Below are 72,089 nucleotides of genomic sequence, written 5' to 3'. Positions count from 1 at the left end.
GAGAGTGCCAAGCACATTCCATTTTCCAAAGCTAGGGTGGCAACGCCGATAGAGATACGGTTGCTCGCAACTTTAGCGAAAAAAGAAAAAAAAATGCAAATCGTGTACAAACCCCTATCTTGCGATAAGCAATGAACAAACGTTTCTTCAAGATGTCGGCTTTTGACACCGCCACGGTGGTCAGTGGTTACGGCGCTCGACTGTTGACCCGAAGGTCACGGGATCGAATCCCGGCCGCGGCGGCTGCAATTTCCATGGAGGCGAAAATGTTTGAGGCCCGTGTACTTACCTTTAGGTGCACTTTAAAGAACACCAGGTGGTCGAAATTTCCGGAGCCCTCCACTACGGCGTCTCTCATAATCATATCGTAGTTTTGGGACGTTAAACCGTAGGTATTATTAGGATATGGGCTAACACCAAGATCGGCTGCTTTCCGCCGGTCCGCCGCCCACCCCTGCTTTGGAAAATGGAGTGTTCTTGGCAATCTCGCTATCGGCGTGCGCGGAACAACAGCGCCGCGTGTCGCAATTTTGTAGCTCCGGTCACTTGTGCAAATATTTTTCTGTTTTGACTGTAACTTCCTGCAATCAGTGTACCTTCAATATAATGAACAGAAGTGATTGGTTCTTCTTCTCGACTGCTTTTTAAAGCGTGAATTAGTGACTCAAAGTACGCAAGTCTATTGGTTGTTCCCGCAAGCAAATTCACGAGACATGACGTCTGAAAAACACATTCTTTTTGAGCAACACATAGCGACTACAAACAATATCATACGCTGTTTAAAGAGCTTCTCATTGATCTTACGTTAAATAAAATTTGAAAACAGCGTTATACAATGTAAACAGATCATACAAAAAAACATTTTGGTTATTGAAGGTATGTGGCGTATAAGTGTATGTTACATATGTACCAAGGCTATGCCTAACATTTGAGCATAATTTGTAGCTTCACGCTCCATGAGCGGGGATGACAAATTTTATTTTCATGGAGCTTCTTGCGTCCACCTAATTTCCACAGAGGCTGCCTGCCTCGTAGTTCAACATCGCGACAAGAGTGACCACACGACACTGCTGCAAAGAGCAGCTTTTTTGCCTGCCCGGCCTCCTTTTGCCTTGAAACATTGCCAAAGAGTTCCTATGGCTTCCTAGGCTGATCAGCTGTGAGGTCAGCCTCACAAGAGCTTTCCTTCAATAAGAGGTTGATCACCAAGTCTGCTCACGGCTCACTAGAGAGTCTGGCAATGTTTCTCAAATGTGGAACAGCGGCACAAGAGGTAACATGTCATCTCTTCCCATTTCCGGGGAGCGCGCACGGGCGAATAAGCCATTCGTATACGATAGCTGCGCACTCTAAGAAAAAACGGCGCCCTTTGACTCTTTTTTGCTACACATGTCAATCTCGTATGTATACCTCTGTTGAGACAATCACGTTGACTCCCTTTAGGAGAGTCGTCGGACGCACGACTTTCCAAAAGGGAGTCAACGTGACTCTCTAAAGAGAGTTATATATGTGAGAGTCTCATATGTAGGAAAGAAGAGTCAGAGGACACCTTGTTCTTTTTTTTCTTAGAGTGTACGAGTCAGTGAGTGCTAACCCGACCCACAGCCGAAACAGCCGTGTCGCGTCACCTCGGGAAACATGCGTTGGAATCTGAAGCTATAATAACCTATCGAGGGCGTGCGAAAGGCGGTCACATTTCAGTGGCTAATTCGAGGGACTTAAAGTCGTATTAGGTGTGATAGGACGAATTTATCATGCAGCGCCTACTCTTGATGAAGGTTTAAATAGTCCTCTCGCTCTATCATGGGCACATAGCGAAGGCCCATAAGCGAGGTGGTTATCGCAATGTCAATTTATCAGAATGTTCCAGCAGCCTTAGTGAAACGATATGGCGTCTCTGAATAGAAGAACGACGATAAAATTAAATCATGTTGGGCACTGGTCCTAACTTTCTTTGGTCTTAACTTTCTTCGGCCGCTGCTCTCTAATCACATCGCCAGCGATTTTATTCACAAAATATCCTCACTACTCCATGGCTGTTTGATGTTTGTGTTCCTCCTCCATTTTATTACTGGGACAAAAAACGTACTTTTGTTTTGTGGAAGATGCTGATAAATTCTGCCAGCGCTATCTTCGCTAAAGAGAAGCAAGTGACAGAAATCATTATGAACTGTGAGTTGACCCAATAGACGTGCGCTCAGCGAGCGGAGGGGGGGGGGGGGTATAATTTGGGTTCCCCCCTAATTATAGAAAGGGGGCGGCAGGTCAACCCCGTACTTTTTCTCAGTTGGATCGGTACCGTCATTGTTTAATTCTCATCTCACACTCTTTTGTAAGATATTCAATCATCCAGGTTTGAAAGCTCACTTCATTACGAACCCATCTTATCGGTCAACTCGCTTAGATCATCGCCATAAGTTAGACGTCACTAGCTGCCGCACTAACCCTTTCCATTATTCATTTGTCCCACGCACGTCCAAGGACTGGAACCACTTTCCACCTGACTTCGTTTCCAACTTGAGGACAGCAGCTTTATTTGAAAGATATCATATGCTTCGTGCTGATCAAGTCTATTACATGAAAATATTAGAAATCACATACAGCAAAAAATTGTGTGAGCACAATGAAAGAGCTAGACAACACACTTATCTATCCTATCCGCCAAAGCTAACGCCGTCCACAACGAACACGAAGAAACTATGGTGAACTCGCTTTTACCTATCAAACAACTTGCATATGAAATAAATTAGAACATAAGCCTAATTTTGATTGTACAGAGAGATTATTCAAGGAACAAGTTAAAGAAGTGCTAATGGAGAAAATCATGCTGTTTGATGGATCATACAAAATGCTGATGTTAGCAATGGTAGTAGTCAGGCGAGAGAATTTTGTACTGCATGTATTGTATTAACTATAAAAATGCTATGTATCACATATCTCTAATTTTCTTGTCTAATTCTTTCCTGAAGGATTGCTACTTAAGTATGGTATGTACAAGATTTCTATAGTCAGTCAGATTCAAATTAACATGACATTTTTTGTCAGCTATTTTATCTCTATTGCTTCTTTCGTTCATGATGGTCTAGATGCCACGAAGCCTGTTTTTTATTTATTTTGCTGTAAGAAATGTGTACAAGGGTGTTGGGTCCTCTGTCAGGCTATATGCCTTCAGCCCCAACATCCTTTTGTTTCTTGTTTCTTGTACAAGAAAAGAATAACACAAATTTTGAAATTGAATTTCAGATCATGCCTTGTTTTGTTTCACCTTACTCTATTACTTGATTACGCGGGAAGTGTATATATATATATATATATATATATATATATATATATATATATATATATATATATATATATATATATATATATATATATATATATATATATTAATTGCTCTGTACTGCTTATGGTACCTGCATTTGTATTCAGTGGTATTCGCCTAACATCGTATCTTCATATGTAGTGTACGTTGTATTAATTTGATGTTATTTCGTTTGCTTTGTTTGTTAATTTAAGTACCCCATTCCCCTGTGTAAAGCTTTGTGCGAGTGAGGGTAAAATTAATCAAATTAAATGAGATTAAGGTGCAAGGCCGTGCGGGTTGCATTCTAAGAACTGCTTGTCACCTGTACCCCAGGAAAGCCGGGGACCCAAAACAAGATGTTGTGAGAAGGACGTCACAAATTTATTTTGATTTCTCCATCCATTGCGAAGCTTAATTTCTTTCAAACTAGGGAGGGGGGCGGATCTGTGGTGAAACTACGTTCCACCCCCCCCCCCCCCCCCCCCCCATCTAATGAAGAATTCTGCGCACGTCTACTGACGACCGTTTTGTAAAGGTTTGACCCGCAAAGTGAACATAGCAAGCTGTGATGTCTTACGTAGCTCAGGGCCGACGGCTGACATGTACGCATAGTACGACACGTGCTCGCCGCCCGCTAATAAGGAAAGGGCACATCTCCGTGACGGAAAACACTAAGTGCGGCGGCGATCAACGCCGGTGGCAGATTGTCCGTGGCGAAATGAAAGGACCTCTTGAGAAAGAGCGGATGCGAGCCGGTGTATTTAGGTCTCCGAGGAGAATGAGGAAAAATGTGCGATGATACAAATTTTCTTTTTCTTCGTTGTAGATCTAATGATTCACGCCGACAGTAGATAAGCTGAGGCCTCGCCTAATTGCGCCATCTTATGGCGGTTGAAAGTTGGCCTTGAAGGGACGATTCCGCTTCCGCTAGTGCCTCCACTTTAGCCTGGCGATCGCTGGTGCTTTTGTACTAGAAGCACGTCTCAGCACAGGTCGCTTTCGTGGAAGTTTTACCCTAACTGTGAGGTTTTAGTAAAATGAGGCTTCGTTTTCTCACACCATATAACTTTCAGGCCGCGCCCTATAAGCATACTGAGCGGGACATAAGAGCAGGAGTGACTTTGAAGGCTTACACTTAGCGGAAAAGGTTTTCGCGGAAGCTGTGGGTGTTATTTTAACTTCTGTATAATATTATTTTTTAATGTAATAAAAATCACCCAATGATTATCACAGTGGTTTTTCTTTAGAGATACTTTAGCCGTATTTCAATTAACCTCGATCACTGTACTGGTCGAGTGAGGGAGTGAGAATTTTATTGTGGTCCAAAAGTGGCAGAAGCTGAATGCTACTGGAGGTCCCGCTAGCTCAGGCAGGTGGCTCCACTGATTGAAAACGCATGAACATGAGTTAGAAATGGCTTTCTGGGTCTGCCCCGCAAATCTGGAAAGTGTGACATGCAAGTACACAAAGTACCCAATGTCAGAATAGTAAAGCACAAAAGATGCACATAATACATAATCATGCGAACCCAACAGATTACGGATGCGAGAAGTTCGTTTGTAGTTTTGTATTGAAATGTGGTGGTTATAGGATAACGACCAATGAAGGTGGACGAAAAAAAAACACCAACGCCGATGTCTGAGCGGCTGTGGTTCACCCGCTCACACAAGTGTATTTGCGTGTGTGTTGAAGCCTGTGAGTGTTTTACCGTGTGCATGGCGGTGAATGCGAAACAATGAGCAGAGATAGTGTGCGTTCATGGTTACAATATAAACTATAGGGCTTTTGTCTGCAGCTAATATGGAAGAAAGTGTTTGGTTCGCCAATGCCAGTGGCAGTGCCTTCGGCGGCGGCGCTGATTCATTGCAAGTGCCATCTAGTCTTGGCAAAAAAATGGCGAAGCTTGCATTAGGCCGCACAAGTCTTGAAACAGCAAAGCTGGACGCTTCCGAAGACTAATCTGACTGCTTTTCGGTTGTGTCTGGGCCTTACCTAGGCGATGAGGGCTGTCTCTAGGATGCTTCTAGGTTGTTGCTAGGCTTTAGTTAGGTGATCCCAGGTTGTTTCTACGTTGATTGTCAGCGCAGAGAGGCTCGACTTAAACCACATACATTCAGAGACACGATTGTCCAAACTCCAGAGACATAAGGTCGCGCTATAACTAAGCGTTCGCACCTCTCATAGATCTACATATCTACGGGCACGTCGCCGTTGGTGCAGACCTTCCATCGCTTCGAGGTCTTCTCGCAGCCGCCGTTGCCTTTCCCGTTCCCTAGTATTCCTTCGTTGTACGTACTCAGGGTCTTCGGCTCGCGGCCGTCGTTTCGCAGCCATTTGTTGGGCTAACTGCTGCATTCTTCATTTTTAGTGGACCAGTGGTGAGTAAAGAGGGTGACCCAATTTTTGTAGCGCATACCCGTTCATGATGATGATAGTTTTCTGGATCGACTCACGAGGAACAATTTGCTAGACAGATTCGCTGTTAAGACATTAAGATGGCGCTGTGTCGACTTCCGTGAAAAGCAGCTTTGACTCGTTTCACTTGCAAACTCAGTGGTACAATCGAAGTTCTTGACGAGCAATGAAGTTTGTAAACTGGGATCTCAGTTTATTTTTTTTTTAATTTCGAGAGTTTGCCCAATGGCATACATAGTTAAATAATCTGGTAGAGGCCGGCTTCCGCTATATACATCAACAATGATCTCCGTTTAAAAATGCAATTTTCTGCAGCAGCGTTCGTGCACAGAAAAGCGTGCTGCAAGGCGTCGCTAGACTTACTGCCTTGGGAGATTCTGTAGTTCGCTTCGCATACGCTTCTACACGACATGTATCTGAAGCTTCCTGGTGGGCTGCTGTGTCCGTCGAATGTGCAACTTTTCCCAGAACTCAAGTCCTGATGCGTTACTTTGTGCTTCCTGGAAGCGGGTGGCGTGCTACGAAATAATTTCTTCCCTTTAAAGCGGAAGGTCGAAATTGGTTTCAAGTAAGGACTTTGCAGCAGACGGAATGCACATTTCTTGGTGACTCATCGCTGTATCTTTTTTTTTCTCTAGGCGAGCGAAGGGTCTCTCACACGTGCAAGCACGCGAGAGGCTAAGACTTTCAGCGATGAAAGACAAGCTGCCTTTCAAGGGGAGGGATGGTGGTTGATGTGTAATTAGAAGGATATCACTCTGATTACACGTCGTATGTTTTCCTCTCATATTACGGGAAAACAACATTGCGGCTAACAGCGTCGTTAGGGCGAACTCAACAACCGTAACATTAAACAAATGTATTGTGACCTCGCAGTTGACACGCCTTGAATAAGCCTTCGAGACTTGGCGTACTGAACGCATCCGAGGCACAGAACAATCTCCAGGTATGTCCCCACAAGCGAAGATCACGAAGAACACCATGTGATGATGATAATGTACAGATGATGAAGAAGTGCCCGATAAATGCCCACAATATGTGTATGCGCCGTGACATGAATGTTTTTCCTCTCAGAGCACGGATGTTTTCTTGTCATATAACAGGAAAACTTCCATGCTCTGGCGGAAATCTACCGGGTGTTTTCAAGAAATGTGTCCAAAATCCTCAGAAATCTGGCGAATGCGATATTTGTTTGATGCCTTCACAATTACTTCTTCTGTAGCCGCAGGCATGTTAAGAAGGTTACAGACATCATTTAGGACAGTCATTAAGAATGTTAAATTAACTGTTTGATTAATTGACGGTTATGTTGAATAGGAGAATTGCAGTTCTTCATGCAAAGAACCCATCGCAGCTTTCAGACATAAAAGAAGCCGCCTACAGTCCTAATTGTGGCTCTGTGAAATTCAACCAAATTCAGCGGCGAAACCGAAACCGGAGCACCGATGAGCGCAATAAGCAGACGTCCAGAATGACGTCACTGTTCAAGACAACGATTGCAGAGGTGTTGTTTTTCAGCGTTCGTTAACGTATGTGTGTCATGTGTGCTAGAAATGCAAGCGCAACCCGCGCAAGCAGAAAACGAGGACGCTCGCTCACTCTGGACGTCTCAGAAGAATATGGCAGTTGCACTCTTCCGAGTTTCGGTTTCGGTTTCGCCGCTGAATTTGGGTGCAATTCATTACTTCGCAATTATTACTAGAGGCCGATTTTCTCGAAATCTCAAAGCTGCAAAGGTTCTTCGCGTGAAGCGCTTCCATTCTCCCATCTGACATGACTGCCTCTCCACTATTTAAAAAAGTATTTATTTAACTTATTTAATTACTGTTTCAAACAATGTTTTTAGCCATCTTAAAATGTCTGCGGCTACAGAACAAGTAATTGTGAAGACATCGAACAAATATCACATTTCCCTGATTTTTTGATGATTTTGCACTCATTTCCTCAAACACCCCGTATATTTGTCGAAGCTACCGGTTGTTGAATTCGCCCTAACGACGCTGTTAGCCCTAGTGTTGTTGATATAAAAGGAATAATGTGTACACTAGTGCCGTCTGTAGATAAGTGGTGGTCGGAACAGGACTATATTAAATGGCCCAATAAGAGTGAAAGCGCAAAATGACACAGGTCTACAAGAAATACTAGCAAGTGCTCACCTCTACCACAGTTTTTATGTGAAAAAATGGTCATGCTTTCTCTGTTGTTATGGAACACCAGAAGAGGAACGAGATAAAAACGACTGCGTGCAGAAACGCCTTCCCTAAACATTGCACGTGGAGGGGATTAACGGGATTCTAGGAGCTCAGAAAAAATAAACAAATCAGCGCGCATATCTTGCCCATAAACCAATACACCTTCCAGGTAATAATTATTCAAATATATGGACACTCTCGACGGATTTTTGCCGTCGCCGCCGTGTGTCGCGTAAAGTAGAAATCGATGCCATCTCCCCTCGCATCGTATGTTTTACCAGTGGGTAAAAGCGCGCGAGCTGGGGGCGACGAACGCGGCTGAAGCAGATATGAAACGAGCCGACCCATCTGCGTTGCACGGCGGGCGCATGCGATGACATGAACCCGCGTGCGAGGCCTTCTGTCGATTACTACTCAAGTATAGAGGAAAGGCCACGCCCGTCTTGAAGGAGCATGAAGAAACGCGGGGGGGGGGGGTGCAGTGTCGCTCGAGCAGCAAGTGGTAACGTTTATTTTAAGGGTGCGATCGCAATTGCTGGAGCGCGCGCGCGCGCTATCTGGGCAGGCTTCAGCAGACGCTCGTGTACCCGTCTATGTGCGGTGCTCCCAACGCGAAAAGACTGTGCGAAAAGTGTTTCGCTCCCTGGAGTGGCCGTATTCTCTTACACCAGAGTTTTTTTAGAGTTACTCGAGATCGGATCCAAAAAATTTAGCTGTCAGCCTTACTACGTACAATATTACGATTGGTTGCTATCGCATTCATTGCTCCGCCGTTGCGGTGAAGCTAAGATTTTTTTTGAAATAATGGAAAACGCGGCTTTCGACACAAGCGCTTGGCCCCCACACTTTTCTAGGGGGCGGGGGGGGGGCCTAGCACCCCGTTTGCCTCCGTGTATGATACACATATGCTTCTCCCCTATCTATGCAGACAAGCATGTCAGCTATCCTCTGCAAGCGGGTTAAGAAATGTATCTTCCGATCAATTCCAAACAGTTCCTGAACATTGTGTGACAACCGTTCCGAACAGCTTGTGCATTCAGGCGAGGGCGTTAGCTAGGAGAACACAGAGCTGGTTAAATCGATACTAAGCTCTGACAGCACAAGGACAGAAAACTGTACGCAGGCGAAGCACTTTGTTCGATGTGTGTCAAGTTCCTCTCTGTCCCCGGGCAGTGAGTGTTGCACGGTGTCATGACATCATGAATCCGAAACAAGTACGTCATCAGTGTGTTTTAGGCACCTAGCACATCCGATGGGTGTGAGAAATAATCGTCGCCCCTTCGCTGCCTGTGGTATCCTAGAACTGTGTGAAACGCTGCCACTAAGGAGCTATTCATGCTGACGTACCGCCAGCATTGACATTCATTTTCGGAGAAATGATCCCATGGTCATCCGAGCGTTAAGGGGCTCCTGTCCTGCCTACAGGAAATCTCAGATGCTGGGGCCTCTATTATTCATCATTTTTATTAATGACATTAATGTGGGCATAGGCTCCAATATTCGGCTATTTGCAGATGATTGCGTTATTTACAGAAAAATTCGAAATGAACATGATGTCAGTGAATTACAGGCTGACCTTGAACGTATTTATCAATGGTGTCTTAAGTGGCAAATGAATTTAAACACTAACAAGTGCGTCCATATGTGTTTTTCAAAGAAGAAAAAAATAATTAATGTTAACTATTATTTAAGGGGAAACACTTTAGATAGAAAATGTAGGTACAAATATTTGGGTGTATTATTGTCGCACGATTGTTCCTGGAATACACATGTGGATTATGTGGTTGCTAAGGCTGCGGTGGCTTTGAACTATATCCAAAGGAACTTGAGATGTGCAGATTATCAGCTTAGGAACATGGCTTACCTCACCTGTATTAGACCAATTTTATAATATGTTTGTACTCTTTGGGACCCGTCACAAGTAGGCTTGATTAATAAATTAGAAAAAATTCAAAACAGAGCAGCCAGGTTTGTCCTGAGTCGGTATGGAAGAAATCACAGTTGCACCGAAATGAAAAAAGAATTAAACTGGGAGTTACTTTGATCACGACGTAAAAAACTACGTTTGAAGTTGTTATATCAGATATTTCATAATAAAACAGGAATTGAGAGAGACACTTACCTAAAACAGCCAGAGTACATATCTGAACGTATGGATCATATACACAAAATAAGGCCATACCGGGCCAGGACGAACCTGTACGCGAATTCATTTTTTGTGAAAACCATTAACGAGTGGAATGGTTTGATGTCTGAGCAAGTGTGCAGTAAAAATGAAGATGTCTTTTTTTCATGTTTCTAACCCCCCTGCTGTAACGCCTCCGGGCAAAGCGGGGTTATGTATGAATAAAGAATAAAGAAGTCAATTTAGCCAACCACCTTTCACGTGGATGAGTGATAAAAAAGTGGTTTTATTCTTCAAAGGAAAAAATTTGCACCGATAAAACATTATGTGTTTAGAATAAGAAAACTTGCCATTGAAACTCCAATGACGTATTCTCCCTACAAACAGAAGATATTGATGAATGAACACACGTGAACGTTGTGTTTCTCGCAACATCGTCACATATATGTGCTGCGCTGGGCTGCACACCCGTCTCAATATATTTCTGCGCACGGTACAGGCACTGCCAACTCGGCAGCTCTCGCACGAGCTAAATTCCTGAAGAAAAGAAAAAAGAAAGATTCGGAAGGATTAACCAATCCTTTTTTTTTATTTCATGTGGACTCTCCACATTGAGAAACGGGAGATACAAAGATAATTATATAATGGCGACGTCAGCCACGGCTACGATACAAATGAAAGAAAATCACAGCATATATATTCCATGAAGTGAATGATGACGAAGGAGCTTGCTGCGGAGGTTAAATTCGGTAAACCGTGAATCCTCTGTACATCTGCTCAATCATCATCATATAAAGAAGTGACACGAAAGTTGTTATGCTGTGATTGTATGTACACATTATATGCAAAATGTTATATTTGTAATGATAGTAATGTACATTATACACACATTACATACACATATCGATGCAGTATATGCATTTTGTTCAAGAGCTTATTTACGGATCATATAAGCTCGGCGGAATGTTTTCCTTTTAGTATAATGGCTTCTTCTGCTTCGCGGGCTCTCACAGCTCGGGGTCCGCTTGTGTATGCGCCCGCTTCGCTGCGGCCTCGCGGGCCCGTGCCGCCTCCGGGTCCGCTTGTCGACGAGCCCGTTTAGCTTCGGCATCGCGAGGCAGAGGAGAGATGGCAGCGCCGACAGCAAGCACAAGCCGCTACCAGCACCGAGGCGGCGGCAGCAGCGAGGGCTCGCGATTCGGGCGTCCATGATTAGTAGCGCCAGCGAAGTGCACTGAGTGATGTCCGGCGAAAGGGAAAGAAAGCGCGCCAAGAGTACTTGCGCACATTCATACCTTGAATATACACATTGACAGAGCTAACTTGTGGCACCTTCAAACTCCGCGTAATAAGATCTGATGCTGTACGCGAACTTTTCCTTACACTCCATTCTCTAAACGTATCATTCGGCGAATCCAGTTATTACGGCACTATCTCTTAGAGTTGTCTCAGCCAAGTAGAGTACAAGAAATCGCCTTATTCGTAGGGCGCCCATGTCTGCAATACGCTGCGCGGGGTACTGTCGCGTCTACGTGTGATCCATAACAACAAGCCGCATCGTAGCATGAGGTCTTGGCCGGCGCCCAGAGACCGCTCTTACCACAGCCGACTGTATACGGAATCGGCAAAAACATCCAGGAATAACGGCCAAAGTGAGACGCTTGGCCCTTCAGTGGCGTCATGGCACATGTCATGGTGTAAGCCACAAATATCACTAAATATAAGTACATATGATTATATAGTATATAATTAACTGTGTATACATGTGTGCGAACTACCCTCTTAAAGTCATTCTTACCACACGTGGAGTCACTCGGCAACAACAGCTGGCGCAATGAAATAACGACGCTGAGATCGCATAAATGATTAATAGGTTTATTCGCTGCAACATTATAAGCTGGTCACATTAACGAGCCTAATTGGAATCTTAGAAGGTAGGAAACATGACCCCTTGACCAATGCCTTCAAATTCCCGAATGAACAGAGAGTCACGGATTACAAATAGTGAATTTGTTTTCTGTTGTCGCTAATTGACACTTGTTGACGCTTTACGCGGGTCCATGTTGAAAGCAATAGCGAAAGAAAAAAAATGTATAAACGTGCTAGCGAAGTCTAATAATATCTTGGGCTTAACGTCCCAGAACCACGCTATGATTATGAGTGACGCCGTAGTGGAGGGCTCCGGAAATTTCGACCCCTGGTGTTCTTTAACGTGCACCTAAATCTAAGTACACGGGCCTCAAACATGTTCGCCTCCATCGAAAATGCAGCCGCCGCTGCCGGGATTCGATCCCTCGACCTTCGGGTCAGCAGTCGAGCGCCATAACCACTATACCACCGTGGCGGGGCGTGCAAGCGAAGTCACCCACCTGTCTCCACGTGGACGACAAGGAATCCGACAGGGGCCACACCAAGGCCACGACCAACGTATATGAGAGGTTGTTCCACCGAACAGTAAGCTTGTGTAACCTTCAGTTCAATAAACCAGTCTTTCAACGAACAACTACATTCGCCTTCGTGAAGGTCGCTACGACAGCCAGTCTCAGCTAAGTCAACAAGCTCATCACAAGCTATCTCGCGAGGCTCGGTTCGGGTCATGGGAGAGTGGTCTCCGAATTTTCGCCACATGAAATACGCTCGCCGCAATCCCAGCGCAAGGGACAATTTGTGGCACTTCGTTGTTTGTGGCTCGGGGGGAAATGCTTATCTCCTCGATGATTGTGGGAGAAAGCAGCGCTATGGCTGCAGCAATTTACGATCTTGATAAGAGTGCCGATGACACAGACCTGCGAACATGACTCGTAAACCTTTCATATTACAGGCGTAAACCGTTTCTGACGACTACGTTGTGCAAATCGCACATCTCAACGATTAACCTTACCAGAGCATGTGATAGCAGGTCGTGCGCACACTTGTTCTGCCGTACGACCCTAGATCATTGCAGCTCGCAGCACCATATGTGGCCACTGTTTACGAAAACGGGACGGTTTATTTACAGAGGTATTCATGGTGCGTTTAAATGTGATGTGTTCCTTCTTAGCTGAACGTGCTGCAAGGGCGACCATGAAGGCGTTCGAAATAAACAGTTGAAACGTTAGTGCTCAGATGCGACAACATTCCGGTGATGTCTGTTTCATCATTTCGATCGACGGTAATGATATTAGGATTCAAGCAACACAGCGGTACACTGCAATGACCAAAATATTTTATTTGCAGCGTGTTTATAGTGTGTGATCGACATTTCTAGGTATAAATTGCTTCTCTTTCGGCAATATGTGCATATCTGAGTGATCTTCGCATGAACGAAATAGATTAATTCTCGTAACAGACGTATGGATGGTGATCCCTCCAGTTCGTGCGGCGTGTGCAGTCCTTGAGAACCATTGAGATGTCGAGCACGTCTCTACCCAACTTCTGAATAAATGCCTTCATGGAGTTGGATGTCTCAACCTTTAAGTACTCTGTCATATTGCTACGTGTTTGGCAATTCGTTATCTGCAGTGTTTTAACACTGCACGGATCATGGCACTGGTAATCATATTTGTAGCGCAAAAAAAACCAGACGTAGACACAGTAAGGAACACATACACAGGACGGGTGCTAAGACATCAACTGATTTATTACTACAGACAACATAAAAAGCCAAAAAACCATCGGACATGAGCGCATGCGCACCATTACACTCCGAGGTGCTTCCTTATACCTGCATCACCACATGTTACCACCTTACATGCGCAATATTTCCTTTCAGATAGTCAAGCTCTTTACGAGACAAGGCTATCGACGCAACAGTGACACATTTTTTTGCGTTACAAATATGATTACTAGTGATTCAAACCAACTAGCCCGCATCACCGCCTTGACTGTTCATGGCACTGATTATGATTATGGCTGATTATGATTATGATCAACACTGATTATGGCTAATGATTGCAAGAAGTGATTTTCAGGTCAGTATAAGAAACATCCGCAGGTCGTCACTCTGCTAACACAATGTAGCTAGAGCTACATGTGCACCTCCGTGTTCCGACCTTTTTTACAGCGAAAGCTGTTATGAGATCACAACAAGGGCCGTTTTTGGCGCCGTAGTTGTCCGCCGCCGCCGCTGTTGTCCGTAACCGCTATCGCACGAAATAAAAAAAAGGAAAAAAGAAAAAAATCTAGGATGGAATGGGGTTCGAGCCTGGGCCATCTGCGTTGAAGCCTAGTGTTCTCCCTCAGTGCCATGCCGGCGCTTGAAACTGCTCTGCAAGAAGACCCTATACTGCCTTCATGTCGAGAAGAAACCGCATTAACATATGTAATGTAGCGTGGTAGAAGAGTAAAATGACAACGAGGCGTCATAGAACGCGAATTCTGTAACCAGGCATCACACAATGCGACTTGCTCAACGAGTGGATTGTTGAATGCTTCCAACCCATTACAAAAGGCTATGCCATAATTCTTCATCATCATCAGCGACAGCATCAACAATGTGCACATAATGCCTTACAGGTGTTTAGCGGGTACCACGGTTCTCCGCATAATGACGAAAAAGGGCATAGTGGCTGCTTCCAGGGTGTCGGAACGAAATGTTTTTTGTTTCGGTTTTAGTTTCGTTCCACCGCAAAAAGTTCCGTTCCGTTTCTGTTCCGGAACGAAAAAAAAAATGTTCCGTAACGGTTCGTAACGGTTTTTTTATGGAAAATTTGCAAGCTAAAGTATTCATAAAAAAACATTTTATTTGTGATGTAGTTACTTGTCTTCCTCCTAAGAAAGCGGGACAAGGGTAAAACACGTTCTTCAGAGGAGCGGAAGTAACTGTACGATGAATTCCTACCAACTACGATGAATTCCTACCAGTATACCCTTCAAAGTCATAGCATTTATTTTCTCCAAATTCAATTACGATTTTTCGTGGGCTCAATGCTTTGTGTCAAGGGAGTGAGCACGATATTAGAAGCAGCACGTCATTGAGTGTACTCTATGATGTGCGAGACCATTGTTGTGATAAAAATATCGCCAGGCCTTCGCGGAATGCGCAGCACAGTCACAGCGAAAGTTGGGAGAGCGGACTTTGTAGAGGCGGTTGTAGAGTCTCTTGAGGCAACTGATACAAGTACACATGCACGGTACCCACTACGCCATAAATCATCGTAATTTTTCTGAAGTAGCGAAGTTCCCACTATGTCATTTTTCGTCATTCTTCGGAGAATCGTGGTAGCCGCTACACATCTGTAAGGCATTATGTGCGCTTTGTGCTGTGGCTGATGACGATGAAGACTTATGGCTGAGCACTTTCTAGTGGGTGGGAAGCATTAAACCACACACTCTTTGCGAAATTAGCATTGTGTGATGGCTGGATGTCGTTTTACTCTTCTGCCACGCTGTACTACATATGTTGACACGATTCCTTGCCCGACATGACGCCTGTATAGCGTATTTTTGCGAAGGAGTTATAAGCACCAGTGTGGCACTGTGGTTGAAGACTCGACTGCCGCGCATGGGGCGTGGGTTAAAATCCCATCCAATCCTATAAATTTGTTTCCCATTTCATTTTTTCTTATTTCACACGATAGTGGTCACGGACACGGTCGGCGGCGGACAACTATGGTGCCAAAATCAGCTGTTGTGATCTCATAAGAGCCTTCGCTGTAACAAACTTCAGCGTCGACAATGCCCTCTACAAAAGTCCACTTGCGTTAATATAAACATCTCTGGTTGCCACTGTTTTCGTTTTTCGCACCATTTCAACATATCTTTGCTTTGGAATTCCTGCCTGAGGTACGCGCTTATACTGTACCCTGAGATCTGCACACATTGCATGAGCTCAGTTGTTCTGGACTGCGAAGTTTTCTCGTGAACCGAAAAACGATTGAAAAAATTTCGGTTTCACTCCGGAACGAAATAATATATAAAGTTTCGGTTACGTTTTCGTTCGGGTCAAAAATATCGTTGTTATCGTTTTTCGTTTTCGGTTTTCGTTCCGTTCCGACACCCTGGCTGCTTCCCTACTTCACAAAAATTATGACGATTTATAGCGTAGTGGGTTCCTCGCAAGTGCACTTCTATTGGTTTCCAAGAAGGCCCATAAGGCCTCCTTGATCCATTTCCTCAGGGTCTCAATAGAGTTCTCTCCCTCTCTTTCTCTTTTTCACGCTAACGTATGTTATATAGCGTAGTGGGGATAGTGAAATAACGACCGGGCGTCACACAATGCGAATTACGTAACTAGTGGGTATTATAAAGCTGCCGACCCATTACAAAGGTATCAGCCATAATTCTTCGTCCTCATCAGCCGTCGCGTCAACAAGGAAAGAATGAAGGAATAGGAGAGAAAGGAAAGGCAGGGATGTTAACCAGTCTAGAGGGACCGGTATGCTACCCTACACTGGCGGAGGAGATGGGGGAGATATGAAGATATGGAAAGAGCGAGATAGAAGGAAAGCACGCACGCACAAAAAAACGCCAGGCCTGCGCTGAAACCGCAGCACAGTCGCAGCGAAAGCTGGAGGAGCGGCGTTTCTAGAGCCCGTTGTAAGCTCTCTTGGGGCTACAATACAAGTAGACTAGAAAGGTACCCGCTACGCCATAAATCACAATTTTTGTGAAGGTGGGAAGCACCTACTAAGCCATTATTCGTCATTCTGCAGAGAAGCGAGGCACCAGCTACACGTCTGTAAGGCATTATGTGCACTTTTTGACGCGACGACTGATAACGATGAAGAATTATGGCTCAGCCCCTTGTAATGGGTTGGAAGCTTTAAACGGCCCACCAGTTATGTAATTTGCGTTGGGTGACGCCCGCTCGCTATTTCCCTCTCCCGTCATGCTGTATAACATACGTTGACGTGGGAGAGAGACGGGGGGAGGGGGCGAAGAACTTTGCTGAGACCCCGAGGAAATGGATCATGCGCTCATGGGCTTCCTTGGCAACCAATCCAAGTGCACTTGCGGGGAACCCACTACGCTATAAAGCATTGTAATTTTACTGAGACCCCGAGGAAATGGATCTGCGCTTATAGGCTTCCTTAGCAACCAATCCAAGTGCACTTGCGAGGAACCCACTACGCTATAAAGCATTGTAATTTTACTGAGACCCCGAGGAAATGGATCTGCGCTTATAGGCTTCCTTAGCAACCAATACAAGTGCACTTGCGAGGAACCCACTACGCTCTAAATCATTCTAATTTTTGAGAAATAGGGCAGCAGGCACTGTGCCATTTTTCGTCATTTTACGGAGATCCGTGGTACCTGCTAAACGCATGTAAGGCATTATGCGCACTTTGTTGATGCTGTGCCTGATGACGACGAAGAATTATGGCAGAGATCTTTGTAATGGGTTGGAAGCATTTCACAACCTACTCGTTGCGCACTTCGCATTGTGTGACACCTGGTTACAGAATTCGCGTTGTGCGACGCTTCGTGCTTATTTTACTCTTCTACCACGCTATATTGCATATGCTAATGTGGTTCCTTCCCGACATGAAGCCTGTATAGGACCTTTTTGCAAAGCAGTTCCAAGCACCGGCATGCCTCAGAGGTTTGAATACTGGGCTCCCACGCAGAGGGCCCAGGTTCGAACCTCGTTCCATCCTGGAATTTTTTTCTTATTTCGTTTTTCTTTTCTTATTTCGATCGATACCGGTTACGGACACCGGCGGCGGCGGCGGCGGCGGACAACTACGGCGCCAAAACCGGCCGGTGAAATGATCTCATAACAGCTTTCGCTGTAAAAGCCACGCACATCTCACAGTAATGATAACGCCGTAAGTCTATAACCGCCGATGCAAGTCTGATGCATTCAAGAAGTTGAGCACTGCCTCCGTCGCCTTCACCCGTGATGACATCTACAAGGTGCACATAATGCGTTACAGATGGTACCTCGCTTCTCCACAGAATGACGAATAATGACGGTGTGGGTGCTTCCCAACTTCACAAAAATGATGATTTGTGGCGTAGTGGGCAGGTTGCTAGTGTACTTCTTCCAAGGGAGTTTATAACGGGCTCAAGAAATGCCGCTCTTCCAGGTTTCGCTCTGACTTTGCAGCGCCTTCCGTGCAGGCCTTGCGTTTTTTGTGCATAGTGGAAGTGAATGATATAAATTTCCTGAACAGCACTCTGAAGAAGGTGGTATCATTCTATACTACGGCGCCAAAAACGGCCCTTGTGATATCATAAACGCTTTCGCTGTAAAAGATGAGCCAAGGCGGAACAGGAGGTAACGACTCAGTGCAGCAGAGGCGGTGCCTGCATTAGCGAGATGAGAGGTATAGTAGACTTCCACTATCTGATAGATGAATACATAATTCTCATGACAGTGAACGCCACCCCGTGGTGCATGCCACAGTCGAGTCCTTGTATCCCTTCCGATGAATGTAGCAAACACATTCGTTCGGCCGCTTGCCCAACGCAACGTGGCTTATGCCATTGTGGTGGATAAAAGTTATCCTTTAGTGAATTGTTAAAAGTCAAGGAACAACACTGTCTTGTGGCGTTCCAACGTGAAACTCGTGAAATGTGCAGTATTGCTAAGGGTGATTTCAACACCCGAATTAATTTAAAGCTGTCACCTTGCGGGGCTTAAGTCAAGGCAAGCAAAAAAGCGTTCCGTGATATTTTCACCGAAACCAAACGCATGCTAAGCTTCTTTGGCATTTTTTTTTTCAAGCTTAGCTTCAGTTTCTCCTTGCTCACCGACATGACAGTTCTGACCGCCGTACGAGATGGTGCAATGGAAGATCTTGTGCTCATGGCTCTAAGCCATGGATCATAAGACAATGCTTAAAAAATACGCGCGAAGAATAAGCTTTATAATGTGTTCTTGAATGACAAAATTGAAGAAGCGTTTAAAATTTTTAAGGCGCGAAGGAACAAAGTGAATAATCTTCTGCCATGTGCGAGAAGGCGATATTTACATAAACTGTTCGATGTTAGTATAATCAGAAAGCCAGATCTTGCATGGAAAAGGGTGAATGAAGTTCTAGGTCGCAAAGCCGATGGAAATGCGGATATCTCAGAAATCATTTCAAATGGTCAAACGATTTCTGGAGTGCATTTAGCAAACACATTTAATAACTATTTCACCTCTCTGTCAAGTGCTAACAGCCACTGCCCACATTGTCTGCTGTACCTGGGTTAAACGAGATAATTCATGCTTTTATGTCGCTTAAAAACTGTAACTCTTGTGACGCCAATGGCTTCCAGATACGACCGGTGAAAGAAGTCTTGGACATAATAGCGCCCATATTAGAACACATTTTTAACCTTGTTTTCTCGCATGGACATTTGCCAGAGGAATTACAGAAGGCGAAAGCAATCGTTTTACACAAAGGTGGCGACGATAATGAACGCTCCAATTGTAGGCCAATATCCCTTCTGCCAGTATTTTCTAAAGGTTTGGAAAAGCTAATATATATTAGAATGATTACTTTTATTGACAAACATCAGATTATAACCCACAGTCAGTACGGGTTCAGAAAAGGTTTTTCTACTGAAGACGCTCACTTGTCACAGAAGGAAATCATATTACTGTCTTTCCAGCACGAAATGTGTACATTAGGCATATTCGTAGACTACTCGAAGGCTTTCGATAACATAAATCATTCTACTTTGCTGAAAAAGTTGAGTCATTATGGTTTTCGTAGCGTGTTTCTAGAGCTTGTCACTTCCTACCTGAAACATCGCCAACAACAGGTATACACCAATTATCACACCTCAGATTTTAAGGCATTAGGTGCCGGTGTTCCGCAGGGCAGCATACTGGGGCCCCTTTTGTTCTGCCTGTATATTAATGACATAGTAAGAACCGATAACTCCGCAAGATTTATAATATACGCAGACGACACTACTTATCACCACACGCGATGCTGCTGATGTAATAAAAGATGCCAATCACACATTATCGTTACTATCGTCGCGGAGCGCTGACAATTATCATAAAATAAATGTTTTTAAAACAAAGGCTGTTTTGTTCAGACCCCAAAACCTCAGGATGGGACGCTCAGACTGGTTTATACTATGAAAATTCATCTACTGGAATAGTGACTTCGGTAAAGAGTCTCGGTGTTTTGTTTGAGGAACACATGCCCTGGAATAAGCACACTGAACTACTCGCAGGTAACATTTCACGGGTGTGCGGCATACTGAATAAATGCAAATACTACATGCCAAAAGATATTAAGCTGCTTATTTATAACAGCCTATTGGCAACGAATATAAAGTATTGCCACTTAATGTGGGCTACGACGACGCTGGCGAACATCAGAAATCTTCACATAATCCAGAAAAAAGCGATCTGTGCTGTCATGAACGCGCCACATAACAGTCGCACTGAACCATTATTTCTTCAATTGAACTTAGTTCCGCTTCCATCACTATACGAAAAGATGCTATCTAAACGCTGTCATGCTGGTGCCGCTAAGAAGAACCATTTCTTACGCAACCTTTCTTGTCTAAAAGAAAATAAAAAGCTACGCATGACTCGCCTTACTGAAGAATGGGAACTTCCGCGCACACGAACTATGGTCAACAGATGTTGTGCTACTTATTGCTATGCCATTTAAACAATTCTCATTAGCGTGTGCGTTTCTCTTTTCTTGCTCGCGAGAAATAAGCTTAAAAACATTTTGTTTACAAACATTTCGCCTTTGCCGTTTTGATTATTTTGATTGTTTGCATTCATTTTTCCATTAGAAACTTCTATTTTTTGTGCGTATTATGACAACATATGTTCTACAGCAAGTTTACATTGTACGTTCTGCAACGTAATAAAATATTGTTACATTTTATGTTACGATGCATTTCTCATGTACAATTTTACGTCATGTGAAAACATACGTATTTTTACGTAACTTTTCATTATTTTGTTTCTTTTTTCTTTGTTGGTCTTTGTATTTGCGGGGATAAAAGAAATAATAGTATATTTATGGCTGTTCTGTGTACATGTTGCTTGCTGTCGGTGCCAAGTTCAAGGGACCGTGGGCCTCGTCAAGCCGTTTCGTGGCTTTTAGCACACGGCCCTCAACATCTGTATTTGTCAAAATCTGATGTCGAAATAAAAAGATTCTGATTCTGATTCTGAAGCTTCATGTAAAATCCTCACGAATGCATTAGAAAAGCGAATTATCACATGAGAAATGTTAATGATTTTCTCAGCTTTCTTCAAGGTGCAGAAGGATTCAGGAACTATTAGGTTCAAAATGGCAAAAGTACAGAATCTTACATGCACAACTTCAACAGTAACAATATAAAGAAGCATTTCAGGGGTTTAATATTAGTGAAGAGCTACAACAAAATGCACCCCTTGCGATAATCAGGCGCGAGTGTTTATAAGCATCTGAGTACAGCCATAATTGACGTATGCAGGTGGAAAGACGCAGCTTTTCTGCATTAAGTTGGGGATCACGTGTGAATGTCTCGCAAGCGAGAGCAACATTTCTGTGGCTAGCTCCAAGATCAGTTAGGACGTGTGAGAAGTGCGCGCAGCCTTCTTAGGCTGCGCATACTTTTCAAATTGTACCATTCGTAAAGAAGGCTGATCGGTTTGTAGTTCTTCAAATATTTCACGTCTCTTTCTTTGTGTGTATGAGTAAAATAATAGCTTTTTTTCAACTGTTTGTCATATTGTAATTTTTAGGACAATGTGGTTTTGAGACCATCTTTCATGAAATCCCTTGTTATGCCATCTTGTCCAGCCGCTTTTCCGCGGGACATGCCTTGTAAGGCCTTTCTAACCTGATCGATAATTACGCTTCAGACTTCGGTGTCGTGGTCGATTTTTTTTTTCACTTGGACCAGCATGATTAGCATTCGAGCTGTAGACATTGAGTAAAGTCCTCAGCCACCTCCACAATGTCATTAAAATTGTTAGCAATGCTGCCTTGTTCATCTTTGACGGCATCCATTGGGGTATTTCCAATAATAGTTTGGTATGCCGTTAACTTTTGTTATGTTTTTTTGTTATGTTTGTCATGATAACATTTTTGTTATGTCTTTTGTGACTAAAGAACTTACATTATTCCTGCCTTGGTGCTTTGCCTCCAATTTCAAGTGCTGCTACAGATGTTACTTTCATTACGGTCCTTCATGCAATCTATGTCGTCAATTTCGTCTTGTTCTAAAGGACTGTACTTGTTAACAATCGCTATACTGAATTCCTTTCCTTTTAACTCGCTTACGTCTAATTTGGCCTGTTCTTTAACGATGATTTTGCTCTGATTCCCTTTAGACTGTGTGTAATGTACTGCCTCACCATTATATGATCGCTGCTTTTTTCTTGCTTTCTGCTTCCATATCCTGTTTTACGCTTGAATCTCTACACATAATGAAATCTATTTCTTCTTTGTTTCTCCGTCAGTGATTTTCCATTTCCACTTCTCAATTACGTGCTTTTTAAAGACGGGGTTCATTATGCGGAACCGATTTCGTTCTGCGTGTGTGAGGCCTTCATCCTGCAGTGAACATAAGACAGACGGATGATAATATTATAAAGGTGATAACATTTATCAGAGCATGCTCGATCTGGCGTGCAATACCTAAGTGCACCTTTTCGCACCTAAGTGTACACATACCTATACGTTTAAGAAACGCTGACGTAAGGCTTTTTCTCTTGCAAAGTCTGGCGAGAAAGTGTTGGTCTTGTCTTGAAGATGACATGGGTTGTAGGCAGGAGCGAGCAAAAGTTCTCACTAAAACTACAATCCCTATTATCAGCAGCGAAATCGTTTTGTTCCCCACATCCAGCAGTCAAAATCCGAAAAGCGAGTGAGTTCCGTGCAGCATATCCATTCTAACAGTAGCTTTTCTGGGTACAGTTACGTTAATAGCTTGACTAACGCCACCCTAGGAAAGTTGACAGTGTATCTTTACTTTTACATTTTACTTTGACATGACTTTCCTGGCCTCCGTACATTGTTTACTTCAGAAGAGTATTCAGTCTTCAGTGTAATCACGTGAAAATTCGTCCCATTCTTTCAGTGGCACCGTGTGCTCTTCATGCAGGTATGAATTACGCTCTGTACAGCTAATGTTCTCCAGGTTGTTTATTTATTTATCTACATATTTATTTATTTATTTATTTATTTATTTATTTATTTATTTATTTATTTATTTATTTATTTATTTATTTATTTATTACATAAACCGGCTCACGCTTTAAAAGCATTACAGCGAGGAGGGGGCATATACACGCATTTCACAGATTTATAAGCGTAACTATAAACACAGTGTTGCACAAAGCGAACAAGGGATTGTAGCAAAAAAAAGCAAAAACTGCTAGCATCGAGTTGTCACGTGCATAAAAAAAAGAAGTACTTGGTCAGGCAACAGCAGCGCTATAGATCTTGAACACACATGTAAAACTGATGCGACGTGGTGCGATGTGGGGCTTGTGAATACCAGCAAGGTGCCACCGCGCCTTTACGCGCAGAAATTCTTTGTTATTATTTTTCCTCGGATCATTCCTGTTATAATCAAGCTTCCAACCCGTGGAAGGCCACAGCAGCGTTTCTGGCGCAGCGAATATGCGAACGTCTCGGCGCGATGCCAAATAAATTTCTTTTCCCGATACAAAAATACCTTCGCGCATGTTAGCGAAGAAGGCGGTCGAAAAAGCACGAACGATAGAAATCATTGCTAACACAGACGAGCGACTTTGTATACACACGGTCGGTAGCCACGCGTACTTGACATGCCGAAAATGCAAATTTCTTGTGCTTCTGTCCCGACGGCCATTTGTTTCTGTTTAGCAGCGGACCACTCGATACTCAAGGTTAGAGGAAAATGCAAACTTTTTTTTTTCATTTATAATTCTTCAACCCTGACTCATACATCGGGCTTTTAGCGAGCAGTGTGTTTATTGCATATTTTTTGATGACTCGCTAGGAAGAGACACATCCCTACGGAAACGTTCCTTATGCCATTCCAATAATTCCGTATGTTGCCGTAAAAATCTTACGGCAATATATGGAAAATATATGGAAAAATACGGAAAACATATGGATTCCGTATGGAAACATATGGAATTATTGGAATGGCATACGGAACGTTTCAGTAGGGATGAACATTTAATCGCCTGCTAATTTTGGCGGCTTGCATAATCTCAGGTAACATCTCTTTAGAAAGCTTTAATAACAATCAGTGACGTCGCTGTTCCCAAGTAGCCAAGCGTCGCACTCATAAGCGACTGTGTTCTTTTCACTACGTCGAAATGATTTGCGACTATATCTTAACAAAGGAACTAAACAAAACAAGTCGTGCATTATAAGGCTGGTGAGCCGAAAGTGTCGCTCATTTCCTTCTCAGGCGCAGCCATGGAAACAGCTTCGATATTTATAGCTTGTTCGCGTTGGTGCGATTTGTGTGCGGTCTAGCTGTAGCCGAGGAAGACCGGTCGAATGATCGCTGAGCGCGCGGCGCTAGATTCGAAGAAGCAGGCGATTAGATTTCACCACGCATCGCAAGAGTTGCGCCTGAACCAGTCGCACCCCTCTTATTTCAAAATCCGTGGCAATGCATGGCGGCACTCGACCACAATTTCACCGGCTCTTCTTCGCCATTAATTGCTGTTGCGCAAAGTTTGACCTCTCGTGACGCCACAGAAGTTGTGTAACGGAAATCGGTACAATAGGAAAACCCTTTAGAAAGGTAGCAATGGTTCTAGTTATATATGCGTGCAGGCTGAGCTAATTTCTTCAGGATTAAGTTGAGTGAAGAAAAAGTGTAGTCAGGCGCGTGGGTTGTTAAACAAAACCTAATTAAAATGGCTCTTTGTCCCTGAAAGCCCAGAAAAATGCTTACAGGTCCGCCGTAATAAACGCAGGAAGAAAACGTTCGGTGGATGCGTATAGTACCCAAGGATTCGGCTAGGAAGGAGAATACTTACCACGTATAATATTTAATTTAGAGTACACAAAGGTCTTTCTATTCGGCAGCATGTCTATGGCTTCGCAACAAACAGCAGCGAGCGCCGTTCTCTCCGGTCTAGTGGCTGGGCTTGTTGGCACCGGCTGAATTTGCGTACGCTCTGCTGTGCTTACATCACGGGCGAGTAAGGCGCGTAGACCGCATTTCGCTACACTCTAGAGCGAGACGGCACTCATATGGCATCCTCCTCTCCTTTCTCTTCTGGTTTCCTCTCGTTAGCGGCTAGCTTGCCCCGACGCGTTCGAGCACGTAAGCATTCGCCTGCCGAATCCCACAGAACAAGGGCCTCAAACATGCGGCCCGTGGACCATTCGCTTGCGGCCGGCCCACACATGCCTGTCTTAGTCCCATGTTTTTTTTTTCTTGGTAAGTATGTTCATGAGCCAGAAAGACAGGACTGGTCTCAAACATAGTTTTCGTGAGGCACCCCATGCGGCGGCCATGTGTTTTAATAGAAAGGTGAAACGAAAACCGGATACTTCAGATTCGGTGTCTAGAATTCGGTCACTCTGGAGACCGGTATCGATATCTTGTTCGAATCTAAACGCCAAATCCCCTTGAAAAATGACTCACATATGAGATAGGGGAAATGCCGCTTTTTATTGCGATAGCAATTACATGGACACACTCGGCAGATTTTTCCCGTAGCCGTCATGTCCCGGATATGTATATATGTATGTATTTATATTTATATATAAAAATGCACAAAGAAAAATAAAGCAGATGAAAAACTTCGGAAGCACCCCACCGGGGATTCGAACCATCGAGCCCTCGCTCCCCAACGCGCTGCGTTAGACAACTCAACCATGCGCCATGCATACGCCGGCGATCTCGTTCATCGTGTGACATTCAAATTCCTCGCTGTCGCATTCATTAGTTCGCCGTTGCAGTGAAATTTTGACTTTCATTCGGCCACGTTTGCTGACAATTTGCGCGAACTACAATAACTCCCCCCATCCCCGCTCGCTATTACCTCCTTCTCTGTCCCGGCTCTTGTGGGACTAAATTTCTTGACTGCGGCCCCGCTAGCTGCAGGGAGTTTAAGACACCTGTCATAGGAGTACAACGCTGTCTTGCGCTCGCTTCGACGACGGTCAACAACCACGTCCTAGTTGATTGTTTGCGTGCACGCACTCGATAAGCTTACGTAAAGGGTCCTCAATGTTCGCCGAAATTGTGCATTCCACACAGAGTTGTCATCACAAGAAGTTAACCCAACTTGCGCCACTACGTCATTTAAAGTGCAGCTTAGGATATCTGATTTTTTTTTTTTTTTTTTGAAGCGGCAAGTCCGTCGTTCGTTGCAAATAACCTTCTCCAGTTTTACAAGCTTTAGAGGGAAAACTCGAGTAAATTAACGCGCACTTTATATCAGCGATTAATTTTCTTCACAAGACTGAATAAGAGGGCGCGAAATGTGGAACGTTGTATCTCCATCGGTAAAGTGTTAGCACTACAACTGCTGACGTCGATTACCATGGCAGTGTGAAACATCTTTAATTTCTTGAACACACAGACGACTTACCACAGGCGGCCAGGACTGGTAGGTACACTTCTGGAGTCAAGCCCGCAAAAGCCGAGGCACGGTTGTAGGCTGTACACCTATTTACTGCGAAAAGAAATTGCAATAAATATCTTTCCTCGTGTTCCTTCCTTCCTGCCTATGAATGCATCACGTAATAAATATAAATATTTTCTGGGCTGGAAAGCTAAATGTAAGTAAATAGGAAGATTGTTGGCATAGCTCTCCACGAGCTTACCGGGATGGAATAAATTCAGCTTATATGCATCGTGGAGAGCACGTATGACTTATGCAGTGTCCGAAATTACTAAAACATGTTACCAAAAAATTAATCGTTGCTTTAAAAAAAAACTCGGCAGATCCCACGCCTTGTGGGAATCGGTATCATGGGATTCAAGAGCCGGGTCTCTTGAATCTATTCGGTATGGTACATACATAACGAAAACGCATGAGAGTTAGTCCCTTCTTCTATGCATTTCGAACCTACTATTGTTAAAATGCGACGTGCTTCCATTGACAATCATTCAGCGAAACGTACACCCTCCCGTCTCCTCTCCCCCCCGCTTTTTTTTTCCGCGTTCCTTATGACTCACCCAGTCGTCATGGTGGCCTCTCTCCCCCACCCCTTCTCCCTTCTGGTGGAGAGGGCACGAAGCATACACACGCGATAGCTAAGGAAATCAGTTCCAGCCTTGAAGAAGAGAAGTCCACTTGTCGAAACGTTAGCTCGAGCACCCACCCCCTGCTCACGGATTTTTTCATCTCAGCTTTTATTTGAGCTACAAGGTACAAACTGCATGGTATTATTACTAATAGGCGGAAAAAGACAAAGCCGACGATGAAATAAGCAACAAAAGCATGTATACATTTCTGAATTCATCACCGTTTTTTTTTCACATCGACGCGCCATAGCATAACATAATGCCATACCTCATATATTGGCCCGTAGATCAAAGTACACTCGCACGCCGTTCGCGGCCAACGAGCATCACACAAAAACAATGTCGCGAGCGTTTTTATTCAATCAGTGCATTTTATAAACATCGAAGACCTAGTTAAAATAGTTCAGTTCAGACGGCGTTCACGCGCGCAAACATACGACGAAGCGAAATAGCTAGTTCGATCACAATCGTCTTCGCTAAGTGCACAGAAAGCACACACGACACAACTCGAAAGGGGTCTCCACGCGTGCGTACGAATGTGTACATAACTTTTGGGGCATGTGCACGACGCAGTTAGAACGCGACAGTTCGCCGCGTTGTTCACGGAAGGAAACTCCACGGGACACATAAAAAAAGCAATAAACATTAGCTCCAAATTACAGTGTACACCAAATGCTCGCCGCCACTCGCAGTCGCGCCATCTCGCACGGCGGAACGGCGTCGAGCGTAAGGACAAGCGAAGGTTTAGTCCCCACGCACCCGCACTGCAATCCGTCGAGTCCTCGCAAAGATGGCGGCGAGCGCGTATCGTCTCTTTTCGGCGTCTGCTTTTCGGGTCGCCAGAACCGTCCAACCAGAGAAAAACTAACGCCAACCGGAGGTGCACCGCGGGGGGGGTCGGAGCAACCCGAGAAAAACGAGCGCGCTTTGGCTGGCTCTGGCAGCCTGCGGGTAGCCAGAAGTGGAAAATCGAAGAGCTCCAGTGTAACTGCAGACGTTAGCCTCACATGACGCCTGCATCGTAGGAGTGCATATGTAGTGTTCATTGCTCTGTTATAAAATTAGACAGCCAGCATCACAGCCACAATTGACGTTACAGAGACATTACGCTTGCATATTGTGTTTTTCCAAAGCAGTTTCTAGACCTGGCGTGCCTTTGTGGTAGAATACCTGACTGCCACGCAAAATGCTTGGGTTTGATTCCTGTTGCGATCTTGATTTTTGATCTTTGCATTCTTGAAGTCAACGCTGCCGATGTCGGTTTTCCTTAACGCTTGCGCATCTAAATTACCAATGTCTGTTATCGCCGGGTTTGACGATGTACGCGACAGTACTCATATCATGACAAGACAGTCATATTCGTGAAATCCTCTTTACATCCGATGCCAATTTTGGTCTACACCAAGTTAAGGAGGCAATCACGAGAGCACCCATATGTAGGCGGCTGGATAGATAGATAGATAGATAGAAAGATAGATAGATAGATAGATAGATAGATAGATAGATAGATAGATAGATAGATAGATAGATAGATAGATAGATAGATAGATAGATAGATAGATAGATAGATAGATAGATAGATAGATAGATAGATAGATAGATAGATAGATAGATAGATAGATAGATGGATAGATAGAAACCCTCAAAGTGCCTAGGGCTGGCTAAGAAATGCCGCGCTCTTTAAAAACATAATTGTTTTTATGTGAGTAACAGTAAATATTATATACAATAGAACGAACTGGTGCTAAGCATTTCACTCAATAGTAAAAGAAGTTGTGCGCAGAAAAGCAAGAAACGCTCACGTGGAACGGCAATGGCCTTGGTCATCCAACATGATCTCGCTCGTTCTGCCCTATTTATGCATGACTCATGGTACATTGCACAGTAAGGAACGGTAGTTACATCTATTAGAGAACGTGCAACACTTTATTCTCGACGCGCGCGCTATCGATCAGACGGTCTTGTTTTCTTGGTAACATGGAGAAATTACGCATTCTCTAGGCATGTCTAAACGCGCCCAGCGACAGCTTGGTAACATCCTGTGGAAGCGAACACTGACAACTAGTGGAAAACGACGTGTGCCAACGCGCATGCGCTGCAAAATAAGACCTTAGCATCTGCTTTCCCGCTTAAGGAACGAACACTGTCGCATATGCAACAAAACTTATTCAGAACGAGGAAAACGTGCTAACGCCATCACGAATGGCTTCTTTGAAGACGAATTCATAGCTTTCGCGTTCTTTCACGCATGCTTTCGTTGATTATTACGTTATGCAGCCGAAGACACACGTAGGAGCAGCTAGATACAAGCACAAATAAGTAATTCTTGCAATAATTTAACAAATGCCTGCTAGCCCAAACAGCAAAACAAAGACGTGCTAAAGGAGGGATCGGAATCTAAAGATCTTTATCGCATCAATTTACGACACATGGACTGTGTATGGTGCTCTATGATGATAATAATATCGAATATTTGATTCCCGGCAACAGGTGCCTCATTGCTGTAGAGACTGGCTTGCATCAAAGCGCGCATACTTTCATTTGGGATCAGTTCTAGAAACTGAAGTGAAAATAAAAAAAAAAAACGTGTGGCAGCTCAACTACTGTGAAACCTGAGGAAGTGCGTCGCCCGGGCACCCAGCGATTCCGGTTCGTAGAGTTCCCATTGCCGTGTTTAACAAACCGTCGATGACGCCACTGTTTGAGGTAAGCATGCAGCGTTTCCCCAGCATGAGTAAAACCTTGTTAGGCAGAATCACAAACTCGGTGTGCGATATTTGCGCTAGTTTTTGCTGCGCTTTATCGACTTCCTGCTTGTTACGGCAATTGAGTTACGCATCGTCTGCAGCGAGTTCTGTCTGGCTGTTGCCCCCATCAGATGTAGTCACGTGGCGACGCAGTGCCGACGGAGAGGTGGCGCAAGGGGGGAGCGGGGCATTCGCTCGCACACTGAGGGAGTGGTGCCCTCTCTCGCTCCCCGCCGGAGTCAGCCCCATGTTTTCCGAAGCGTTTTAGCGATGTTAAGTTAATTATTTCAATTACTTCTTAGCTATTTCTGTTATTTATATTATTTTAGACCTTGTTTGTTTCTTTTAATCTGTATTTGAGCGTTAATAGCTTCGTTATGGCCTGTATTCAGGTACCTCAGGTACCATTTTACTTTAGCACGTTCGACGTCACGACGTTAAGAAACCTTAGCCAGCAGTACGGGAGAACGAAAGGCCCTACGCCGTACGATCGAGCTACATCACTTCAGGCGTCCTCTTATGAGAGAATAGCCAGAGCTTTGGTCATAATCTTTAACGCCCCAGTATCGTACGTATCGCGTCTCGTGCGCAGAGTATCAAATGCGAGAAATGAGATAGAAGCATGGAAAACTAAGCGAAAAAACGCCAGGCCTGCGCGGAAAGCGCAGCACAGACACAGCGAAAGCTGGAAGAGCGGCATTTCTAGAGCCCGTTGTAAACTCTCTTGAGGCTACTAATACAAGTACACTAGCAAGGTACCCACTACGCCATAAATCACAATATTTGTGAAGTTGGGAAGCACCTACAACGCCATTATTCGTCATTGTGCGCAGAAGCGAGGTTCCAGCTACACATATGTAAGGCATTATGTGCACTTTACGTGACGACTGATAACGATGAAGAATTGTGGCTCAGCCCTTTAGAATGGGTTGGAAGCTTTAAACGGCTCACCAGTTACGTAATTCGCATTGTGTGACGCCCGGTCGCTATTTAACTCTCCCACCATGCAATATAACATACATTGACGTGAGAAAGAGAGACAGAGAGAGGGGTGAAGAACTTTATTGAGACCCTGAGGAAATGGATGATGGGCTCATGGGCTTCCTTGGCAATCAATGCAAGTGCACTTGCGAGGAACCCACTACGCTATAAATCGTCATAATTTCTGTGAAGTAGAGAAGCAGCCACTATGCGATTTTTCGTCACTCAAAGGAGAGCCGTGGTACCCGCTAAAAACATGTAAGGCATTATGCGCACTTTGTTGGTGTTGTGCCTGAAGACGATGAAGAATTATTGCAGAGCCTCTTGTAATGGGTTGGAAGCAAACAACAGCCCACTCGTTGCGCAATGCGCATTGTGTGACGCCTGGTTACAGAATTTGCGTTGTGTGGTGCGTGGTTGTTATTTCACTCTTCTACCACACTAAATTACATATGTTAATGTGGTTCCTTCTGGACATGAAGCCTGTATAGCGTCGTTTTGCAAGGCAGTTCCAAGTACTGGCATGGCTTTGAGGTACAACATTGGGATCCCACGCAGCGGACCCAGGTTTGAACCCCCGTTCCATCCTGGAATTTTTTTCTTATTTCGTTTTTTTCCTTATTTCTAGCGATAGTGGTTACGGACACCGGCGACGGCGGACAACTACGGCAGCAAAAACGGCCGTTGAAATGATCTCACCACAGCTTTCGCTGTAAAAGTCATGGCAGCGTTATTCCTATGATGGGGAAATGGTATAGCACTATGTAGTTCAACTGCTAAATAATAAACAACACACACTAAGTTACCTTGATAAGTAAAGATAGCGGGAAAATACGTGGGACAAGAAGGAGAAGCCTACAGGACAAACGCATACTAACAACTGAAGTTTTATTGAAAGTAAAACCGAAAAATATATGGGAAGCAAAAAACACTACGAGTTCTGAATTCGAATTGAATAATACCTCAGCAAATAATTCTACTCGACTTTCGAATAGCTAGTATTCCAAGTTTGGAATAATCCGACGGCGCGAATACCTAAAACGCGACAAAGGCCATGGCGCAACTGGGTTAGGGTGGGGTGGCTGAAACTAACGCTAACGTCGTTACAGTAGGTCTTTCGTTAAAACTTTCAGCTATATCCTTGTTCAAAAGTGAGCGCATGTTTATTCTAAAGAATATTATGCCATTTCTGCTCGTCAAGGCTCTAGCAAAGAAGGTGAGGGAACAGTCTGGAAGACCGTCTAACTGCGAGCTCAAGAAATAACCAGCAGACTGAACTCGGACATTATAGTCCAGAGGTTCGAGAATTCTTCAATGAGCACCTGATCCCAAGAAAGGATGATTTTTTGAAGTATTGGAAAGAATATGGATATGCACTTTATCCAGGTTTGTCGAAAATTCATTTGGGATACCTTCAACACCCCTGCTTTGTGGTATCAAGTGAGCGCATGTTTTCAACCACAGGAAACGCCGCAATATCACAGCGAGAGAGCCTGAAAGAAGGTCATGTAGAACAGCTTGGGCTTCTGCATGACAATGTGTATCGTAGCCTTTTGGTCGCAGTCGGTCACTGCGTTATGTGCTCTAGGACATGATCAGATTTCATTTCTTTGTTCTTTCTTTCAACTCTCAATAAAACCTTTTGTATTCGATATTGCATTCAATATTCGATATTTTTTACCTCTATTCGGCACTATTTGATTCGAATTCCATTCGAGATAAAACTTCACTCTTCGCACATTCCTAAAAAAACACATGTTCACAAATTATTTACAGCCAATAAACAAATTGTAAGTGTGGAGAGCACTAGTTGCAGCACTGCTTCATCAAGCACGTTTAGGTCGTCATGATTAGCGAGATTGCGTTCATAGGATGCGGTAGTGTTCTTTTTGTTTTTTTTTTAATAAAGCCCAGAAAAGTCCAAAATTTGATTGAGCACACCTACTTCTGCTGCCTGACTAAATTAACATGTCACAGTTAGAGGGCCTACCATTATAATGCTTATAAAGTAAATGTCTGTGCACTACTGTCACGAGTAAAACCTAGAAAATCGAAGTGATAAAGCATACATTAATATGACTTATCCTCAGCCACACTGCAAGATTTTACGTCTTTCAAGCCGGAGCTTCTAAAAGTAACAGGGAGAAATCATATTTCAGCTTCCAAGCACAACCATATTGAAAAAGTTAATAACACAATAAAAAAGTCACAGTTTCGCCGCAAGGGCGAAGCGATGAATGCGACAGCAAGAAAAGTTGCCCGTGAAGGACGCGCTGCTACCCTGCAGAAGCAACTACCCACCCCTCGGCAGCAACTACCGCACGACCAGACAGCGGAAGGGCAAAGTTCTCCCTGCGCAAATATTAGAAAAAGGGAGCGAGCTGGCCGACGACTTTTAAATGCGCCCGTTGTGCTCCTCGCGCCATCTCGCTGGTAATGAAGACACGCTTATAAGCGCCTGACGTCTCCGAGTCGTTCCAGCGGTAAAGGGTGTGTATATAACGCTCGCCGTTAGCTACCTGAAGGACCTGCGCTTTGTGACGTAGTGGTTAGCGCCGCGCGTTGCGGAGCGAGAGGTCGCTGGTTCGATTCCGCGCTTCGGAAGCATTTTTCTTTGGGACTTATATATATATATATATATATATGTGTGTGTGTGTGTAATATATACATACTTATACGTCTCCGGTGCATGACAGCAGCGGCAAAAATCAGCCGAGACTGTCCATATAATTGCGATCGCAATAAAAGTACGTAATACATATGACCTTTATTTATCCAGCATTGGCACAGGTTCACATCATGCCCCACCAATTGATTTCATGAGTGTTTACTGGCAAGAGAGTGCTCAAGTTCTGTCGATATGTCTGTGTGATACAGAGATTGTTCTCATGGCAGAGCGATTCTTTAGTGTTCATTGCGAACATCAACAAAGATGTATAATGCATGCCTAAACCTTATTTTCCAACAATTGTGCTTCTTGAATCTGTAAGCACTAACCTTACGTCTCTATGCTTCGTTATAATTCATCTTCGCTACATACTTTGTAGAATATATTTTGTCAGTTACATCGCTTTCATTACGAATTTCCCCACCCATCCGATTACCACTTTCACCAACAAATTCTAATAATATGCTTTGCTGTCTCTCTTGTCCTGTCTTTCTTGCGCTTTGCCTTTATTTTAAGGAATTATAGCTGTAGAAACTGTGTAACTGAACTGTAATGAAGAACAGAACAAGCCTGAAATATTTTCTTCCACTTATCACCTACATGCCTAATACCGATGGCATGGGCTCACCGCCGATAATTAAAATTCGTGTCTATCCTGTCGACACAGCGCGATATTGCTTCTGTGTAACGCATTCAAGCTGCACCACAGAGTGACAGACATGCAGTATTGTACGCACCCGCGATTATTTGCGTAACAATTTTAGCAAATATACAGTGCTCTTACTGCGCCAGCTATCTGCCGGCGTCGCGCACGTTTCGTTTCCGATTCCCCACCGCGCGCTTACCTCAACATCAGCACTACCTGGCAAGCGACCGCATAGCTAGCAGGACACCGTAATGGCAGGATAATGGCAGGATAATGTCCTAAAGCTACGTTGTTAAACCCTCCAATATTACAGTCACTTGGCCAAGTTGGTACATACTTGGACGAATTCAGCGCGACTTACACGAAGAAAGAAGACATATTCACACAGACGAGCGTCGTCTTATAACTCAGTTTATTTACACTTCTACGGGCTTTTTATGCACCCTGCCTGGCTATATCACCCAAAACATTGATGAGAATGACAAAATAACGAGATGGAAAACAAAGATGCTGTAGGCAGAAATAATCTCATGTTTAGAAGATGGACACTCCAGTTTTCTTAACATATTTGGCAGCTTTCAGAGGGATTATGCACGGGTTGAAAGCTTTCGATATGTATGACTGACTTGCTTTGTTCAGACCTGACGGTATACATTGCTTGTACCAGACTGGGCACACACAATGAACGATCGAAACCCTGCTTGATGGACGTTGTTTTTGCCAGTCGAGGCCAGTTTGGTCACCTGGCGATAACTACACACCCATGCGCGATATAGCAGCGAGCACTACTCGCGGGGAGCTCGAACTGCTAGTATGCACAATACATTGATTTCATTCGAAATGCGAATCGTCCATTATATGAGTCACTGCGACGTCCACGACACTCAAACAAAACGGAAAGGCGAGCTAGTTGATACTGATTCATAATGGTGTAATAGTAGCGCAAAAACAAGACGAGGACAAGAAAGTGAACACCACAAGCGCTTACTCACAACTGAAAGCTTTATTGCTTGAACAGAAAATATATCTAAACTTGACGATCGACTAATTCCCGCGCATGCGCATCATGGGCAAGGCAAAAGGCAAAAACCAGAACAAAAAACACATCACCTTCAACCCTCCGCCCCCCAACAGGCTACCCCCTTTCCTTGAGTAGAATTACTTCCCTCTCCGATATGGCTAAAGAAGGATGGCTAACGCACGTAGACGCCCTCGTGCTAATATGAAAAGCTTCTGCGAGTTCTCGTGTCGTGCGATCGCGGTGTTTGAACAAGACCTCCGTTGCGGGGAATTGCGCTTCGCACCGGCACTCAGCGCAGTGCATGGCCAAGTGCGTTCTTTAGCCATATCGGAGAGGGAAGTAATTCTACTCAAGGAAAGGGGGTAGCCTGTTGGGGGGGCGGAGGGTTGAAGGTGATGTGTTTTTTGTTCTGGTTTTTGCCTTTTGCCTTGCCCATGATGCGCATGCGCGGGAATTAGTCGATCGTCAAGTTTAGATATATTTTCTGTTCAAGCAATAAAGCTTTCAGTTGTGAGTAAGCGCTTGTGGTGTTCACTTTCTTGTCCTCGTCTTTTTTTTTGCGCTACTATTACACCATTATGACACTCAAACATCTGTTCACAATGATCACTGTTACTGCACCCCTTGCGACGGTGCGCAACAACGTGACACACATTTACCCGAGCGGCTTGCAAGTGGTTGGAACTGCTAAATGGACGAACATATACTACGGAGCAACGCGACTCAAGCGCTAAGCTTGCTGGAAATGACTACGAATGGCTCGATGAATCCCTTGTTGCGAGCGTTGGCATCATCCTTGGTGGACAAGGCGGGCCGAGTCTCGCATGCTGCTGTGCACTTCGCGTACTTGCTGCATGGGAAGCTGAGCACTTCACCGAAGACGTGATCGAAGATGACATGCAAGAACTTCTTCGCCGCCGGAAGTTTGCAGGCTTTGTTCAAAGCACCTTCGGCACACTCGATAAACTCTCGGTAATAGGTATTGCAAAATGAGAGAAAGAACGTTTAATTAAACACGGGAATGTTTATTACAGATTGACAATTGAGACAGAAAATTTGATTTGTGATGCATTTAACACGAGAGGTATCGCTTATCGTCTCACCTTTCCTGCTCGCGCAAACAATGCCAACGCACGCTTACCCACTGAGAAAGCGGAAATTAGAATGCAGCCGTTGTGTAGTGCATAGCTATAATGAGATTCCTGCGGTATTTTTCACACGTGATTTCCTCGTAGCATTAATAATAAGAATTGCTAGGGTTTTACGTCCCGAAATCAGGATATGATTATTAGGGACGACGTATCGGAGGGCTCTGGAAATTTTGACCATCTAGTGTTCTTTGACGTGCACCTAAACCTAAGCACACTGGCCTCAATCATTTCGCCTCCGCCGAAATGCGGCCGCTACGGCGGCTATTGGACCGGGTCAGCAGTCGAGCACCAGAACCACTTGACTACCGTGGCGGGTGTTCCTCGTAGCTTTGTGATACAAATGGGGTGGACGGCTATTTTCTCTTTCGTGAGCTTTCTGCCATCTTGCTGGTTTCCGTAGAACCCGTAGTCAGTAAAGACTCTAGGGGAAAATCTGGGGCGAAAAAGCGCCGTCCACAATACACCAGAATGTTACAACCGATCACTTTCGCTATTGCAATTATTAGCATGAAGGCTAAAATTAGCGTGATATAACGATAGCAATATTCGCAATATAAATAAACGAGGCGTTGCACCTATCACAAACGCGCGGACAATAATTGACCTTTATATAGAATATTTGTAGGAAAAGTCGTGTGGGTACTTACGTAATTAACTCTTCGTAGTAAAGAGCGTTTCAGTTGTCCTTGCTGGATGGCGCCACCATATCAACTTAGGTTCAAAATATTGGTAGATTACGCCTCTTGTGAATCGCTGTGCTTCGTCGTCTATGCTTTCTGCTGACACGTATTTACAATTACAGTTTATGTTACACAGTCTCTTTAACTGCGACGAATCTGTCGTGTTACACCTCATTATGCACTTATGTAATGTAACGTTATCTTTTATTTCAAGTTTATGGTCCCCGTCTTATTCCTAGCATCAGCTTTCGCTCGCCTCGCGCGTACAAAACATTTTACAGTATACAAGTTATCATGAGTAGCCCTTTCCCTAGAGTCTACCTAGAAGAAGATCTCTTGAACACCACATACAAGAAAAGCTTTATTGATGAATATTTCCGCAACAAAGGTATATAGTTTGTCACCCGCTTTCGGCGTTTCACGTAGTGTTGGTTTTGATAGCTCGAAAGCACGTGACTTCTCATTGTGTTTCTATCTCACAGTTGCTGACAGTTCAATGAATGCAAGTAACTGTCGCGTGCCCGTGAGCAACGCACTACACAAAGCACGAATGTTACAAAAAAACTAACTGAACACAAGAAATTAACACATTATCTAAGATCAACGAATGACCGCATTTGGTCCATCGTAAAGTGTACAAATAGGAATAGTGCAGAAATAACACCACGCCGAGAAGCACGAATGACAGATGTAGCACTTCTCTAAGCACTTCTTTTTTTTTTTTTTTTCAATAGTTTGCCCTTAAGCATAGCAAAATGCGGTGTCACAGGCAATTTTCTGCCTCGTCTTGACGTGCTCTTGTGCTGCGATTACAATGAGTGCCAGCCAAGTCGCCCAATTTTGCACTCTATTGCAGTTCTTTATACAACCTCCTTCAGTCATTATCACCCCTGCGAGGGGCAGCCCCGACATTTTTTTTTGGACTCATGTGCTCTCTGCATCGGGTCGAAATGTCTATACTCCATTTCACACATCAGATGCAGCGCTGTGGAAGCTATGCAAGAAATTCGGCCAGCTCAATGTATAACTACGCACATCTCGTGGTCGGTTTTTCTCGTTCTAAACGCTCGCGCGTGCCGAGCACGAACTTGTGCGTGACGCGTCGCGAAGTGCTGCAAATGAAATACTTGCAAACCAAATGCAAACCAAATAGACGCTAAGCGATCCAGCTGCGTAATAGCAGATGTATGTTGGTTTATTTGTAAGGCACATAACTTCTTTAATTACTACTCACCGTAAAAACAAAATTCCACAGCATATCCACGGGATGAATGATGATGAGTGGGGCGAAGCTCTCGTACGGCAGGATCTTGGCGGCGGCGTCGCGCAGCTTCACGCCCAGTGCATCATCAACGACGTGAGATCGGGCCGGTTTATACTAAAGGGTCGATGAGAGTCATGGCGATTTGCAGCTCACTTTAATTTTACATGTACGCTGTGAATTTTTATTGTTTAATCACGCACAGGAGAAATCTCACCAGGCACTGCCTTGGAGGTAAACAATGGCTGCTAATGGGGAATGAGAGACAGAAGAGGTCGGCTTTAGCTAACACTTACACCTCTACTTCTACTAACGTTTCCTACTGGAACATGCCAATGGCTGCTAATGGGGAATGAGAGACAGAAGAAGTCGGCTTTTAGTTAACGCGTACGCTGCGAATTTCTTATTGTTCAACAACGCATAGGAGAAATCTCCCACCGGCACCACCTTGGAGGTCAAGATCTGGTACTAGCGTTAAGACTGGTTATGCACTACATACATGGGACGAACGGGTGCCGCTATAAGGAGCTTTGCCCCTAAAAGAAAATACCATTCTGGGTAGTAAGAACATTGACGTATTTCTTAACGCGAACGCATCTACTGCAAAAGGTCTCGCTAGCGCCCACAGCGCTGCACCTGATGTGTGGGATGGAGTGTAGCTCTTCCGATTTAAGACCCTATACTCTCTGCTTGTGTTAGCGAGCAGAGAATCACTATAAGCCATACATTATCGGCATAGTGCGCACCTGTTCAAAACAATGCAGCAGCCGTGGGAAATTTTACACAGCACGTGATCCCCCGTGTCAGCTCACGGACACACTGCACGGACACGTCTGCGGGCACCAAAAACAGTGTGCAGAGCTGGCTAGCTTAGGTTGGCCGATTAAACTGTGATTACTAGCGAGCATATCAAAGTTCGTAGCGCTGTGTCGTGGCGCTTAATGGTGGCGGCCATGCGGTCGGACGTCTTAATGCATGTGCCCTACAGGCAGTATTGCTTATGGCTGCCTAAAAGTTGGAAAAAGACCCTATGCACGCGTAATGTTGGTGTAACGTCAATTGTGTTTAGTGCTGGCTATCTAAATTTATAACAAAGCAATAAACACTACATATGTACACCTATGATATAGGAGTCATGTCGGGTTAACGTCAGTTGCGATTCCAGTGCTGGCTCCGCTTTTATAGCAGTATAATTAACATTAAATTTTTATTCCCGTGAATCAACAAGCTATATTCAAGCGGTGCTCTACCCCGGTGGAATACGCTAACGAAAGATACGTATCATATTCACATCATCTCACCGTAGCCTGCACTTCGCTTCGATAACATCGACGTCTGTGCTTGATCGTTTGTGCTGATACTACGTCATACCATAACTTGCCATTTAAACGTCAGTGTGGGCTGCATGTCTCGCAAGCCCACGATGTGCACACAACTCCTCCATTTACAAGAACACATCGATCCACCTCGTAAAGCTTGGCTCAAGGGCAAGAAATGTAGCACAGAAATACTGGCTTCCTGCTTCGCATGCAACTGACTCCCACAAGCCATGGGATCTGCCGATGTTTTTATCTGTACGGCAATAAGCTGTCCATCAGAAACTGTTTTCGCTGAAGCAATGTTTCCAGCATTGAATGATTGGCATTTAGGGGCTCTACGTTCTGCAAATGCGTCGAAAATGTCATTGCATTGACTGTTCAGACAGTCCCAATCTGGGCTGGTAGGATTGCCACCAGGAAATGGCTTGTAGCACAGTGCAAGAGTAAACAAGGACACAATAAACGGAGAAGGAAAGTAAGCGATTATGTTACCCTGTCCTTTCTTCTTGTGTGCCTGTTTCCTGTTGCGCTATGCGCCAAGCTGTTCCATGGAGTGATTAAAGAGCATTTTTTATTTGAGCGCCTCAGCTATAGGGAACGTTGTAGAGGGCGCACCCGAATTATTATTAATCGCGTGGTCCTATTTACCACGCACACGATGGGTGGTGCGTGAGCCTTTTTATGCATGCTACTTCATTGTAATGGGATAAACTTGCAGGCCAGCGCCATAAGACGCAGCAACGTAATAACAATGGTCAGTCAATATGAAGTAACAATTATGTTTTTATTATTGCGATAGCAATTATATGGGCAGTCTAGACGGGTTTTTGCCGTCGCCGTGATGTCTTTCCGGTATGAAGTCCAAATTGATCAGGTCCCCCCGCGCGTTGTATGTTCTACCGCGGGTAAAAAGGCGCGAGCGAGGCCGACGAACGTGGCCGAAGCAGAGATGAAAAGAGCCGGCCCATTTCCGTCGCTCGGAAGGTGTATGCGATAACATCACCCCGCTCGGGAGGCCTGCCGTCGAAGCAGACAGGAAACGCCCCGCCGGTCTTTAAAGACCGTGAAAAACACGCGAAGTGGGAGCGGGGGGCGCCGCACGAACAGCCACTTTGAACTTTGAATCTAAGGGCGCTGGCGCGCTATCTCGAAAGACATCACAGCGGGCGGCTCGTATACCCTTCTACGTGCTGCGCTCTCAATGCGAAGTGACTATGCGGAGAGCATCTCGCCCTGGAGCGGCCGTATCCTCTTAAACCAGAGTTTTGTAGTTACGCGAGATTGCATAGAAAACAGTTAGCTGCGGCCTCACTTCGTGTAACACTACAATTTGTTGCTATCACATTCATTGCTTCGCCTCTGTGGTGAAATTGTGATTTTTTTCTGGATGGTTATGGCTATTATTAGTCCAAGCAGCGTCAGATATTGCAAGGTCTTTTAGCCTTCTTCCGTTCGTTATGATCCGGGGGCTCTAACGGAAGGCTATTTCGTTCTAGAGAGATAAACATTTTAATGAAGCTGGAGATGTTTGCCTGGCTGTTCGCCTGACATGCTACTCCAGGTGCTGGAGTTCTAATTTTATTCCGATCTCCTCACTTCAAAGAGAAGTCATCAGTGGGCTCGGTACAAAAAAGAACTGCGCAGCGAGTGAGTCGCAGACTTTCACATGAAGGGCATGCCGGCAGATATAGCATTCTCCCACTGTTTGAGTGCCTGCTGTGGGAAACCTTTGAAAGCCTTTCTACATACCATGTGACCTTCGTATCGTTTGCTGACCTCTGCTAACTTTGCCCTATCAGACAAATACTGTGTTCGAAAGTCCTTCAGAACCTTTAGGTGGGCTCTGCCTAAGTGACACATTTCTTTAGACGCATGGCAGACAGAGATTTCATTAGAGGAAAGCAGAGAGGTGGGCCTGAGCTAGTACGCTCTGTCCTGCTGCTCTGCAAGGAAGAAAAGCGAAGGGAGCAATGTAGGGACGAAATATGACGATGAGTACAGGAAGAGGCGATGCGTATGTACAATAACCACGTAACACAGTGCTTTCCTAAAGTGTAGTGTCCAGTGCAGTACTCTTCTGAAAACCTATAGCTGCCCTTGTAGCCATTGCTGAATCTCCCTTTTCGGGCATTGCCAATGACACGACATGAGAAGAGCTTTAGGTCCTGAAGAGCTCACGCCCGGGCGGACCTGGGACGAACCGGCTGCTTCACCCATGACGAGACTAGCAGGACACCACGCGTAATACACAAGTTTCACTCGGATGCCTGCAAACGTTGAAGCCAACGACTTCCGTTTAGGACGCGTAGAGAGCGCAGTCGCAAAATGTGTGCGATAAAGTCTGATACACTTGGCAGCGTACACAATTTGGGCTTTCCGCCCGGACGATAATGTGCGCACAGCGTGGAGTGAAGGAAACGCCCACACGAATAGGGTGTAGCGCACTGGCATGGGTACGGTTTATTTTAGCCCGGAGACGAAAAGTCATGTCCGAGTCTATTTCACGAAGACACCTGTAGCGGTGGTCTTGTTGACCCCAGTAAGGTATTGTGTGCTCTCGCATGAGTGATCTCAATAAAGAGTTCAGGTCGACTCGCAAGTACGGAATTGTTACACCGACGGTGGCGTTATAAACAGCGGCTTTTGCTTCTATGTGCAGCCTTTGTATAGATTCATTGAACCGTGTTAATTATATTTTGTTTATTGTAGTTTCAAAGCTAATGTGCTACATCAAGGGCAAGCTTTGTTTGTTCACCTCGTCGGGGATTGTATGGATCAGTAGCTGTTCGCTCGTAGTGCTGGATGGATGAGTTTTAAATAGGTCCTCCAATATCATAAGCACGGATCAGCAAATATAGTGCATGCCTTATTATCTGCTTGATTACTTCGCGCTTGTTACAGATAGCTCAAACATGAGGCAATCGAAACGCTCATTGGTCCTTAGGAACGCGCGAACGAGTGTGAAATCGTTACTACTGTTGCAACTCGATTTAACAAAGCGATGACAGCGCTCAAATTACTTCATTAAATGGGGAACCTACTAAAATCGAGACAGGAATTTCTCGCACCTTCGAAATCTAAACCTGAAGCGTAATTACGGCACGCGGAAGGCGCCGTGGCATTTTATTTCCCACTAAATCACGCCGGCGCGTCTGAAGAGTCCGCGAGGGTATCCCACACATGGAGCCTCCCATGTCGTGGCCATATAAGCAAAGTAGTCTAACGTGAAGCCATGGCAGGCTACCGATATGCAAAGACGCGGAGAACAGATGCAGTGATTGCACGAGCAAGCCGAGCGACAAAGTTACAAGGAGGCAATCAGTACCATCCCTCATACTAACCACTAAATAACGAAAGCAACCACCATGTTTCTGTAGAAGTATTTAAAGGAACAACAAACCACCACCTCCTGCACCATTTTGTACGTCGAAGCTCTACCGACTATTAGGTCCATTTTTCTGTGCATGGGTGTAGCGTGCAGCTTAGTGAAAATAAAAGTACGGTGATATCAATGGCGGCTATGTTTTAATGCGCCAGCGTTACAGAGCACGCCCGAAGAAAAACCCTTCTGTGTCAAAGTTAGGAAGAAATCGCAACATTTTTACTAATATTTAACAGCGAAGTTCTGCTAGCTCGACGTAAAATGGGTGGCCATGCCCGTAAACCATCATCACCATGAACGGGTATGTGCCATAAATTTTAGGCAAATCCCACTACTCACCGCTACGGTGAGGCCTGTAATAACCCCGAGAACGAGTACACAGAGAGATAGATAGAAAGAAAGGAAGAAAGAAAGAAAGAAAGAAAGAAAGAAAGAAAGAAAGAAAGAAAGAAAGAAAGAAAGAAAGAAAGAAAGAAAGAAGAGAGAGAGGAAAGAGAGAAAAATTTGTGCCGAAAAAGAATCTTCGCTGGCGGGATTCTAAGCCCATGCTCTTTTTAGCACTACCAAACCCGAAGGGAATTGCCACTGAGTATATGCATTGTAGGTCGATTTCATTAGAAGTGAGAGCAGTCCATCCGCTACATTCACAAACGACACACTTCACAAACGACGGCGTTGTCTCACCTTTTGCAGCAGCATACGAACATCGAAAAAAGATCCGCGGGTGGGCTAGTTGGTGATGCATTTTGTTCGAGGAACTGTAAATTTTGTTCCAATAATACCTTGATGACTTAGGCGAGTTGGTACATGCTCGGACGAATTCAGCGCGGCTTATGCGAAGACAGGAGACGTAAATAGAGACAGATCAGCGCTCGTCTGTGTCTATTTTGTGTCTCCTATCTTCGTCTAAGCCGATCTGCATTCATTCAAGTACGCACATTTTGCATTTAGCGTCGCATTGTCATTCCGGCCATTGTCAAACTGTGTTCAAGAAAACTTTTTATGATCGGGCGTCCTGCTCAAAACTACGAGATAAATTTCGGAAGCCTAAGACATATCTAAGAATGCGGCTCTAGGCGGAAGCCACCCGTCCTTATCTCTACATGGCTCTGAATTGGACTGTGTTGATCAGATCGATATGTGTTCTTTGCGTTGCCTTCATTTTTTGTTAGCTCTCAATAATGACAAGCAGTCGCCAACAACTCGGCCAGAATCACTTTATTCTGCAGCGGATAGTGAGTTCGTCAGTTGTGTGAATGTATCACGTCCGCCGTCAGTTCTACCATGCTCTTAATTCTTTGGACAAAAACGCATACCAACATGGCCCATCTTTACTCGAGTGGTTTGCGAGTGCCTATAAAATGATGTATCTGTACAATAGAGGAACGCGCCTTAGCCGCTCAACTTGCTGGAGATGACTACCAATGGCTCGATGAATCCCTTGCTGCGAGCCTTGGCATCATCCTTGGTGGACAATGCGGGCAGAGTCTGGCATGCCTCCGAGCCCTTCGTGTACTTGCTGCAGGGGAAGCTGAGCACCTCACCGAAAACGTGATCGAGGATGTCGTGCAAGAACTTTTTCGCCGCTGGATGCTTGCACGCTTTGTTCAGAGCGCCTTCTTCACACTCGATGAACTCGTGGTAATAGCTGTTGAAAAATTAAAGAAATAGCGTTTGTTTAAATACGGAAATGTGAGGTACACTGTAGATTGACAATCAAGACGTAAAAATTGATTCATGCTGTCTTTAACACGAAAGGTATCGCTTATCACCTTACCTTTCCTGCTCGCGCATACAATGCCAACGCACGCTTGCCCGCTGACAAGGCGAAAGTTGCAATGCAGCCGTTGTGTAGCCTTAAGCTATAATGAGATTGGTGCACAATTCTTCACATAAAATGTCATCGTAGCTTTGTGATACGAAAATGGACGGACGGCAATTATCTCAGCGGAATTCATAGTCACACAAACTCTAAGGGAAGGTTGGGGCGAAGATGTGCAAACCACAGAGGCAACGAAATGTTGCAACTCATCATTTACGCATGTCGAATAATTTTCATAAAGGACTAAAATAGTGGGATGAGTCGATAACAATACTCGCAATAAAAATAAAAAAGAACCCGTTGTACATATCACAAGCGCCCGAACATTGCTTCATGCTTATTTATAATTTTAAATGCGAAGGATTTCTTAGCAAACCTCAAGCAATACGGCCGTCTCTATCTATCTATCTATCTATCTATCTATCTATCTATCTATCTATCTATCTATCTATCTATCTATCTATCTATCTATCTATCTATCTATCTATCTATCTATCTATCTATCTATCTATCTATCTATCTATCTAGCGACCTACGCCTGGGCGCTCTCTTGATGGTCTCCATAATTTGCAATATACCAAAATTGGCACAGCGGGGGATCAGTGTATGACGAATACGATTCCCTGGTCATGACATGAACAACGCCAAATGACTGTCGCGTACGTCATTAAACCCTTTCTATTACTCAAATGTGGCGCATACCCGCATGTCACAGTTCATGTTATGCGGGTATGTGCCACCGGTGATTCACGTCTCAATCAACACAATAACCGCGAACATACACATTGAGACGCAGGGCAAGTAAGGGAGCTGAAGGCAGAACTCTCCTGGTAGACGCTGCACTACCATCCACTCGTACACGTGGTCCGCCAAAATGACGCAGTGTTCTCTCCATTTCTTCTGAGGTTGGGCGATGGCCTCATGGTGATTGAGTATGACGTCAGATTGGTTGAGAGCCCCCCTTGTGACCCGCGAAGAAGACGCCGCTAAGTGCCCTGACGGCATACAGCTATACTACAGCAACGCAGCTATACTATAACGCACGTTCCATCGACGATGCGGACAACGTGTTATGTCATCCCGCTTGCGATAGCACAACTGGCCATAAGAACGAGCACGTACACAGGACCAAGGTGGCCAAGATGAACGTAAGCGACATGGGTGGCCTGCCGGCCTCAATTTACCTGAGCATGGGCAAGCCGTACGTGATCACGGCCAACATCGACGTAAATGACGGCCTCATTAATAGAAACATGGACACCTTGTGGTACATCGAGCGTGACGAACACGGCAACTTCGTGTGATGGTGGCTTGAATTCCAACGTCTGCGGTAGGCATTGTCGCCCCAGCCAGGACGAAGGACATCGCTACCGCACACTCCTCATTAGAATTGAAATGGGTGACCGTGCTAATGCAAGCACCACAACCACGATATACGCCAGAACAATATCTCATTTACGAGGACACAGTTTCTCCTTGTGCAAGCAACCGCCATAACTATACATAAGTAAAAAAGGATCGCATGCGCTCAGGTAGTCTACGGTTACGATAAGCGCCAACCACTGACGTCGGTCTGCGTAGCACTTTCCAGGGCTACCAGCCTCGACGGCCTATACCTCACCAACGCAAAAGGTGACATCAGGTTCCGACATGTATCGGGTCTATATCGACGGAGAGTCTGTCGACGACATGACCCGGCTAGCAAACGTGCCTCTAGACATTGCCTTTGACCTGGCTACCACCTTCATTCGATGCCACAACCACAAAAATCACCTCAAGCTCACCCCTCTCAACGTACAATCTGTGCACGCGCACGCGCGCGACCTTGACAATGACACTCTGCTCCCAGAAACTGGCTTTTTAGCACTTTCTCAAACCTGGAGCGACGAGCCCACTGTGGCGCTCACAGCAAGCGATGCGTAAGCGTGGCGCAAGTTCAACCTAGGCCGCTTCCCACTTCGCCGGCGGCCAGACTCAGAACACATTTAGACACGCAGCGGAATCGGCGAGGTCTGCGCTGCGCACAAAAATTACGATAACGAAGACATTCTGCTCGCCACCATCTAGCTGAGAACTCTCAAGAACCCCTTCTACACATGTACACGGGTTTGTGAAACGTGCGTGCGTTCTCCATCTCAACGGACAAGTCTAAGCACTACATATCAGCTCACCGCGTCTGATGCTGCTAATACCCATGTTGCTGTTGGCATCGTTACGCAACTGTAAACAACTGGTTATATAACAAATGTGCGACTCTTCAACATACGTGAGTGTGTATAGACCTTTTCGCTGTTTGTAAACACAGCTCCTGGACGGCTTCCGGTTTTGTGCGCCGGCGTAGCCTAGTAGCATTGGCGGGGATAAAAAGCCTTCGCGAGTAGCCCGCACATTTTCAACACTTTTCGCCCTGTATCTGGCCAAATATTTTAAATAAATATTCTTCTGAGCTGCACACACAGCAGTACAAGAGTTAGGCCTTCACTTTAAGCGCCTTCCTTTTACCTGAAAGCGAAGAAAGAGTCTTTCCTTATTTTGGCACAACATAAAAAACACGCTTTCTGCTTCGGCGTTATAGATCTGATAATTGAAGTGACCGGAAGTTTCTTGGGGTGCAACACGTGCTGCTGCTATCGTAATCTCCAAACCGACCGAAAAGGCGAATACCATTTTCCCATATCTTTAGCGTCATTTCGTAACGTTTCGCTCAATGTAAAAAAATAAGCCACAGTCACCTTGCCGCCGCATGCATCACATAACATTGATTTCCACGGTGCATGGGATCTGCCGAATTTTTTGTAGGAAATGCCTGATGGCTACCTATGTAATTCCCTGGGCGTAGTAAAGGGCGTTTGCGAGGTGTATTCGCTAGATTGCACCACCATGGTAACCTAGGCTCAAGGTTGTGTCGGATTGCGAATCTTCTCAATCGCAGCGCTTCGTCGTCCGCTTTTTCAGTTGGCACGTACTTACTTTAGGTTACACGGTTTCCTTCACTGCGATGATTATTTCATGTTACGCCTTACTATGCATTTGTGTAGTGTTACGCTGTCTTTTTTTGTTTCAAACTGACGGTTGCCGCCTTATTTCTACCGACAGCTCTCGCTCGTCTGGGGTGTGCAGAACCTTGTACAGTATGGGAGTTAAGATGAGCGTCCCTTCCTCTGGGGCCTAGCTAGTCGAAGATATAATGAACACTGGTGATACCGCATATCATAAGAGTCTTCATGATGGTTAGCGCAAACGCGACACAGACGAAAGTGTCGCGTTTGCGCTAACCATCATGAGCATTTTCCAACTCGCCCAATTCGCTACCCTCCTACATAAGAGTCTTATTGATCGATATTTCGGGAGCAAGGATATATATTTTGTGCATTCACCTGCTTTCAGCGTTTCACGTAGTGGTGTTTTTGATCGTACGAAATTCGTGACTTCTCATTTTGTTTTTATCTCTTAGTTACTGACAATTGAATGAAAGCAAGTAACTGTCACGTGTGCTTGAGCAACACACGACAGAAAGCACAAAATATCACGAAAATACCAAATGAACACAAAACATTAGCACATTATCTAAGACCAACGAAAGACCGCGTTTGGTCCAACGTAAAAGTAACGTGTACATGTAAGCATAGCGCAAAAGGAACACAACACCGAGAAGAACAAAGGACAGATGTAGCACTTCTCTATGCGCTTCTTTTTTATTTCAATAGTTTGTCTTTAGACATAGTAAAATGCGGTGTCACAGGCAATTTTCTGCCTTGTCTTGACGTGCTCTTGCGCTGCGATTACAATGAGTGCCAGTCAAGTCGCCCAATTTTGCACTCTATTGCAGTTCATTTAACAATCTCCTTCAGTCATTACCACACCGGCCAGAGGCAGCCCTGATATTTTTTAGGGGGCTCACGTGCTTTCTGCATCGTGTCGAAATGTCTATACTCCATTTCACACATTAGGTGCAACGCTACGGAAGCTCTGCCAGAAGTTCGGCCAGCGAAATGTATAACTCGGCGCGTCTCGTGGTCGGTTTTCATCATTGTGAACACTCGCGCTAGCCGAGCACGAGCCTGTGCGTGACGCGTCGCGACGTGCTGCATATGAAATATACACACAAAAAAAAAACTAAACCAAATAGTCGCTAAGCGATCCAGTTGCGTAATAACACACTTATAAGAGCTTGTTTATTTTTAAGACACAGAACTTCTTCAATTGATATTCACCTTCAAAACGAAAAGAAAAATTCTATTCGGGGTGGTAAGCACATTGAAGTATTTCATAACGCGAATGAATCTGCTGCAAGTAGTCTGGCTAGCGTCCACAGCGTTGCACATGCTGTGTGGAACGGAGTGTAGCTCTTGCGATTTGAGACCCTACATTCTCTGCGTGTGTTAGCGAACAGAGATTCCCAAACAGCCATACATTATCGGCATAGTGCGCGACTGTTCAAAATCATGCAGTAGCCGTGGTAAATTTTAACACAGTACGTGATCCCCCGTGTCAGCTGCACGTACACGACTACACGGACACGGCTGCGGGCACCAAAAACACAGGGTGTACAGCTGGCTAGCTTAGGTTGGCCGATTAAATTTTGAATACTAGCGAGCATATCAAAGTTTGTAGCGCTGAATCGTGGCGCCTAATGGCAGTGGCCATGCGGTCGGACGTCTTAATGTATGGAACCTATAGGTAGTTTTTCCTCTATAGTCTCCGCTGACTCTAAGGCAGAGTTTACTTGCCATGTACGTCTCTGTATTAAAGTTCATTTTTCCGTTCACTGCAAGTATTCCTTACGGCTGCTTACTGGTGCCACCCTTCCATTATGGAGAGTTTTAGTGCGCGTTCGTTCCTTCTTCTCTGTTTCCGTCAGCAATTTGTCATCTTAAGGCACAAATGTCATCTAACCACGTGTGAACGCCACTCACCAACAGGAATATGGTATCTTCTGACCATCCGCGGCCTTTGATGCGCGGTACGTGGCCACGAACATGTCTTTCGTGCACTTCTGCAAATCGGGCCCAGCCTTGTTGATGCACTTGATGCTGTCGAAGTACTCTGCGGTGGATGTGCAGTTACGATGCAAAGTTAGCAGAGACCGGGCCAAAGAAAGTTCTGGCTCGCATGGCTAAATGAGCCCCATATGTTGCCCCGACAATCTAAGTCGACTCCCCCACCCTCCCCTCCTCCACGTCTGGCGCGTGTTGGTATATATTGTCAGGTGGCGTATATCCACAGGCAGGTCAATTGCAAAGTCACCAGTTCACTGAGGTTGTCAGGCCGATGAATAAACTGTATTCGCCTACTTAATATGACGTCGGTGAAACCTAACCAGCATACGTCATAAGGGGACTCTCCACCCCATATTACCTCTCAGCTAATTCACGTCACTAGCTGCCGCAGTAACACTTTCTTTGTCCTACACACGTCCTAAGACTAGAACCACCGACCCTCAGGCATCGTTTGAGGGCCGGCTCTCAGACGTCACAGCGTGACTTCTTTTGTGTCACCTTACAGAATCATTTATTTTATTACGCGTTGAGCGTATAGTGTGCAATGTTTTATTTATCTGTTTTTACATTTTTTACTCAATATTTCTTATCGTACCTGCGTTTGAATTCAGTTGTATCAGCCTAACACTATACCGTCTTACGTATTGTAGCTGTTATTAATTCGGTGTTAATTTTGTTCGTTCTATTTTGTTATTTTATGTACCCCACAACCCTTTGTAAAGCTTCGTGCAATTAAAGTTGAAATAAATGAAATGAAACACACTGCAGCCCCTCTCAGTGCCTGGTTATCGGTATTAGGCAATGCCTTTTACCATGCCGACACAAAACTTGACATCTCTCGGATGATCTTAATGTACGCAAGGCGACCTTCACTGGTCTCATGAGCGTTTGTCAAAACTAAAGCCCTCTGACAACTTGATAAATGGCCATTCAACGTACCTAACACGTTGATGTGATTCAACATCTCTCGTTCTGGATTTCCAATTTATCTAGTGTTCCGTACCTGGCATTCCCTGAGCGCAAGCCACCAACATTTCACAGACATCTCACGTTAGAATGCCCTTGGAAAGCGACACTGCCTTCAACTGTCGCCTTTAGAGGCCATGCTCATAGAAACTTGCTGTTCGTGTCGCTATTACAAGACGGTCTTTATTCAAAACTTCATCACTCGCCTGAATCGGTTCGAGAGGGGATCACAGACTATGCATTTCATCTGGCAGCTTTCGGGATTTGAAAGATTAAATTATGAATTTGCTAAGTCTGCGCTAACTTGTGCACATTACCCCGTGGCTAGTGGCCATCATGCCGGAGAGCAGAATGACAACACTGTGATGACAGTCACTTACATGGGTGTAAATTGTAAACTTTGACCCCGCTGGAGGAAGCACCCCATGTACAGCGGCACGTAATAATGCCGATTAGGTTGCGAAACTCAATCATCTAAACGTAACGACCATGTAAATTAAGCTGCGCGAGCCACCCACATTCTATACCTATGCATACTAACCTTTATGCTTCGGGCTGGTGGTGTTGCAGAACATTGAGTACTCGTTGGTGACGGCCTTAAGCATCAGCCCGATGATGCCCTTGGGCAAACCGTCCAAGCACTTGCCAGTGAAATCTTCAGCACATTTGATTTGTCGCTTAGCCAATCTGAAACGACAGTGGAGACCTTTCGGAGCACAACACGCAGGACATCGAACATGTTTTAAGACATACTTCATAACGCTCAGCGTCTGGTGCAAGCGGCTGCAGAATAGTGCCAAAGTGTAAACTGGCCAATTTGTATCTGGCCAGAATTTGCCAACGGCGCCTCGCAAGCATTACGCAAACCAGGTACACGTGAGTCGCACTCCTGGTGTTAGGATATGCACGCTGCACAGCTAATTCGCAAGTATTAGTGCCTTAAGGTTTAAATGAAGCGTGCGAGTCTTAACCAGCAACCTATGGTGATCCAGCCCAAACCATCCTCTGGATCTTGAACAGAGTACCAGGATACACAGTTAAAAGCATTATAAATACACCCACGCCGTCCTGGAGGCAGGTGAAAATTATACTGCGCAAGACACATTCTCACTGTAGAATTCGGCGTCTAGAGCGTCATGCAATCTAACGCTGTGGTGGTGAGATCCTCCAGATTAGCCCCAGTTCCAGACAGATTTTCGCAACTGGCTTGCCCCACCGCGGACAAGTGATCTCGGCTGCAGCACAGGGACGCGCAGGTCCAAAAAAATCAAAAACGAAAACAAATCACCGCTAAAGCGGTGATTTGTTTTCTACGCGTGGTTAAACGGCCAAGCTGAAAGGTGCGGCCCCGGTGTATACGACGAGGTGGGATCTATCGAAGCGTCTTCTGCTGTAGCTTTTCAATTCTCTCTCATTGTATTTAAGAGATGCGTGCTTGAAACATTGCATTTTCTGACGGTGGTATAAGTGATATTACGAACACCTAAAGGATTTCATGTGTAGCGATTCATGGTGCGACATGTACCATCCCTAGCTGTGTGTGCTCACAAGATCAGAAAAGAAACATAGAGCAAGCGTGGATACTCTCCGAGGTAGCGTATGCTTCTTCGTCATAGTTTCCACGCACTCACGCACTCACGGACCGCCACAATTGTCACCTTCCAGCTATATAACTCTTCGCATTAACAGAAACGCGAAGACCAGGTAAATGGACATTAATGCTCAGTTTCTGGCCGCTCCACCATCTGATATATTTCAAGCTAGTTTGTGAGTTAGCTGTTACACGGCAAATCGCGTTAGCAACAATTCATCGTGTAGCAGCGGCGCGATCGGCAAGCGCAGTGAACGGCGCAGAATTTCGGCGACGCGAGAATTCCGCTCACTGTAGACACCGTATTCCCCAGGGTCAACGTGGCTTATGCAGGCTGTGTTATGGTTCCAGTGTCACACGTCTCGGTATGCTGGCATTACGCTGTGAGGTTCCGGGCCCTCTCCTCGTTCTATGGATTTCCAATCTAGCGTTCAGAGGTCTTGCCCATTTCCACAACCACTGCCTCCACCCCATCCTCTACAAGTTCTTCATCTGTTATGATTCGTGCACTCGTACAGAGATTACGCTTTTTAGATGCGAAGCATCTCTTGCTCGGGGGTATGTGCTGCGGCCTTGGCGTCCGCACTGACACTACGCATGCGCAACTCTCCACCTTCCCTCTCTCCAAAAGCCGCGCGTTACTCTCTCCACTTCCCTCCCAGCACCTGCTTGCGCTTCTGCGTTCTCGCTTCTGCTCTCGCGGCGCATGCGCTACTCTCCTCCTCTAGTCTCCTCTCCTTCAAGTGTGAATATAAAGCGGGTAGAGCGCTGCACGCCTTCAGCCCAAAGCTTGCTTCGGTTGACTCCTATGAAATGCGGGCTCGACATGCCGAAATTCTCTCCTGCGCAAACCCGCGATGAGCGCCAGCGCATGCGCGTCCCCTCCCTCTTCGCGTTCCACGACGCGAGGTCGGTAGCGTGCCCAACGAAGGCCAACGGAACGCGATCGCGCGAGTGCTCCGGCTTCGCATCGCCTCGTGGTCTCTTTTAGCGGGAGATGGTGTAATTTTTTTAGACGAAATGAAAGGCTGAAAAGTACCTCATCAGCTTAAACACAATCCAACGAATGCATTAAGCGTTAAAACCGCATGCTTTGTTTATGTTGTCTACTCAGGATCCCGATCACTCTAAATTAACTGATACGCCACGTAATATTTGCTAGTTAATTGTTGTGTCATAGTCGGAGAGAGATTTCGAGCTGTCTAACAGTTCATTCCGTCACTGAACCTTGTACTTACGTGCACAGCGAGGCGAGGCCCTTGGCGTTTTCGGCTAGGGTTGGCTTAGTGAAGTAGGGGACAAAGTCGTATCCGCACTTCTCCACTTCATTAAACGTGCAACCGGGAAGGTCCTTGAGCACATCGGCGCTCGACACGCCTGTAGGAGAATTTCCGAGACGAAAGCGTATGTTAGCAAGTAAGAACAAATGCTCTTCACCACTGTGGCTTGAACAGATGTGCTTGCAGATTCTTATGTTGTATATGTGTTTGTATTGAAAACATTTCCTTTATTTCGACAATACAATTATTTATTTATTTATTTATTTATTATTTATTTAAGATTACTCCCAATCTCTTCAGACGTTATAGGAGGGAAAGCACCAGAACAGCATTATTTGTTTACGCAAAATCGCACATGGAATATATTTTGGCAATAAGTTCCCACGTCGTTGTTTTCCATGATGCCTTCTGTTTGATAATAACCATGCTTTTGTAAGCCTAAAGTTGGCAACATAATACGATACAATGAAGGCGTGACTTCAGGCGACGAAAAGCATGAAACATTTAAAAAATAGTGTCGGCCCGGCTACGTGTCATACGCTGGCTTCATAGGAATGACAAATAGAAAGATGCGAAAGATAGAGAAACAATTGTGTCGTTAATTCGCGCACACGTTGAGAACTGCATCACTCATTCCAAGGCATTTGCACACGCCGGTCATCCTCAAAAAGTAAGTGTGAAAGCACATTCACTGCTTTGTGGGTAGTGTAGACAGTCGATGGGCACGATGTTCCAGTAGCACCTGCACTGAAAGCGGCCGAGCGTTTACTCGTCACGGCGCGTTGAAAAGTGTATTTTCTTTTAACACGAAAGTGTTTTATGTCGGGGTCCACCAAGTACTTCCGTTACGGTTATGACATTAAGAAATGGACGCCAACGGGCGAGAAAGAAAAAAAAACAAAAAAAAGATCCGTCGCTGGGAATGGAACCCACCACGTCGCGGGCGCGACGGTAAGCGCCCGACGCTAAACCAACTAAGCTACCTTGGCAGGGGTTGGACACTTCACGAACGCGCCTTATATCTTTCACACATTCTCTCTCGCACGGTGCTCTCTGTTGGCGGTGTAGGTAGGCGGGGCAGTGCCGCCGTCTGTGAGAGGTGAAAAGAATTAATGCGTCACGATCGACATTTACTAGCGCTTACTCCGTATTGCGATCCCGCAGGTCATGGTTAAAGCGTCTCGACACCAGCGAGGGACACTGGCCGCGCTGGCGTCGCCGAGGCACCCTAGATGCAGCTACGTTCTTTGCCTTTCGCTTCGTGTTAGCGTGCGTCGGCTCATCGGAGTAGTACAGCTTCCACGTGCACCAACGGGATTTTTCCGCCGCCGACTACTTCGTTTGCGAGTACCGACTAACAAAACTGCTGCAATATGCGTTGCAGAAAGGACATGATTTCGACTGGCGAATCTCGTGCCTAGGTGGATTTCCAATAGTTAGCATGCACTAGCGGGTAGAGCGCTAGTGCATGCTAACTACAGAGGCCAGCGGGACGCACGCGTTTGCGGCTCAAGCTACGAACCTCTACGAACTAGCCGTCAATATGGGTGCATCCACGCTAAACGGTGCTATAGCTGTCAAACACGAACAACCATTGTACAAGCTCTCATATATCACTACGCAATAAGCACTGCTTCCGTGTAGACACGTTTCACTTTCTTGTGATACCAATTCCTATGACGGTGGGATCAGCCATGCTTTTTAACCAGCTTGAGGACAGTGGCAGAGTAAATGTTTGATGTTTCCTTCGGAGCCGCAGGCATTGCAATCAGCACTGTCTGCTATTTCAATGAGTGCAGTGTGTGCCATAGCGAAAGCAATTGCAAACCAAACAAGACAGAGATGCGATGCTTCATGTAGACAAAATCCGGATGAAAGTCGAAGTGGCAGCGAAGTATTCTATTAGTGTTGTCTAGTATGCCTTCTATTCACGATGCTTCACTTCTTTACTCGCATAACCCGATTTACTTGCACAGTATCAACACTACATGGTTGGCGAACTGTCGGCCCATTGTTGTCTGACCATCGACTGGCTAATATCGCCTTGGTGCTGTCCTCTGCTTCGTAATGCTATCGATTGGCGGCTAATAGGGTGGGCTGACTTTCAGGAATGGTGGGTAGCGTGTGTAGCGCTACACAATGTTGGGTAACTGTCGGTTTATGATGGCTTGTATTGGCTTACTGCATACTAATGTCGGCCTTAGGAGCTACCCTTGGCTAAGTGCTAGATAGTGTTCGCTAGCGCTTGCAGACGTTGCCTATTGATTGCCAACTATTTCGTAGGTGTCAGCTGGTGTTCCCTAGTGCATGCTAACTATGTCTCGTGTTAGCTAACTGTCGGCTTGGATTGGCTTACTATTCACTAGCACTGGATAACGTTGGCTAACTATCAGGTAATGCTGGCTACTACTGGATAATCTTCGTAAACTGCGTGCGGGTGCTGTCTAGAGGTGGCTGCATTCGTGCAGTGTTATCTATCCACTCTTATGACAATGCCACAAATTTAACATATGTACTACTATTGATTGCACCACTCATAATCTGGCCTTGGTCAACCGCGCAGGATGCAGCAACCAACGCTGTTAATATAACGTCAGCGCGCCGTCAGCATGCGTCTGTCCCTGATGCGAGCGACTGCTGCGCTTGAACGCGAGGGCCGACGTTACGTCAGGCTATTAACTTCCCTTTAGTTGTTAAGGTATGGTCAACGTAACTAGGAAGCCCGTGTCACGGTATAAATAACCCCGTATCGGGAGCGATCATAAAAAAAATCACAGCATATCCACGGAGTGAATGATGATGAGTGGGCGAAGCTGCGGAGGTTCATCGGTAAACCGTGAATCTTCCGTGAATTCTGCCCAGTACATCATCACCGACGTGAGATCGGGCGCGTTTATACTAAAGGTTCGATGAGTTATGACGACTTGCAGCTCACTTTATTTTACATGTACGCTGTGAATTTTCATTGTTTAGAAAACCATTGCTTTAGAAAACATGTGGCGTCTTTCGTTAAGCAGCTGGCGTCTTTTCGTTTTGCTTTAGAAACATCTGGCGTTCTTTCGTTTTGCTTTTATAAAACATCTGGCGTCTTTCGTTGGTTTATTTCATCAATGAACGGCGTTTTGAACAAAATTTTTATTGTTTAATCACGCACAGGAGAAATCTCACCAGGCACTATCTTGGAGGTAAACAATGGCTGCTAATGGGAATGAGAGACAGAAGAAGTCGGCTTTTAGCTAACACTTACACTTCTACTTCTACTAACGTTTAATACTGGAACATGCCAATGGCTGCTAATGGGGAATGAGAGACAGACGAATTCGGCTTTTAGTTAAAGCGCACGCTGCGAATTTTTTATTGTTCAACAACGCACAAGAAAAATCTCCCACCAGCACCACCTTGGAGGTCAAAGCGTAAGACTGGTTACGCACTACGACTACTACTACGACTACGAGGGACGAACGGGTGCCGCCTTAAGGAGCTTCGCCCCTAAAATATTGAACCCGGGGTCGCAACTGCTTTATACTAGTTTGGCTAGGCAAATTTTATTTAGAAGTTTGACATATTCTTACAAAACTCGGAAGCCACCACTTCGAAATCAACTGATTGCACCACTTTCGCGAAGAATCGTCTGAAAATATAAAAACAGCTTCTACAGCATGTTTTTAATCCCCGTTCATGGAGTACAGAAACCTGTCACCTCCCCTAAATGAGCAGGTAGTCATAGTTGACTCAATAGCGGCCGCCATAGAAGCTCCTAGTTCTTGGGGGCTATACTACAAAATACGAAAATGCTACCAAATTTTCATTTACAAGCATGTCAAGGAGCCAAAATTAAACTGCGAAATTCATCTGCACTGTTTGTCAAAAACCACGTTCAAGAACCGCCCATGTTGAAACCCCTCAATACAGCCCATATTCCCCATCTGGAAGCCTGATAACGTGAAATGAAAGTGATCTCTATATATATCTTATTATCTCAATATCTCATAAAAGGCCAGCAAAATCCTTCATTCGTCTCTAAAACGTATTGCTGGTTGTAAAAAAGCTTAGCGAGTTTCTCTAAATTTGTCTATGACTGCATCCCCGAGAAGCAACAAAACACCTTTAAATTCTTAGGGAAAGTCCCCGAGACAACAAACACGAGGTATTTCTTTAGTAGTGCTTCAAACCCACAGTCCCTGTAGATGTAAACACTCACCTTCAACAATGCAGGCCAGGCCGAAGCACAAAATCGCGAGTGAGCGGTTCATCTCGAACTGCACGCGTGCCGAGGAGCAATCGCTAGTGTAGAGATGGGTCCGGTTGTTGCCATTTATTGGATTGGCCAACCACCTTGAGCTCTACAAACACGCCGGCTGCAACCGACGCGAAAACACACGCACGCATACACGTGCGCATATACATAAAATCCCGCTCGCTGGCCGCTCCTTTCCAGGGCACAGTACGTGCGTCCCGACAAGACAGGCACTGCCGCAGAAAGAAGAAAAAGAATAGCAAAGTGGAGAGCGCAGGTGTAGCCCTAGGAGCCAACGCTGTCCTGTTGGAGAGCTGAAAGGGGGGAGCGGGTGTTAACAGATCTCACTTGCTACTGGCGTACCCCTCATTCCTAATTCACTGTTGTTTAGACACGTGTTTGCCTTGAGGACAGCATTCGGAGACGGCAATGACACCTTCGCACTACTGTGATAGAGCACGCGGTTTCATTGCTAAAAACTCCAGCCCCCCCCTCCCCCCCGCCCTCTAAGATCCTATCCGCACAGAAGAAGGCCATGCAAGCGCTACTGCGCTTCTTGCGATCTACCGGCCTTTTTGAACGATTGTAAGAAGAACTTCGTCCCTGTGTGTGTTTTTTTTTTATCTTGTGTGTGTACGTGCGTTTTTTTCTCCTCTTTTTTCCCCTCTCTCTCTCTAGACCCTCTTTCTTGCCCCTATTTCCCCTCCCCAGTGCTGGGTAGCAAACCAGATGCTAATATCTGGTTAACCTCCCGGCCTTCCTTTTTTCATCTCTCTCTCTCTCTCATCCGCCGCTTTAAAACTAACTACGAGTTTCGGCTGTTGCATGATCAATGACCATTTACTGTATGCATTCTTTATGTGCCCCTGGACGTGTACGTGTGGTTTCTGTTTTAGATTAGAAAAAAAGAATTAGCGCCATTACTTTCGTTCGTCTTTGAAGGAGTGAAGAACAAAATTCTCCTCGTCACCTTGGCGCGTCGTGTTGGAAGCCGGGAGTAGCTTAAATGGTGGTCACGTTCTGCGAGCCGGTTTAAATTTCTTACGAATGCACGCCGACTCACCCGCCAATGAATTCACCTAATACGTGTTTAAGTTCGCGGTGGTGCTGTTTATCCAGAATGGCTGCGCCGAGCTGTTTTGAAGGCCGGTACGTCCGCGGCCTAATCGATGCTGTCATCAAAGCATCGCGTTATCGCCAAGTTGTCCAGCGCTTTGCAGCCACGCAGGAAACTTCACGAACATGTCTGCTATTTTAAGAAGGAATTTTAACTTTGATTTTATTAACGCGATAGCGTTAACGAGCTCGCTTCGCAGAAATCCGGTGTCAGCGTCGTTGGTTGTGAGCGAAAGATCAGCGTTGTACGCGAGCGAAAAATAAAAAATACGATGCCAATAAAACAAATAAGAAAAATACTAGGTTCAAGTGAAAAGCGAGCGCATGCCTGCTGCGTGGCAAGCAGTGTTTTACCACAGAGCCACGCCATTGCTTGAAACTGCTTCGGAAAAAAACACTATATGAATGCCATGTAGTGGGGCGAGTTTCCTTAACGCATGTAATATTGCGTGGCAGAAGCGTAGAATCCCGCCAGGCGTCAAAACATTTGAACTGCGGGAGGAGTGAGTCTTTTTAAAGGCTCACACATATTTAAACACCATCATCAGCAAAAGCATCAACAACATGAGCAGCTGCTCAGGTTCGCTTGTTGCTTTACGGACGCGTAGTGGGCCCTTCGCTGTTTGGCACGAGGTCGAATTAGAGCGTAATGGGCGCTTCGCAACTGTACTGGCGGTACGCATTCTAGGATAGTTTGAAACGGTCAATGTTAGGAGCACAGACGTTCGTTTCATTGCGGGACGGTTGAGGCATGCACCGAGAACCGAAGCTAGGCTAGCAACTGAGAAGGCGATGCGCACGAGGCCCGATTACGCTATCGTGTTCTACTCTTGAAGGCGAAACTCAAACCTCCTCGAAGTTTTTACTTCGTGAAGACCACTCTAGGGGTACTATTGCATAAGGTGTAGGGTACAAAGAATATTAAATGACGAACACTTTGCTACAAGGCGTATTCTGAGATGATTCGTTCCATGAATATAGTGTTCTTGTTCTAGTCGCTGCATACCTTAAGGGCGCGCGTTCCGTTGCTGGAGTACCTGTCAGGCAGAGCATATCTGCCATTTGTCCTTCTTTCCCAGAGGCTGTCGTGTGAAAAATAAAGGGGTGGGGGGAAGCTCAATAGATGAAGCCATATTAGCTAAACACAGAAGCGATATTGTGCGCAAGTTCATTCCAGTGTTTCGCTGTTCGTAGAAAAAAAAAACGATACAAATGTTAAAGCGTGTGGGGACGGGATAGGTTTAAGAAGTGCCATATGTGGTGGAATATGCATGATGGTGAGTGAGTGAGTTAGTGAAACAACTTTATTCGGTCCACAATTGACTCGAGTAAACTCAATGTCACCTGGCTATAGGCCCACTCGGGAACCATCAGGTTAAAGCTGTAAAATTTACGGTGTAGGATGAAGTACGCTGTGGTAAAACTTGTGGAATAATAACAAGCTAACAATGAAGGAGGGATAGAAGCAGTTTTGCTTGCTTGGTTCTGCTTTGAAAGGACTTACGCTGACATGGTCTAAAAGAGTGGAGTTAATGAACCAGATGGCACAACACTGTCAGGCTTCAAGGACGCTTGTGAGGAAAGTCTCACGTGTGTGTACGTTTCCTTCTTTTGTCCGTGTCTTATGTGCGCTATCTCTTTCAAGTATGACGAACCAACAAGACCGCATTGCCACCATAGTAGAGTGTTCCAAATGGTTGTTGTAGAGTTGTTATGGGTCATAACAGTTTCGTGTACGCTAACAGTTTTACATGCCGTGGGGCGTATTGTATGTAACAGCGTTCAGAAATTTGGAATCCGTATTAGCTACCGCTGATATTTTCACGTAAGTCATGCGGCACCCTTGCTGTATACGGCGAAGAATCTCTCCCTTGGACGAAGTAAGGAGTCGGACCAAAATGCGCACCAGCGTAAGTGCTTCTGGCAGTTCGTTCAGTTTGCCCGCCCCGGCATCTCATGCGATGAGGTCCTCTCTGACCTAGGGCGCTTTCTGAGACGGCCTACCTGTGCTGCTCTGCCGACGGAAGCGGACTGAAAATCAATACTTCGACGTAGGAACAATACAAAGGAAGGGGATGAAGGGCTCCTACAGCATGGGCGAGCTATGATGCTACTGAACAAATTTCCATAAAAGCCAAATTCTAACTCTGCGAAAGTTCTTGCTGGCATCGTTTTCTTACACTAGACTCTAAGAAAAAAAAAAGAGTCATTTGACACTTTTTATGCGAGTCCTGACTTGCCACTTATATAACTGAGAAATGTTAACTCTCTTTTGGAGACATGCGCATCCCTTGACTCTCTGAAGAGAGCATAATGACCTCCAGAGGTAGTTCACGCCACACCTTAAAGAGAGGTACTCATGTGGAAAGTTAGGAATCGCAGGGAGGAGTGAACTGACTCTTTTCTTTTTATTTGTCTTAGAGTGGGCTCTCATGTACACAGCCCAGCACAGGAAGTCGAGACTACATACAACAAACGAATAACAACTTCAAGAAACTTACAAAAGTAACTGAACGATGAAGTAAAAGCCAGTCCAAGCGCAAATAAAGTTCAAAGTATTGAAAACTCGGGTTTGTTGGTGCAGCATTGATATCCACCAGCGCACAATCAGGACAAGATCAAGAAGGAAGAACGCACCACAGTGCTGAATTTACAACAGTATTATTCGAAGCACTTTTACGAGCGCAGCTCTTCAAGCTTTTAGTTGCGCGGGTAGTGCGAACACAAACTATTATCGCCATGAATCGGCACGCGCTCTTTTCGTCCTCTTCTTCTTCTCGGTCCTCTTCTTCATCTTCTACTTCGCTCTCAAAACACGTGGGCCGATTTCTCGGGCGCGGGATGGAATAACTCTGATGGGTGAGAGAACAAGTACAACAGATAGAGAGAAAGAAAGAGAAAGGGAGAAATTCTTGTCGAAAGAAAATTTTCTGCTAGGCGGGATTCGAGCCCGCATACCGACGATCTGAAGGCAAGCGTCCTAACCACTCGGCTATCCAGGCACGCTACAGAGCGCAGCAAAGCCTTGCATTGTCTAGTGTAGCAGGGTGGCGGGAAAAGGAAGTGAGGGCGAGGAGGAGGAAACGGAAGAGAGGAGTGAGTGAAGCGCAGCATAGAGAGAAAGAAAAAAAAAGAAATAGAAAGGAAGAAAGGTAAGAAAGAAAGAGAATCAAGGAAAGAATCGTACTATTGGAAGAAAGAGGCAAATAGAGAGAAACAAAGGGAAGAAGGACAGAAAGAGAAAGTCGGAGAGAAATAATAAAGAGAGAGAGAGAGAAAGAGATTGAAAGAAAAAAGAAGCAAGAAATAGAGAGAAAGAAGGTCAAGAACGAGAAGTATAGAATGAGCGAGAAAGACAAGGAAATGCATAGAGACAGAAAGAAAGAAATAGAAATAAACAGAGACGAAAAGACCGAAAAAACAGAGAGTTGAAAGAGAAAGAAACCGAGGAAGAAATAAAGCGAAAAATAAACAGAAACATAAAGAGAAAGGAAGAAGGCCGCCCAACTCCGCACGTCCTTCAGGCTTGGCACCCCTGGCGCGAATCTGCCTGAATTTTTTTTTTTTAACAACAAGTCTGTTTAACGAATCCTTCCTTGTGTGCGAGTCGATAGCAGAAAACTTTATCGTCATAACGGGTATGCGCCACTGTGCGGCTACCTGAGAACGAGTACAAAGAGAGAGAGAAAGAAAGGAAGAGAGAAACAAACAGAGAGATGGAAAGAAAGAGAAAAAGAAAGAGAAAAATTCTTGCCCGAATCAAAGTCTTTACTAGGCAGGATTCGAACCCGCGTGCTCTCGATCTTAAGGTGAGCGTCCGAACCAATCAGCTATCCAGGCACGCTAGCGGAGCCATAGCTCCATAGCCATAGCCTTGTATAGTATAGTGTACCAAGGGGAGGAATGGGAAGCGAGCTTGAGAAGGAGATGTGATGCTGAGGAGGAGGGAAATGAGGAGCGGAGAGGGTAAACGTAGCACGGAAAGAATGAGAAAGAGCGAAGTATAGAGAAAAATAGGTGGAAAGAAAAAGAGAGACAGAGAACATCAACGAAAGAGGGAGAAAGAAGTAGAGAGAGAGAGAGAAAAGCAGATAGAAAGAGGAAGCAAGCTCCACGTTGTCTAGCGACCATATACCGCACCACCTGGCCGAGCTGCGCATGCGCACTATGTAAGCCACGCCTACCGACGAAGACATCGCTCGCAACCTGCACTCTATAGTGCATAGCGTGGCTGCGTACTCCCGAGGAGGAAGCCGCGCGCATCGAATCTAGACGTGTCGGTCGACGGGGAGAACGAGCGCCGATGGGTCTATGCTTCGCTGTGCCAAGCTTTGCGCAAATTAGTGCCAACTGCCCGCTATTTTTTCTTACATATATGGGCAACCAACCGCATCAATCGTTGCGCATGTCAGAAGATTCACGCTTTTTCATCAGCTTCTAAACCTGAATCGTAGGAATTGCACTTCTTTCTTAGATGACAGGAGTGGCAGAGAGCTAACACACTGATCACCCATCCTATGTATGAGTTCCACTTCCATTGTCTCCCTCACGTTCTTAGATTACTTCTGTTTCGTCAGAGTGGTTGACAGCTGCGTCCGCGACAGTGCTGAGAAAGAAGGCCACCTTGGCCTTTCGTAACATTAAGGCGATAGCGTTATAGAGCTCGTTCCGCAGAAATTCCGATGTCGGTGTCGGCGGCGTTGGTTGTGAGCGAAAAATCATCATCTCATAAATAATAAAAAACATTAGGTTCGAGTGAGAATCGAACCCAGGCCGTCTACGTGGCAAGCAGGTGCTCTACCACAGAGCCACTCCCTTACTAGGAACCGAACTGAAATTAACATTAACGCTTCCCAAACATACGCGTCCTGTGTACAGGTGTCACAGTACGAGATGTAGTATCGCAGTAAAACAGGGTACAAGCGTATATTGCCCATCGGGCGTCACACCATATGAACATATTACTGCGCGTATTCCCTTACGAACACGTAGCGGGTGCATCGCAACTTCGAAAAAGTATCACGCGCGTAATTGCTGCTGGTTTAAAGCATGCCACCCGTTACAAAGGGCATACACATTAGCGCGCGCATTCTTTTACACACACGTAGTGGGTACACTGCTGTCATAAAAGGGCTGTTGGAGAGGGCGGAAACCTCTACCTTTGCTAGAGGTATGTGGAGAAGTATCTCGCGTGTGCGTGTGTGTGTGATACCGGGCGACTGAACATAATTACAAGTGAAACAGAGCACAATGAGGATGGGGCCGGATATCGCTATCGCGTTCAACTCTTAAAGGCGAAGCTTAAGCGTGCCCCCATTTTTTATTCTTTTCTTTGAATCTTTCATTGATAAATTTGTCAGTTCTTCATTCTTGTTCTCGTCGTCATATGGTAGAGGCCCGTGTACTTAGATTTAGGTGCACGTTAAAGAACACCAGATGGTCGAAATTTCCGGAGCCCTCCACTACGGCGTCTCTCATAATCATATCGTGGTTTTGGGACGTAAAACCCCAGATATTATTATTCTCGTCGTCATTGTGCGTTGGTGGGTTGCAACATTTCAATTTCTTAATTGAAATGCCGCTAAGCGGGCCAGCCAATAAACTGGACACGGTTTGAGAAAAGCGCGTAGTATCAAGCATGTAGTACGTGTTTTGCACTGCGGCACGTTACTACGCTCGAAGCAGAATGCTTAATAATAAGAATAAAGGGCACAGCGAAGGCTACGTCGTTAGTTTCAATGTCTTATTTTAATGCAATGGCGGGCGTTGCACAACGAGTACCAGAGAAATAAAATGAAAAGGCTTTATCTTGCTTGGCTAGAGTTTCACGCCATCACACCCACATAACGTCTCGTACGTTCGTGAAGGACCTTCTACTTGCTGCTTTTTTTTCATTAGGCTACTTTGATTTCTGTATGATAAACAAGTATTTCACGTTTAGCCTCATCATCTTAAAAATAAAAGGGGAATGCGTAAGAACGAGGGGGACGTTGAGGGCAAATATTCTCAGCACGAAACACTGTTCGAGTAGTTTATCTCAGAGGACACGTTCTTGCCTGATCAAAATACACTTGCGATACTTTAAAAGTAAAGAAATCCGCATCGAGGCATTCATACGAAGCAGGCACTTGGCGACTTCGCCGCTGTGCCGAGGAGAGAGACATCAATATTTTGGAGGACAACGCACCTGCGACTGTGTTATGATATTTCAGTTTTCTCTTATACTGAAGAGTAAGACACAGCGGTAATCACGGAGACAAGCTCAAAACGTAACGACACAGAAGAAGGAACTAACATATTTCCCCACGCTATCGCTGAACTATGCACGTGACCATAAATCACATTTACCAAGCCGATATGAAGCACTAATTTAAGTATTGGTATTTTTTTAAGCACCGTAACATATTTAACGCGTGTGTGACACGAGCAAAGAGTCCATATAGTACTCTTCCGTTTGTGGTTATCACGCGATTTTTAGTCGTTCGCAATTAGTCATTCAGGGCAACAGCTGCTAACACACGGGTAGGGGTCCTCTCGGCGATGTCTACTAATAATTCGCTTTGAGAAACTACGATTAGTTGCTGAAGGGCGCACAATATCCTCCCTGCTAACGCGAGCACTTGCCGTGGCGGCAGAGTCAAGCACACCTGTAACCCTACGCTATAGCACGAAAACGGTTGGCTCAGCTAGTTGGAATAGCGAAGTTTAATGCATTTACAACACGAAAAAAAGAAATTGAACAAAAACCTATGGAGACATATAAAGAGAAAATAACACTAAGAAGGATCGTCTTCAACAATTTTTACTGCACAGAAAGAACAGGTTTTAATAACAGAACAGATCATCGGCGGAAAAATGTCGAAGCGGGGAAGGTGCCGCATGCATTATGCCACGCATCAGAAGTACACTACGGACGAGTTCTTAAAAAGATTGCCTGTTTCTTTTTTGACAGTGCATTAGAGGTCCGGTTCACGCAATCCTCATTTTCTTTTCTAATGCAAAAAGCTTCGTGAACGAAGCCCACGTTCACTGAAGATAGAGTAAGGTAACGAACACCAACATGATCAGTAGTGCATGAGGTGAAGCTATTGCTTCCATCAATCTTCCCGTCTTGTATGTGGGCACAGGCTCAAGAACAGTGCTTATAGAACACCTCGAGTTCTCACATATCACAGTTCCTGACATACACCTCCACTCACAGGTTGTTTTTCCATCGTAATACTGTATAAGTGATCCGGAAACACATCTTGCATCTTGTAATTCAATGCAGGGCCTTAATGTTCGCCTCATGTTTTTAATCGTTACCGCCTATTAGTGAAGACAAATTTATGAAGTCCTTTTATCAATGTATATCGATATATATCGTTCAAAACACTTTGTATTGCACAATAAAAGCCAAATAAACGCTGGCTAAATCGCATAGAAAACGTTGTGATCCAAGAAACGTGTGCTTATTTCGAAATTCATTTGTGCTGTGTTTCAGGATAGCCGTATTGACAGCTGACGAAAACTGCGCGCGTTTAAATTGCGGCGTCAGAGGACTGCATTCGGCGCAACCATTTTGCAAACATATTTTTACGCTCACAAAGTTAGTTCCAAAGAAATAATAGCTGAAAAGGAAATTTTGGCGCAATTGCAGGTGACGTGAATCTCGAAAACAATAAAACATTGCCTAAAGTATTCTGAAATGTGTCAGCCAGAGCAAGCAAAAGCATATTGAAGACAGGCTTAGAAAAGAAACTCGGGAACAAAAGTTGTGTTCTCTACGCTTAAGACGATCGGCAGAACATGCAATTTATGTAGCTTTAAAAAATACGTGTCATGCCTATTCTCTATCCGGCTGCTTGAGCAGCATCTGTTTGGTTACTTTATCGTGACCACACTGATATTTTCGTTGTATCACTGCGTTCCTTGTTTGCATTTCAGTGATAGACAAAATGTGTGGGGACAGGTGCGCACATTAGGCAATGGCAATTGCCTAATCGCAATTGTAATACAGCCTTCAATCTATAATATGCCTTAATTTGTGAATACCAGTAGGTCATGCACGTTGTAAAAGCTCGCGTGTCAGCACAGATAAAATACACGAATGATTACGATACTGCCTAACGCGAATTCTGGGCGCCACTGCTTAGGTGCTTTGATTTTGTGATAAGTTGAGGCAAACAATTTGAGGGAGAAATGTATGTATGTGCAGTTGCATACCGGTCTTTATTTTCCACAACGCTATCTTTAAGAAACACTCCTCTGCCAGTCTTTGACTGTAATGAAAGAAGCTTTGTGGTTGGATAAGTGGGTGGAGATATGTTCGACTTGCAGCACTGATGCTTGGTTCTCAAAGACGAGGTCTCGCTTATTGTTCAGAAAGAACCAGCTGAGACTGTGTTGCACATAGATAGGTACACGGTTTACATTAAGAGGAGCGTGACTGGCGCGGACACTTCCGTGCTGCCCGTTTGCCATCAACCGCCGCAGACGGAGCATTGTGCGACTGCCTCGCTAACCGGGAGACCGCGGAAGGCAGCGCGTGGGCGCGTTCCACAACAGCCGCCGCAGATAGGCCTCCGCTCATAGAGCCATTTATTTCCATATATGGTATCATTGGACGCCATCGCCGCATGCCTTAGTTATGACGTCATCAATGACCACACAACGGCGTGCACTACTCTGGCGCCGCAGCTGGTCGCCGCGGAGCCTGCGTCTCGCCGCTGTCGGTCCCTCCTCCTCGCGCTCTCCTCGCTGTCGACATCTTTCATCGTCCGCTGCGCCCCGCGCTCGCTATCTTTCGTCCTCGTTCGCCTTGCCGGTTACGACGACACCGACGCCGCTCAACGCTGGAACGGGCGCCTAAGAGCTGCTCTCCGAAAGCTTTCCTTCCAGACATCCTCGTTGAACCGAGTTTTTTCTTTAATACCTTCTGAATGCGCACTAGTTAAATAGCGCATTTCTCAGCAATTCTAAAGAGGTGTCGAAGGTCTGCCATTGTTACTTCCCAGTCGTAGGTGGACGGACTCCCAGTGGTTTTGTGATTATACCGAACGTCGACCTGCTTGGTCTTCATCTCGCGGTGTCTTCTTTTTTAAGTGCGTAGCACTTTACGGGCCCGGCTTGTCGTTCATCTACCGTCTCATGTCGCGTGGTCACGCAGTGGTCAATACTGGCTTAAAACAAGGCTAACAATGCTCAAAACCAGTGCAAAACGAACTGCAGACAGACAGACAGACAGACAGACAGACAGACAGACAGACAGACAGACAGACAGACAGACAGACAGACAGACAGACAGACAGACAGACAAAGCTTCTTCTTCGAAGCCTAAAAATTGTCAGATGATTCAGTTCTCAGGCGGCGAACACCATGCAGGTTTATTAAAGAATCTGATGTAGCATTACCTGACGGACTAGCCGGGGAGAACCCGCTGGCTGCTCCCATGTTGCAATCGGGAGGCCATGCATCTCCGCTCTTTCACGGGACCTAAGATCCAACTAAGAAGATCTAAAATAATATAAAGTACAGAAATAACCAAGAAATAATCTCAATAATTTACCTAAAGTCGCGAAAAACGGCTCGCAAACATGCAGCTGATACCCGCGCCGCGCAAGAGAGGGCGCCACCGCATCTGCAAGGCGGTGGTAAGTGACAAGGTAATCGCTGAGTTCCCGTGCTACGCTCTTCCTCAGCTTTCACAGTAGAAGAGCTGCATTCAAGACCTACACAATAACGTCATTAGCGCAGGGTTTCTTTCTTTCGTTCTTTCTTTCTTTCTCTCATTCTTTCTTCCTTTCTTTCTTTCTCTCTTTCTTTCTTTCTTTTATTCAGCTATTTTCTTTCCATTTACACATCTTTACACACTTTACGCAGGCTGCTTGTGGCTGGGCGAGGTCCTTTCTCTCTGAAACTGTTCCGTTGTCTCCATTGCTTTTTCTGTCATTTGCGATTGCGCAGTAGCTTCGTCAGTAATAAATCTATGTTTTCTAAATGACTTCCTGACGTCACAGAAATAAATGATGAAGTGATGCTAACGCAAATACGAACTTTGGTACGTGAATCCTTGAAGAAAATTGTAGCAGACAGGTACACGGGACTGGAGCTAGTAGCGCCAATCCTGTGTACCTGTCTGTCCTTGTGTTGCTTTGCGCTCAAATTCGCTTCAAGAAGTCGTGAACCAACTGGCCGAAGAAAACGTTTTGCTAAGTCGTACATGAAGCTTTCGTACTGGAAAGTCGTAGTAAGACTTCTTTCCAGTACTTATATAAAACATGTACGACGACTGCGACCGCGTATTAGATCCTGGTCGAACTAATGGCTGAGGTGAAGTACCGGAGAGGAAAATTATGAGTCTTCTTCTCAGGCAATGTACGTGTTATGCAGCGATGCCGTGTCACTAGAATTAAAAGCGAAATGTGAAATTTCCGTATGACTAGAATGCCACTTAGACAACGTGCACTTTTGCGAATGAGTCCCAAAGATTGTAGTTCGTGTCCAAAGTTGCATAGGCTTTCATTCACTCAGTTGGGCTGCTTTATGTAAAGGTCGCTTACGTGCCCCTGCAATGGTAAGCAGCCACAGTCCACCGGAGAGGTGAATATATATATATATATATATATATATATATATGTATATATATATATATATATATATATATATATATATATATATATATATATATATATATATATGCGAGCCCCCCGCGCGGAAGATTTCTGGCTACGGCACTGCTTGGTCGTGAGTTCGTGAGTGGTGACGTTACGTTTACCATAAGGTGTCCTTAAGCGCTAGCGTAGTCGACCTGTCTACTAAGCCCCGGTGTGCGCACCCCTAATACATTTACACGCACACGGGGGGGGGGGGGGGGGTGATTCTTAAAGGAAATGAAAAGAAAAGAGAACCCCACAACGGAGGGATTAAATAAATGAGAGGAAAGAAGAGAAGGGGTGGTAATGCTCACGGACGGGGCGACGGTCGGCGAGAGGCACGAGGACACCACGGACGGGGCGAACCACGCTCGGTGAGCGGTGCTCCTCGGCATCGCGGACGAAACAACCGTTGTTCATGAAATCCTCCGAGCGAATCTGCACGAACACGTCCATCCACATCTTAACGTTTGGCCCAATAGTTGTCAATCCATTAGTAAACGCGGCCGCCCCATCCAACGTTTCCTATGGCATCCATAATGGCTTGTTGCAATACGTTATCGCATGCCGCTTTCCCACCTGAGGACGTGGCAGCAGATATTAAATAAGTCATCCAGGAACTGCGATTTGATCGCCGACATACGATATTCATTCCGGCTGATCTAGTTAATTTTAGCTGGACGCTCCATCATATACTGGGTGGTCATACAAAACTCCAGATAGTGCAAACTGTTGAAAGATGGTTACCGAAAATGACTACTAACCAACAGAAACAAAAAAAGAATGTGCGTTTTTCAACAGCTATTGACAAAACAGAGATCTACTTTCGCGTGTTAGAGACCGCAAGCTTTCGATATACTGCACTACCGCCGATACAAAAAGAAACAGTGATGTCGAGCCAAGCTTCTTCTTCGAAGCCTAAAAATTGTCAGATGATTCAGTTCTCAGGCGGCGAACACCATGCAGGTTTATTAAAGAATCTGATGTAGCATTACCTAAATATCTCAGAAGTTAAAGCAATTATAAATAAAACGAAAAAGGCTTGTGGCAAACTAAAATCACCGTAAAATATTTGTACTATCCTAAAGATATTTCATCGCAAATATTCATGTTTCTTTATAATCAATGATTCCTTAACGCTAGCGAACACGCACTACCGACTCCACAGAACGAAAAAGGACAACTCCCAGACAGTGTCGTTCTGTGTAGCCTGTAGTGTGAGTTCGCTAGTACATGGGTCCATTAAGCCGGTACCAACTAGCACAGCTAAATGTATTAATTTCATAATTACCCCTTATACATCTTAGAGTCACTGCAAAATCAGAGTACCGCAAAGGTAGGCTGCACGCGGGCAACATTGGGCGGCGGCGGCCATTTCCCTTCCAGACCGTCTGGCGCGTTGCTAGCGTGTGTTGAGAAGTCACCGGTCTTTTAGCCTCGGAGCCTTGTTACGCTTGGCGGAACTGCATTATGTGTGTGTGTTTCTTCAAGAGGATATTAGAATGATCTCGAGTCACCGACAGTTATGAATCGACTGCGCGGTAAGCGGTGCAACTACCGAAACGCGCGGCGAATGCTGCCATGTGCTCGCGAACGCTCCTCACGTCTTCATCGGTGTCTGTTCGTGTCACGCCCGGGCGTGTTCGTTAGGTCCGGATCTGTAAACATAGTTGCATCAGCGCAGTGACTTCGTGCGAGATGCTATTTACTTCGACATTTGGTGAATCTAGACTGTTTGCGCTAGCTTTGCAGTCGGTGTTCAGGTTCATTTCATAGCGCACTCGCGAACATTATCTAACAACATCGAGAACATTCAATACTGCGTCCTTCGACTGATCGCTGACGCATACCTTGCTTGCGCACCACGCTTGCTGTTCAACTGGGTGTTACGTGTAATAGAAATGGTGTATGTACGGTAATTGGAAGTTGTGCGCGACGTATTTGTGTCGGCTCGGAACGCAAGCAGCCGAACGCACGGGTAAATCGGCGTGCTGTATAGGTAAGGTGTATCTTATTTTGCCAATACGTTGTCATTTCCTAACAGATACGTAGAAAATAGGCCATCAAAAATGACTGGCATCACTAATTAAGTGTTTCATTTCCAATTTTTTCTCTTCCTAATATTCCCAATGTTGCAGTGCATTTGCAAATATTTTTCTGTGTTCCGACAAACAGCTTTTTTGTTGTTGATGTTGACGTCGCCAGCATGTAAACAGCTGGAGCTGGTGTTCGGTTTCTGCTCTGCTTTTAATTTCAACTTTATTTTTCATAATGCACTCTTATTAAAACTTACTCGACACAGTGCTTTATGTTCTTTTGATCAGAAACAGCATATCCCGGAAACTTTTAAAGCGCATGCTACTGCAACAGTAAGTATATAGACCTAGGGCTCGAATGAAATCAATTCCCTCAATGTGTAAAATCTGCCGTTTTTTTTTTTTTTTGCTGGGACCATTTTTCACC

The 72,089-nt window shown here is 45.2% G+C and overlaps 1 protein-coding gene across 1 annotated transcript; it reads right to left on the bottom strand.

The window, feature by feature from the left end:
* Positions 1–44,190: 44,190 nt before the first annotated feature.
* Positions 44,191–70,088, bottom strand: LOC119375289 (uncharacterized). Its single transcript, XM_037645469.2, has 5 exons — positions 69,941–70,088; positions 53,598–53,736; positions 51,310–51,455; positions 49,719–49,848; positions 44,191–44,628 (listed from the first exon to the last, which is right to left on the bottom strand). Exons 1-5 carry the CDS (start codon positions 70,086–70,088, stop codon positions 44,373–44,375), a joined length of 819 nt encoding a protein of 272 aa, XP_037501397.1. The 3' UTR covers positions 44,191–44,372.
* Between the last annotated feature and the right edge of the window lie 2,001 nt (positions 70,089–72,089).

This window comes from Rhipicephalus sanguineus, chromosome 11 (assembly GCF_013339695.2).
Source record: "Rhipicephalus sanguineus isolate Rsan-2018 chromosome 11, BIME_Rsan_1.4, whole genome shotgun sequence".
Taxonomy (NCBI): Eukaryota; Metazoa; Arthropoda; class Arachnida; order Ixodida; family Ixodidae; genus Rhipicephalus; species Rhipicephalus sanguineus.
The sequence above is the reverse complement of the archived record's forward strand: the minus strand, read 5'-3'. Positions and strand labels throughout refer to the sequence as shown.

Excerpts from the sequence above, each read along its gene's own strand:
- LOC119375289 (XM_037645469.2), bottom strand. The coding sequence starts at position 70,088 with ATGTGGATGGACGTGTTCGTGCAGATTCGCTCGGAGGATTTCATGAAC. Across the intron at positions 51,456-53,597 it reads GGCCTCGCCTCGCTGTGCAC|ATTGGCTAAGCGACAAATCA; the intron begins GTAAGTACAAGG and ends CTGTCGTTTCAG. Across the intron at positions 49,849-51,309 it reads CACCAGCCCGAAGCATAAAG|AGTACTTCGACAGCATCAAG; the intron begins GTTAGTATGCAT and ends CATCCACCGCAG.